The sequence below is a fragment of the Mustela erminea genome, chromosome 16 (assembly GCF_009829155.1).
Source record: "Mustela erminea isolate mMusErm1 chromosome 16, mMusErm1.Pri, whole genome shotgun sequence".
NCBI lineage: Eukaryota > Metazoa > Chordata > Mammalia > Carnivora > Mustelidae > Mustela > Mustela erminea.
The window spans coordinates 15,876,142-15,948,230 of record NC_045629.1 but is presented as its reverse complement, the minus strand read 5'-3'; the positions used below and the strand labels follow the sequence as shown (position 1 = coordinate 15,948,230).

The following is a 72,089-nucleotide window of genomic DNA, read 5'->3' as shown; positions in this document are numbered from 1 at the left end:
CCTCTCTGCAGTAACACCTCAGAAATACCTGGTATCCTCTCTCTAATGAGCTAAGCCATTTATAGAAGACAGAAAAGAGAAAAGAAGAAGGAACACAGAGAAGAGGAGAGGAGAAGAGAGGAGAGGAAAGGAAGGAAAGGAAGGGAGATGGGAGGGGGTAAGACAGAAAAGATGTGATGAAAGAGTAAAATCCAATGCTCTGGACTATATCTGCTAAGGTGATTTCCAAGCAGAAAATGCAGGTTACTGGCTTATGAGGCAGATGTTATTATTATCAACAGTCTCTGGTAGCTAGATCCCGGATCTGCCCATTCCCCATGGCCTTTGGACATCATTAGAAAATCTAGGAATCTGAGGAGGAGTCAAGATGGAGGAGAAGTAGCAGGCTAAGACTACTTCAGCTAGCAGGAGATCGCTAGATAGTTTATCTAAAGATTGCAAACACCTGCAAATCCATCGGCAGATCAAAGAGAAGAAGAACAGCAATTCTAGAAACAGAAAAACAATCACTCTCTCAAAGGTTGGACTGGCAGAGAAGTGAATCCAAAGTGACCGGAAGATAGACCACGGGGGGAGGGGCCGGCTCCCGGCAAGCGGCAGAGCAACGGAGCACAAAATCAGGACTTTTAAAAGTCTGTTCCGCTGAGAGACATCGCTCCAGAGGCTAAACCGGGGTGAAGCCCACGCAAGGTCAACGTGGCCTCAGGTCCTGCAGGGTCACAGAAGGATCAGGGGTGTCTGAGTGTCGCAGAGCTTGCGGGTATTGGAACGGGAAAGCCGGCTACAGAGACAGAGCCGACAGTAAGATCAAAGCTCGGGGTTACCTTGAACCGGTCGCAGGCTCAGTGAGCTCTGAGCGTGGCTGGAGGTCAGGCAGACGGGACTTATTGGGTGCTGTTCTCTGAAGGCGCACTGAGGAGTGGGGCCCTGGGCTCTCGGCTCCTCTGGGCCAGAGACCAGGAAGCTGCCATTTGTATTCCTGTCCTCCGGAACTCTACAGAAAGTGCTCAGGGAACAAAAGCTCCTGAAAGCAAACCCGAGCAGATTACTCAGCCCGGCCCCTGGTAAGGGTGGAGCAATTCCACCTGGGGCAAAGACACTTGAGAATCACTACAACAGGCCCCTCCCCCAGAAGATCAACAAGAAATCCAGCCAAGACCAAGTTTACCTACCAAGGAGTGCGGTTTCAATACCAAGGAGAGCAGCAGAATTCCAGAGGAGGAGAAAGCAAAGCACGGAACTCATGGCTTTCTCCCTATGATTCTCTCTAGTCTTGCAGTTAATTTAATTTTTTTTCTTTTTCATTTTTTTTCTATTCTTCTGCTAAAATTTTTTTAACTTTTACCCTTTTCTTTTTTAATGTTTTTTAACTAGTTTATCTAATATATATATTTTTTCTTTTTTATACTTTTCTTTATTAGTTTTCTTTTTTAAATTCTTTTCTTTTCTTTTCTTTTCTATTCTTTTTTCTTTTTTCTTTCTTTCTTTCTGAACCTCTTTTCATCCCCTTTCTCCCTCCTCACGATTTGGGATCTCTTCTGATTTGGTTAAAGCATATTTTCCCGGGATTGTTGCCACCCTTTTAGTATTTTACTTGCTCCTTCATATACTCTTATCTGGACAAAATGACAAGGTGGAAAAATTCACCACAAAAAAAAGAACAAGAGGCAGTACTGAAGGCTAGGGACCTAATCAATACAGACATTGGTAATATGTCAGATCTAGAGCTCAGAATGACAATTCTCAAGGTCCTAGCCGGGCTCGAAAAAGGCATGGAGGATATTAGAGAAACCCTCTCAGGAGATATAAAAGCCCTTTCTGGAGAAATAAAAGAACTAAAATCTAACCAAGTTGAAATCAAAAAAGCTATTAATGAGGTGCAATCAAAAATGGAGGCTCTCACTGCTAGAATAAATGAGGCAGAAGAAAGAATTAGCGATATAGAAGACCAAATGACAGAGAATAAAGAAGCTGAGCAAAAAGTACAAACAGCTACAGGACCACGAGGGGAGAATTTGAGAGATAAGTGACACCATAAGATGAAACAACATTAGAATAATTGGGATTCCAGAAGAAGAAGAAAAAGAGAGGGGAGCAGAAGGTATACTGGAGAGATACCAGTATCTCTGGTATAGAGAACAAGGCAAAGGGAACAAGCATCAAAATTCAGGAGGTTCAGAGAATGCCCCTCAAAATCAATAAGAATAGGCCCACACCCCATCACCTAATAGTAAAATTTACAAGCCTTAGTGACAAAGAGAAAATCCTGAAAGCAGCCAGGGAAAAGAAGTCTGTAACAGACAATGGTAAAAATATTAGATTGGCAGCAGACTTATCCACAGAGACCTGGCAGGCCAGAAAGAGCTGGCATGATATATTCAGAACACCAAACGAGAAAAACATGCAGCCAAGAATACTATATCCAGCTAGGCTATCATTGAAAATAGAAGGAGAGATTAAAAGCTTCCAGGACAAACAAAAACTGAAAGAATTTGCAAACACCAAACCAGCTCTACAGGAAATATTGAAAGGGGTCCTCTAAGCAAAGAGAGAGCCTACAAGTGGTAGATCAGAAAGGAACAGAGACAATAAACAGTAACAGTCACCTTACAGGCAGTACAATGGCACTAAATTCATATCTCTAAATAGTTACCCTGAATGTTAATGGGCTAAATGCCCCAATCAAAAGACACAGGGTATCAGAATGGATAAAAAAACAAAACCCATCTATATGTTGCCTCCAAGAAACTCATTTTAAGCCCGAAGACACCTCCAGATTTAAAGTGAGGGGGTGGAAAAGAATTTACCATGCTAATGGACATCAGAAGAAAGCAGGAGTGGCAATCCTTATATCAGATCAATTAGATTTTAAGCCAAAGACTATAATAAGAGATGAGGAAGGACACTATATCATACTCAAAGGGTCTGTCCAACAAGAAGATCTAACAATTTTAAATATCTATGCCCCCAACGTGGGAGCAGCCAACTATATAAACCAATTAATAACAAAATCAAAGAAACACATCAACAATAATACAATAATAGTAGGGGACTTTAACACTCCCCTCACTGAAATGGACAGATCATCCAAGCAAAAGATCAACAAGGAAATAAAGGCCTTAAATGACACACTGGACCAGATGGACATCACAGAAATATTCAGAACATTTCATCCCAAAGCAACAGAATACACATTCTTCTCTAGTGCACATGGAACGTTCTCCAGAATAGATCACACCCTCGGTCCTAAATCAGGACTCAACCGATATCAAAAGATTGGGATCATTCCCTGCATATTTTCAGACCACAATGCTCTGAAGCTAGAACTCAACCACAAGAGGAAGTTTGGAAAGAACCCAAATACATGGAGACTAAACAGCACCCTTCTAAAGAATGAATGGGTCAACCAGGAAATTAAAGAAGAATTGAAAAAAATCATGGAAACAAATGATAATGAAAATACAACGGTTCAAAATCTGTGGGACACAACAAAGGCAGTCCTGAGAGGAAAATATATAGTGATACAAGCCTTTCTCAAGAAACAAGACAGGTCTCAGGTACACAACCTAACCCTACACCTAAAGGAGCTGGAGAAAAAACAAGAAAGAAATCCTAAACCCAGCAAAAGAAGAGAAATCATAAAGATCAGAGCAGAAATCAATGAAATAGAAACCAAAAAAACCAATAGAACAAATCAACGAAATTAGGAGCTTGTTCTTTGAAAGAATTAATAAAATTGATAAACCCCTGGCCAGCCTTATCAAAAAGAAAAGAGAAAGGACCCAAATAAATAAAATCATGAATGCAAGAGGAGAGATCACAACTAACACCAAAGAAATACAAACAATTATAAGAACATACTATGAGCAACTCTATGCCAACAAATTTGACAATCTGGAAGAAATGGATGCATTCCTAGAAACATATAAACTACCACAACTGAACCAGGAAGAAATAGAAAGCCTGAACAGACCCATAACCAGTAAGGAGATTGAAACAGTCATTAAAAATCTCCAAACAAACAAAAGCCCAGGGCCAGACGGCTTCCCGGGGGAATTCTACCAAACATTTAAAGAAGAACTAATTCCTATTCTCCTGAAACTGTTCCAAAAAATAGAAATGGAAGGAAAACTTCCAAACTCATTTTATGAGGCCAGCATCACCTTGATCCCCAAACCAGACAAGGATCCCATCAAAAAAGAGCTATAGACCAATATCCTTGATGAACACAGATGCGAAATTTCTCACCAAAATACTAGCCAATAGGATTCAACAGTACATTAAAAGGATTATTCACCACGACCAAGTGGGATTTATTCCAGGGCTGTAAGGTTGGTTCAACATTCGCAAATCAGTCAATGTGATACAACACATCAATAAAAGAAAGAACAAGAACCATATGATACTCTCAATACATGCTGAAAAAGCATTTGACAAAGTTCAGCATCCCTTCCTGATCAAAACTCTTCAAAGTGCAGGGATAGAGGGCACATACCTCAATATCATCAAAGCCATCTATGAAAAACCCACCGCAAATATCATTCTCAATGGAGAAAAACTGAAAGCTTTTCTGCTAAGGTCAGGAACACGGCAGGGATGTCCATTATCACCACTGCTATTCCACATAGTACCAGAAGTTCTAGCCTCAGCTATCAGACAACAAAAGGAAATTAAAGGCATCCAAATCAGCAAAGAAGAAGTCAAACTATCACTCTTCACAGATTATATGATACTCTATGTGGAAAACCCAAAATACTCCACTCCAAAACTGCTATAACTTGTACAGGAATTCAGTAAAGTGTCAGGATATAAAATCAATGCACAGAAATCAGTTGCATTTCTCTACACCAACAACAAGACAGAAGAAGGAGAAATTAAGGAGTCAATCCCATTTACAATTGCACCCCAAACCACAGGAATAAACCTAACCAAAGAGGCACAGAATCTATACTCAGAAAACTATAAAGTACTCATGAAAAAAATTGAGGAAGACACAAAGAAATGGAAAAATGTTCCATGCTCCTGGATTGGAAGAATAAATATTGTGAAAATGTCTATGCTACCTAAAGCAATCTACACATTTAATGCAATTCCTATCAAAGCACCACCCATCTTTTTCAAAGAAATGGAACAAATAATTCTAAAATTTATATGGAAGCAGAAAAGACCTCGAATAGCCAAAGGAATATTGAAAAAGAAAGCCAACGTTGGTGGCATCACAATTCTGGACTTCAAGCTCTATTACAAAGCTGTCATCATCAAGACAGCATGCTACTGGCACAAAAACAGACACATAGATCAATGGAACAGAATAGAGAGCCCAGAAATAGACCCTCAACTCTATGGTCAACTAATCTTCAACAAAGCAGGAAAGAACATCCAATGGAAAAAAGACAGCCTTTTCAATAAATGGTGTTGGGAAAATTGGATAGCCACATGCAGAAAAATGAAATTGAACCATTTCCTTACACCACACACAAAAATAGACTCGAAATGGATGAAGGACCTCAATGTGAGAAAGGAATCCATGAAAATCCTTGAGGAGAACACAGGCAGCAACCCCTTCGACCTCAGCCATAGCAACATCTTCCTAGGAACATCGCCAAAGGCAAGGGAAGCAAGGGCAAAAATGAACTATTGGGATTTTATCAAGATCAAAAGCTTTTGCACAGCAAAGGAAACAGTTAACAAAACCAAAAGACAACTGACAGAATGGGAGAAGATATCTGCAAATGACATATCAGATAAAGGACTAGTGTCCAAAATCTATAAAGAACTTAGCAAACTCGACACCCAAAGAACAAATAATCCAATCAAGAAATGGGCAGAGGACATGCACAGACATTTCTGCAAAGAAGACATCCAGATGGCCAACAGACACATGAAAAAGTGCTCCATATCACTCAGCATCAGGGAAATACAAATCAAAACCACAATGAGATATCATGTCACACCAGTCAGAATGGCTAAAATTAGCAAGTCAGGAAATGACAGATGCTGGCGAGGATGTGGAGAAAGGGGAACCCTCCTACACTGTTGGTGGGAATGCAAGCTGGTGCAACCACTCTGGAAAACAGCATGGAGCTTCCTCAAAATGTTGAAAATAGAACTGCCCTATGACCCAGCAATTGCACTATTGGGTATTTACCCTAAAGATACAAACGTAGTGATCCGAAGGGGCAAGTGCACCCAAATGTTTATAGCAGCAATGTCCACAATAGCTAATCTATGGAAAGAACCTAGCTATCCATCAACAGATGAATGGATAAAGAAGATGTGGTATATATACACAATGGAATACTATGCAGCCATCAAAAGAAATGAAATCCTGCCATTTTCAACAACGTGGATGGAACTAGAGCGTATCATGCTTAGCGAAATGAGTCAGTCGGAGAAAGACAACTATCATATGATCTCCCTGATATGAGGAAGTGGTGATGCAACATGGGGCTTAAGTGAGTAGGAGAAGAATCAATGAAACAAGATGGGATTGGGAGGGAGAGAAACCATAAGTGACTCTTAATCTCACAAAACAAACAGGGTTGCTGGGAGGAGAGGGGTTGGGAGAAGGGGGGTGGGGTTATGGACATTGGGGAGGGTATGTGCTTTGGTGAGTGCTGTGAAGTGTGTAAACCTGGCGATTCACAGATCTGTACCCCTGGGGATAAAAATATATGTTTATAAAAAATAAAAATTTAAAAAAAAAAGAAAATCTAGGAATTCGTATATAAAACATGGCCTGTATTTAATGCTGCTTGTCCTTAAAATTGTATTGACTTTGTCAAGATGCCCTAAATGTCTGTGTTCAACTTTCTTCTTTTTTTTCACTAAATTATAAAAATATAAAAATAAAACTCTGATGAAACTTACCAGGAGAAAAGAAAATGCAAATTGGTAATTTCAGGAATGAAGGAAGAGATAGCACTACAGGATCAGTCTTACATTAAAGAGATAATAAGGATATACTATGAATAACTATATGGTGATAGATGTGGCCATTTGGTTGAAAAGGACAAACTTTTTCAAAGATGTAAATTACAAAAGCTAACTCAAGAAATAATAGATCATCTGAATAACCTTTTATCTTTTAAGGAAATTGAATTTGTAGCTAAAAGAAATCCTTTTCCACAGTAAAATCTCCATACTCAGAATTTACTACTGAAGTCTACCAAATATTAAATGAAAAACTAATACTAATTCTACACCTGTCCTCCAAAATATAGAAAAGAAAGAGACACATCCCAACTCATCTTATGAGGTCAATATTTCTATGCTCAAAAAACCAAAGACATTAGGGGTGCCTGGGTGGCTCAGTGGGTTAAGCCTCTGCCTTTGGCTTAGGTCATGATCCCAGGTTCCTGGGATTGGGCCCCGCATCGGGCTCTCTGCTCGGCAGGGAGCCTGCTTCTCCTTCTCCCTCTGCCTGCCTCTCTGCTTGTGATCTCTTTCTGTCAAATAAATAAATAAAATCTTAAAAAAAAATCAAAGACATTAAAAAACAAAACAAAACTATAGGCCCATATCCTCCTATTATATATGTAAAAACCCATAACAAAAATTATGAAAATTACATCTAGCAATATAGATATATAAAGCATAAAATATTATGACCTATCTGGGTTTATCTAAGGAGTGCAAAGTTTGTTTTACATCCCAAACTCAATGTAACTCATTATATTAGTATACTAAAACAAGACAAATCATATAGTCATCTCAATATGTGCTTAGAAAGCATTTGAAAAAAAAATCAACAACCATTCACTGTAAAAACTCACAGCAAAGCAGGTATAGAAAAGAGATTCCTCAAACTGACAAAGGTATTTATAAAAAAAACAAAAACCAAAAACCAACAGCCTATTGCCAATCAACAAATTTAATGGTGAAAACCTGAAATATTCCCTAAGACTGAGAACAAGGCAAATGTTTATTTTTACCATCTCTATTAATCATTATCCTAGAAGTCCTAGACAGTGCAATAAAGAAAAATAAATAAATAAATGGCCTAGAGAGAGATAGGAAGCAATACACATGTGTTTATGTGCATGTGACATGGCCATCTAAGCAGGAAATCCTAAAGACTCTACAAAAAAGCATGTAGACTAATAAGTGGATGAAGAATAACAATAATAAGGAATGTATTAGAGTTCTCCAGAGGAACATAAATAATAAAATATACAGAGAGATTTGTAGAAGTTACATAGATAAAGGTTAAAGTACAAAAATCACCTCTTTCTATCTGCTAGCACAAACAACTAAAAATTGAAGTATAAATAAGAATATCATTTAAAGACTGCAAATACTCAGGGACAAATTTAACAAAGGATGTGCAAAACTTACACTGAAAACCACAAATTGGGGCTCTTGGGTGGCTCAGTGGGTTAAAGCCTCTGCCTTCTGCTTGGGTCATGATCCCAGGCTCCTGGGATAGAGCCCCATATCGAGCTCTCTGCTCAGCAGGGAGCCCGCTTCCTCCTCTCTCTCTCTCTCTGCCTCTCTGCCTACTTGTGATCTCTGTCTGTCAAATAAATAAATACAATCTTAAAAAAAAAAAAAAGCCCACAAATCATTGCTAAGAAAAATTAAAGAATGGCTGAATAAATGGGCAAAAGTTGCAAATTCATGGATTGGAGAATTCTTTGTCAAAATATTCAAATTTATATTGTGATTCCACAAAATCTAAATCAAAGTCCCAGCAGACTTTTGGAATAGAGGTTCATAAAGTGATTCTAAAATTTGTTAAATCATGAAGTTTAGACTACTGAAGAAGCATTTTTTTTTAAAGATTTTATTTATTCATTTGACACCGAGAGATCACAAGTAGGCAGAGAGGCAGGCAGAGAGAGAGAGAGGAGGAAGCAGGCTCCCCGCAGAGCGGAGAACCCAATGCGGGACTCGATCCCAGGACCCTGAGATCATGACCTGAGCCGAAGGCAGCGGCTTAACCCACTGAGCCACCCAGGCGCCCTGAAGAAGCATTTTTGAAGAACAAAGTTGGATGACTTATACTACCTGACTCTAAGATTTATAATAAAGCTATTCTAATAAAGATAAGGAGGTGTTGGCAAAAGGAGAAGCATATGGATCAATGAAGTAGAATAAAGTCTAGACTTGGACCCACACATAACAAAATGACTTTTTACAATGTGCCAAGGTAATCCAAAGAGGATTAAATAATCATTTAAGTAGTGTTAGAACAATTTCATATGTACTCAGGAAAAAGTTAACCTTGACTCTTATTTAACATAAAATTTAGAAGTTAACTACAATAGATTATAAATCAAAATGCAAAAAAAAAAGGAAAAAATCTCTGTAACTTTGGAATAAAATCACAAAAACTCAAATAATTAAAATTGATGAATTTTCCCAAATTAAAAAATGTTTGCTCTTCAAATAAATATTAAAAAAATAAAAGGCAAGCCATAGACTGGAAGAAAATATTTGAAAACATATATCTGATAAGAAACTTGCAACCAGAATACAAAAAATATCTGAGAATATATATAAGGAATATTTGCAGACACAGATCAGTTGTTGAAGATGAGCAAAACAGTGGAGCAGATACTTCACTAAAAATGGTATATGAATAGCAAATAAGGACATAACAAAGATATGTAACATTCTTAGTAATTAGAGAAGTGCAAATTCAAGCCCATAATGAGATACCACTGCATACTCGCTATAACAGCTAAAATTTAAGATTGACAATACCAAGTATTGGAAAGGATGAGGAATATATCAGAGTTCTCCAGAGAAAAATAAAGAAGTTACATGTAGATACATAGGAAGAGACATTATTTGTCTTTGGTCCTCTAAATTATGCAGGATAAATTCCACAATCTGCTATCTGCAAGCTGGAGGCCCAGCAAAGCCGTGGTGTAGTTCTGGTCCAACTCGGAAGGCCTAAGAACCAAGAGCACTGATACATGAGGGCAGAAGAAAGTGGGTGTCCCAACTCAAATAGAGAGTAAATTTGCTCTTTCCTTCCTTTCTCTATTCAGGTCCTCAATGGATAATAATTATCAGCCTTGACGAGGGTGATTTTCTTTACTCAGTCTACTGATTCAAATGTTAATCTCTTCCAGAAACACTCTCATAGACATATATGAATAATAGTTTACCAGCTATCTGGACATCCCTTAGCCCAGTCAAGTTAACACATAAAATTAAATATCACATGGAACAACTAAAAGTCTCATATGTTGCTGGTGGAAATGAAAAATGCTATAGTTTCTTTAGAAATATGTTTGGCAATTTTTTAGAGTTAAACCTACACTTAGCATTTAACTCAGAAACTCCACTGCTAGAAATTTAAAGAAGAAAAATGAAAACATATGTCCACAAAAGGACTTGACAGTTGTCCATTACCTAGTGAATGCACTTGCAATTCAGGTATATCCATACGATGGATTAGTCCCCAGCTATATAAATAATAAACAAAAAAGGAATTAGTGTTACATGTAACAATATAGATATTGGAAGCTTTATGACAAGTGGAAAATTCATACACAATAGAATACCAATTTTATGATACAACTCATATCATTCTGTAACAGTCACACTTGTCCCCCGAGCACCTTTCCAGTCTTCACTAGGAAATGCACCAGTTTTCCTCTTAACCTTCCAAATTCTGCTCCTTATTCATTGTACAAGCCCCCAACAGTGTATCAATCATTCATTTCTCAGGCAACTTTTTGAAGCTTCAGTTACAGGAATTACTTTGTTTCAGAGTGTTGTGTTCCTCTGTTCTCCCTAGTAAATGGGCATTCTTCAAGGACAAAGTCCCTACCGCCTTTGTATACTCAATATTTGACAATGACTGATACATGATAAGACCTCAGTACATGTTGAACAATACTTTCAGTTTTCTGTATCCCAGATATCCTTTTAGCTAGCATTTCTATGATGAAAAATAATTTAACTATAATGAACTTATTTCTATTTTAATTTATTGGTATTGTCTAATTATATAGAGTAATCAAAAGAACCAGAGAATATCTTGGCTTAAGATGTACACAGCCTTGTCTTCCTGTCTTTCCTTCTTTCCTTCCTTTTTTTTTTTTTTTAAACTTTGTCAGTGTTTCTAGCTAAGGAAATAAAATTAAATCACATTTAAACAGAGATGGAAGAGATATAGAAATTCACTTAGTGGACACTGAGAAGATTCCACTATGTGATGAGGCTGTTGATAATTACATTTTCACAGACACATTGCCACTGATATTTAAGCAAAATACATTGAGAGGCAATGCATATAGAAACATGGCATTTCATTCCCATTTTCAAGCAAATTCCAAATTCCAAAAACCTCTAGAATAAACCAATATGTACTCTCATTAATTTTTTATGTTTGCTTGCTCCTGAGAAAACAGTTAAGGGTTTTTGGTTTTATTTTTTTTTTAAGATACAAACATATGTCTACCTATACAGACATAATTAAGAGAAGTGTGCATAATTAAAATGACTTTTATAGCTTAATAAAAGATACCTTTATTTAAGGGCCTTAAGGTAGGCGTACAATAAAATATAGAGCTAATGACAACATTTAAAATAACCAAGAGCAACAACAACAAAAAAGGAAAGAAAGACAAGATCAAATGAATATGCAAGCAATAAACACACACACACACATACACATACACATACACACACACAAACTCACACACTTTCAGGGGCATCTATTTTAAAGGGGAATTTTAATACTAAATAGCAGACATTTAACAAAATAACATTTTCACGGTGGAAATAAGGAAAGAGATCCTAAAATATTGGCTCTCCAAAAGGTTTGCCTTGCTTAAACTAGTCTCCAGGCAATCCATTGCAGAGAGTCTAGAGCGTCGATCTCCCAGGAAGAATGGCAAGAGGAAGAGAGACGGAGAATCCACCAACTCCAGTTCTTCAGTTCAGCATTGCTATCCTTTTGCCTGGACTCTCTCTGTTCTCAAGGACCTGCTTCAGATCACTCCCTTCTTCTTGTCCTATACATATCTAAAATATCTTGAATCTTCCATCTCTGCTCTGCAATGAGCTAGTTTCATGCATTTTTGTATAACTCAGCTCAAAATCTTGGAATGCTGGTGTGAGACAACCTTGAAGGGAAGGAAAGTCAGACAGAAAGCCTGTGATACTTGACTCAACATCAATCCAATGTATTTTGCTTAAATCAGTGGCAATGTGTCTGTGAAAATGTAATTATCAACAGCCTCATCATATAGTAGAATCTTCTCAGTGTCCACTAAGTAAATTTCTATATCTCTTCCATCTCTATTTAAATGTGATTTCATTTCATTTCCTTAGCTAGAATTTACAATCCTCTAGGAAGTAGAAAGAACACATGCCCTACTTTATTCACCCAGCTTCCTCAGGGAAGAATCCTAAGAAACACCAAAAATCAACACATTGGTATTCTATAAGAAGACTGAGGAGAGCAAAATAAACACTAAATATAACTGATAGAAAAAATCCAAAGAAGGTAGAAATAGTTGCAGGGATAATCACAGATATCCCTGCATGTCTTAGAACATTCTGTTCCTCTACCTTAACTCCTTACAAAAAAAAAAAAAAAATTGTAGATGTGAAGAAATTTCAAAGTGGCCCAATTGGCCCTTGAGATGTTTGTGTTTTTGAAAGATTTGAACTCCCAAGGCTTATAGAAGGAATTTCTACTCCTGAGGTCTCTAAGTCTCCTGAGACCATTGTGTCAAGGGGAGGGGAGGTTTTTCTAAGTTTCAATGAATATAGTCCATACCCAAAAAGGAAAAGCTGGGACTAACTACTTAAGGTATACTTGATGAAAGGTACGGAAGATGTTTGAATTCCTTTTTTATGCTGTTCTCCTTATCAGGAAACAGAATTTCAAGGCAAATGTCATGTCTATAAATTAAGAAGATGATTTGGGGAGAAGTATTAACCATATTCTTCTAAAATTTAAATGAGATAATATAGTGCCTGGCACATAAAGGATGCTAAATAAATGGTTTTTCTTCTTCTATTAATGTCTACTCTCCATCATACTGACTTCTCCTGACATGCAGCCTTAAGGCCCCACCCCTCAAATTCCTGTTACCATTGCAAGCCCATGTCAGAATGACCCAACACTGGGTCTTTAGAGATAGTGGTTTCTACATTGCCCTTAATGTTGTGGGTGTGGGATGTAGATCAGCTGCAGTTACATTTTAATAGAAATGGAGATTCAGAACACAAATTTAATAGCAAGTCAAGGAATGTCTATAAGAGTAGCTCGCTAATTACATGTACCAAACACTATAATAACATAGCATCTATCCATCCGGGAAACGTTTCTTTACTTGCTGTTTGAAAGCAATGATTTCCATAGTTGACTTGTGTACAATTATTCCTTCAGTGACTTGAATGTCTGCTTAAAGTAGTTCAAGAGCTCAAAAGATTCTCTCTGATGTGACTATAAGGCAGGCGTAGTACTTAGAATATTCTAAAATTGCCTCCAGAATTAGGGTTAGCAAACATTTAGCAAGTGTCCTATACTGTAACAGGTACCTGGGTGCTAAGAAAGTAAAGACAAGAAAGACTCAACCCTGTGAGCTCAGTGAGACAGACAGATAGGCAGATGACTTCAGTACCATGAGAAACCAAGTGTTATGACAGAGAAAGTTTACCTGCTCCAGCCATCCTGGGAGCAAAAGGCTAGAGCAATGACTGTCTGTAAGAGGTATCATATGAGGAGAGACTTAGACAGTGAGGACCGCAAGCCAAGTAGAACAGTCTGGAATGGAATGCTGGGAATGAGAGTGGGGCAGAGAGTGGAAAGCAACAGGGTCAGGGAGTGAGTGTCAGGGCATGGAGAACCTCGTTTTGAACTCACACCAGAATAGGCAGAGAGCTGCTGAGAAGCTCATTCAGAGGAATGTCATAGTTTAAGTTGTCTTTTTGATAAATGACTGGTAATCAAGCTAAACAAATTTGGCACTACAGTTAGGAAGTTACTGCAGTGGCCCACACAAAGGATAATGAAGACGAAATCTAGGATAGCAGCTGTAGGCTTGGAGGAGAAAAGTTGGGTTAAAAACATACAGGAAGTAAAATCTACAATACTGCGTTCTACATTATACCCGGAAGGTAAGGTAGAGAATGAATCAGGTTCTTCGCTTGAGTGAATAACGACACCAACATACATTATGGGAGTAGAAGATAATTCTCTTAACCAATAGCAGCCACATAGTGCTGAGGGGCCCTTCAGCACATTGATGAGTAGCATGAGCTTTTGAGCTCTATTTCCATTTTTAAGAATTTAGATTAACTTGAGAAAGTGTCTGAATCTTTCTAGTTTTCTCACATATAGAAAAAGATGATAATGATAGTACCAATGTCATAAGAGTATTATGAGGATGATGTAAGTGATTATATTTAATTGCTTAGAATAGTTTCTGTGTTATGGCAAGAGATAACTATATACGTGTGTGTGTGTATATATATATATATATGTATGTATACGTGTACACAGAAACACACACACACACATATATACTCAAGGTGTATATACATAAAATGATGAGTAGTAGAGAACACAAATGACAGGAACACTGACACTCAAGAAATAGAGCGTAAGTGAAACATGAGGTAGATCAAGAAGGAGAAAAGAAAGAGATATAGTGTGGCATCAGAAAGCCCAAACAAGGTGCACCTGGGTGGCTCAGTCAGTTAAACGTCTGCCTTTGGCTCAAGTCATGATCCCAGGGTCCTGGGATTAAGACCCACACAGGGCTTCCTGCTCAGCGGAGAGCCTGCTTCTCTCTCTTCTTCTGCCTGCCTCTCCCCTTCTCGTGTACACTCTCTCTCTCTCTGTCAAATAAATAAATTTTTTAAAAATCTTTAGAAAAATAGAAAGTCCAAACAAGAAGTGAGCAAGTATTAGATACAGTTGAGAGATCAAGCAAAATAAAGACAATAAAGAATTTTTAAGGTAGCATGTAGGTGTACAGTGAAATATCATTTCTCATACTCTTCTTCAGATGAAGCTTTACTGTGTTTCGAAGTGTGAATGAGGACTACTTCTCTCTCAGATGTTGTCAGTTCCATTTCGCCGAATCAATAAAAGGCATAAGAGCAAACACAATTCAACCAGATCCCTACATCACTCCTCAGATCAGAATAAATCCAGATGTGTCAAAGATAGATATGTAAAATATGAGGCCAAAATATACAAGAAACAAATTCATAAACATTATGTAATCTAGGGGTTAAAAAAGTACTATATTTAGACATAACAAAATATTCAGAACTATAGAGAAAATAATTTACAACTTCTCTATAGCAAAAAAAAAAATTTAAAAACTAAAAAACAAAACAAAACAAAAACAAACTAAGTATTTGTCAAGATTTGTTGGAGTAATTCAGGGCCCCTAGGTGGCTCAGTCAGTTAAGCTGCTGCCTTCTGCTCAGGTCATGACCCCAGCGTCCTGAGATCAATGGAATCCCCACATCTGGCTCCTTGCTTAGTGGAGAGTCTGCTTCTCTCTTTCCCTTTGCTGCATCTCTTTCTCTCTGTCAAAAACTAACTAACTAAATAAATAAATCTTTTAAAAAAATTTTTAGAAAAGATTTATTGCAACAATCATAAGGCCAAGATCTGTGCTACGTGAAAAATTCAACAAATTTATCAGAAAAGTCCAACATCTTAGAAGAAAAATGGACAACGGACATGAGCGATCAACTCCAAGAAATGAGAAACAAATAAAAAGTCTCCAAAAGTATTCTCCGTACACAAATCAGTTAAATCCATGAAACAATTCCATTTATCCTCAGCCAGGTAGACAAAGTTTAACAGCACTAATGTCAAGGTTATTAGAGAAAATAGCCACTAACATTCACTAGTCTTATAGACTATTAAAACATTCTTTTTCTTTTTTTTTTAAGACTTTATTTGTTTATTTGACAGAAAGAGAGAGATCACAAGTAGGCAGAGAGGCAGGCAGATAAAGAGGGGATAGCAGGTTCTCTGCTGAGCAGGGAGCCTGATGCAAGGCTCGATCCCAGGACCCTGGGATCATGACCTGAACTGAAGGCAGAAGCTTAACCCACTGAGCCATCCAGGCGCCTCCCAGCCCCCTATTAAAACATTCTGGAGGTTAATTGGCAATAGCTATTAAATTTTAAGTGCTAATATCAATCAATCCATCCTACAAAATACCTGGCCAGTACTCTTCAGAACTGCCAGGGTGATGGGAAACAAGTGAGGAGTAAAAATATTCACAGCCCTGAAGAAAGAAGAAACATGCTGACTGAGTGCAATTACTCTGGATTAGATTCTGGAACAATCCAATGAAATGCATTAGTGAAAATATCCTACTGAAATATGGAGTCCAGTGAATAGTAATGTACCAATATTGGTTTCTCAGTTTTCATATCTAAACACAGTTTATGATGTTATCATGATAATATAAGATATTAATTTTAGAGGAAACTGGGTGAGGGATGTATTAACTTTTCAACTTGTCTGTAACTCTAAAATAACTTCAAAATAAAGGGTTTGTTTAAAAAATTCATTTATCCTGCTGGTTAATTCAATTTTTGAGAAATGTATCCTACAGAAATAGTTTAACAAGTGCAGGAAATAATGTTTATAAGTATATTCAGCACATATTAATTGTAATTGGAAAAAACCCAAATGCTGCACAAAAGGAGATTTAATAATTAAGTCAGGCTATAAGTACAAGATGGAATGCCATCCGTCCATCAGAAAGGATGGATACTGGACTTATAAGTACTGTCCAGGAAGTTGTCTATAGCATATCGTTTAAAAAAAAAAAAAAGTCAAGTTGCTATACAAGGGTATAGATAGAGAGATAAGAATAATATACATAGGAGAAATTGGGAAAAATATAAATGGTTTTTGAGAGATAGGAAAATGGAGGACTTTTGCTTTCTACAAAAATCAATATCTATTTTTAAAAACTTCCCCTCAAATATTATTATCTTAGTTATATAGTTATATCTTAGTTAGTAGATATGTTTCTTTTCAAATATCACATTGTAATGAAAAGAATCATGGACAATTAACAATCAGAAAATAGAGGAAAGTTTTAGTTTTGCCATTGACTAGCTCTATGACATTGTGCATATGGCTTAACTTATTTGACCTCTGTCTTTTCCCAGATAAACAGCAGAAAGTAGGATTTAATCACCTCCTAACATCTTTCCCTTTAGAACCTGAAATTCTAATAGTCGATGGTCTTGAAGATTGGGTAATCCTTCAAGACTAAGCTCTGTAGAAATGTGGGTATTTGGTCTCCCAGCATCTCTTTTAGGAGGTAATACATATTATCTTTAAGCTGATGGAGGAGGACCTATGGGATTGAAAAAAAAAGGGGGATATATTAACTAATTTACTCAAGGGAGTTAATGAAAGCAACGTGGAACTCTTGTGTTCAACTCACAATGAACACAGCTGGTTTGTTGGAAATACATTAGACTACTTGGTACATTCATCTTTTAGAAACTAGTTTTGACCAACGTACTGGACAACATCAGCCGGAGAGACTATATATGCTCTCAGAGGTTAATGGACATTTCAAAGGCCCCATGGTTTCAAACTTTCTTTAAACTCTTTTATTCACTTTAATGAGTTGCTGCTAGTCAACCCTGGGCACACTCATTACTAGGAGAATTCAAACACAGTCTTTCCATTCCTTACAATTATATATTTTTCTAAAATCTATTCAGTTATTGTAGGCAGTGTAGGTTTATCAATTACCTCTCCAAGCTGTCCATTATCTATTTTGAGAGTATAATTTGTTTCCCGCATAGAGTATGTGTTAACAGCATGATGCGTTCTACATTTGTAATTAATTTTGAACTGACAAAGAAGGTAGGAAAAATTCTCCCACAAATAAAAGTAATGAATGCAAGTATTTAAACAAAAGGTCCTAGTAATTTCCAGCAACTTAAAAAAAAAAAGAAAGAAAGAAAAGAAAAAAAAGCAATTTGCTATATCTTTTAAACTAAAATACCAAGATATCTTGTGTTCCTTCTTCATGATACTCTAGAGATTTTGAAATTCTAATACTAAAAAAGATAATAAATAACAGGTAGGCACACTGCATTGAAACTGGGCCTGAGAAATAGTTTACTTCCCAATAGCATTAATAGCATCAGTTTTACTATACATGACTAATTGGCTAGTCCACACAAAGTTTTATCAAAAAATCGGTGTTGTAGACATAAATTCCTACCCATGACGAAACTAAATATTTTGCTACTCATAGCACTTTTAAAATGATAGAGAGCTTGAAATTAAATTACACTAAATGCCTTTATATTTATTCGGCATTAAACCTTATTTTCCTTACTGTCATCCTGCCAGCGTGATATCATCGGAGTTGAAGAGGGATGCTAATGCTATTTATATTACACTGCACTGTCCTCTAATTGACCTTGTTTGTGCGATGGAATGGCTGCTTTTCTCAAGCTGCCAGCCCTTTATTGCAGCATTTTGACCATGCACTAGTGGCTCTTTGTGCTGCTGCTGAGTTCAAGAATCAATACTGCATTCCCCACAGCCAATAAAGGCAGCTGACAGCATGAATTAACTGAGTGTGGCCAGTTGCATGGAGGGCCATTGTCTTTAAGGAAAATCTGGATGTGATTACCAGCCTCCATCTCCGAGTGAAGGTTTTAATGCAAAGTGCGAGGTTGCTGTAATTTAATTTTGGCCTGCTGCTCTGACACACTCCCCTTTGCCACTGCTTCATGAAATCTAAGCTATTAATGGCCGCAAACCAAAACACATATGGAGACAAAGGCAAATACTCACAGTCATACGATAGCGGTTTCACCTGACTTGGCCCTTCTTTTCTGATAGTACTTGTACAACGGGTTTTATTTCTTTGAGCTGGGCCTTCTGCCATTGTAATAAGTCAAGTCAAAGTTAAAAATAAAACTTGTTAGGATCACTGTACCTAAATGAAGTTTTCATATGTGGCAGGGTTAAAATTCTTGCTTAAGGAATTCACTGCCTTTGATTCAGCTGTCAAAATTATGAAAAATTTGTCTATGCCCCTCACCTTCTACCCAGTGCCAAGGTGATTTTCATCTTCCTACCCCCCAACCTCCCCGCTTGCATGAACCTATTTTCTCTCACAAAGAAATCAAATAGATTCCATTCCATCTTCATCTTCCCCATAGAATTTACTATCAACTACTTCCTCCTTCATAAAACATCCTCATCTCTGGGGTTCTGTTCTCCTTGGTCCTGTCTTCTCAGTGCGCTGTTCCTCTCATTTTATCCTGGGCCACCTCTCATCTCACTTTAATAGGGACCCTCCATGAAAAGTCCTCACCTTCTTTATGCCCACAAATACTTGAGGTTTCCAAGGGATGATTCTATGCTATTCTATTATCTGCACCCCAAACATCTTAATAAATTTAGTTGTCTGTATTTTGAGGTCCACATTATCTCAACCTAAATGTGTCATCTCCTGTTCGGTTTTCCCAATAAATGACTATCTGTTACATATGCAAGAACATGTACCTTATCTTTGAATCTTATCTTTCCTTTCCTTCCCCCAATCAGTTAGCAAGTTCTACTCCAGTCCTTAATTTCTCAACCTGGCTACCCCACCCCCATCTGACATTTCTCTTACTCCTTCTCCAGTCAGGCTCTCCAAGGTTTTCCTTGCCACTTCTCCAGACCCTAAGCTGGTCCCCACCCCTCCAGCTGAAATCTCTATTCTGCAACTAATCTTATCTTCCCCCAAATCACATCTGTTCACATCACTTCTCCACTTAAGACATGTCAAAGACTTCCCACTAAGACTTTATCTCTTCAGCTTCAAGTTTCACAGTGTTTTGTCTTTTGCTTCTCCCCAATGGCGGCTACTAAGTCGGTGATTTAAATACAAGACATGGACCACGGCAGAGACTTAGTTTGAAACCAGAACAAAGGAAAACATCTATTAGACACTTGACTGCAATCATTATGCTCCATGGCTGTAGGTATTGCCTAAGCTTCTACAAGTGTGTTAGACAAAGAGAAAATCCACAGAATAACAAAGTGGGATTTATGTAAGCCTTTAAAAGAGGAAATGACATGTCATTTCTTGCTTTATCAAAAGACCTATATTTCTGAGAGAATTTTGGTATTGAAAACATCAGTTCTGTTTATAACAGGCAATGTTCTTGGTTGAAATTAATTCAAGCAGAGTTATTCAAGGGACAGTGTATTATATACAAACCATTTAACTTGAGCTTTAAAACGATTTTTCATGTCTGAGAATTATCAAGAAGATACCAGTTTGGATCAACACTTTCCATAAACTCGAATAAAACCTGTGGTTTCAAAGGCTTTTATTTTCAACGCAAACATTTGTGAGACTCTTAAAGGCACAGTATCTGATCTATTCCTACTCGAAACTTTTGTTGTTATCATTAATTTTTTCAAGAAAGTTTTATTCTACCTGCATTGTCCCCAAACCTCCTAACCAAAAAAACACATACACATTAAAATATATAATTCTCACCTTCCAGAAAGCCTGAAATGAAGAAACCAATGTCATGGTCCTCCCTGAACAGGCAGCCATAAAGCAAGAAATAGGCATCTTGAGGGAAACCTCGGTGGCTCAGTTGGTTAAATGTTCGACTTGATTTTGGTTGGGATCATGATCTCAGGCTTGTGGGATCGAGCCTCATAGAGAGCTCCACACTGAGCGCAGAGTCTACTTGAGATTCTCTCTCCCTCTGCCCCTCTAAACAAACAAACAAACAAACAAACAAGAAATAGGTGTGCTGAACTTCAGATCAGCATGTGATGATCTGCCCAGGATAGCTGAAGGAAAGATGTTCCTTGTTTCCCTACCCTTCTTCTTATCAGCTTTCATCTTTCATATTACACACTTCCCTGGCCAGGGAATGGCCAAAGTTTTGTGGGTTGGCAGCTCAACACCATTTGATCATATGTGAGAGAACAAGAGGCAGATAATAGGAAAGCATAAAACACGCTCTGCCCGAATCCTTGTCTCTCGAGGCTATAGTGTGGAAGGAGACACAGGTATCTCTGCAGAGATAAGGTCGCCACTCTCTGTAATATATGATGAGCTCTTGGGCAGGAGTGGGAGGGATGTTTTGTGATACAAAGATACATTCACTTTGCCTTTAGGAGAAGAGGAAACTTGGTCCAAGGAACCCAATGAGGAATGGACAAGTATACATCTCTCGCTCATCCTCCCTTATTATGTCAGGAGCTGCCTGGCACACAAGCATAGATACTAGCTTCCTTGAAAAGAAAGTGGACACGAAGAAGGACAGAATGTCTCGCCCCCTCTATACTCGGGAAGGTACACTGGTATCGCTGCTCCCACGACTTCAAAGTGACTAATTAAACCCATTAAATATCTGTGCTCTTGATTTATTTTACCTAAAATGATTTTTCTGAGTAGCAAGATGATTTTTACCAAGTTTCCTTAATCAAAGGCATCATTCTCCAGATTAGATCTGTCTAAAAATATATTTCATCGGATTTAGCATACTTTACACCCTCCTGAAATAACCCTACATTTTTAATGATGCTTGTGGTTGCCTGGCCTCTCGACCTGAGAGAAGAACGATGGCGGCCCAGTTCTTCAACAGCGTGCAAGGGATGGGGGAGTGGAGAGCTATCCATCAAATCCCTCGCTATGGGCATGTCCACACAAATGGCTGTGTGGATGTCAAAGCCTGAAATATATAGGCTTTTGCTCTCTCTTTGGTAATGTTCAAGAGCTCTGTTTACTTGTTATGCTCTTTTCTATTCCTCATCCTCAACCAAAAAGTGATGCTTCCACGAATAAGAAAATGTGGCTGCTTTTTGTTTTTCCTTCCCCGTCTCTGAGTGAATTATCTGGCCAAAGCAAAAGGCCAGGGGGCCTTCTGGATGCTCTTGATGATATATGGGAAGGCTATATGGCATCAGCTGGGAAAACCACAGCCAACATTGGAATAATCAAAAGTGACCTACATGCAATAATAACCCGTGTGACAGTCAAGAGGGGACACCGGGAGGCAGGTGGTCTATATGACAGAGGATCGATACTCCCGTAGCAGGGATAAAATAGATTCCAAATGGAAAATAAACTCGCGGAGCATACGTACAGGAAGACAAGAGAAGGGGAGGGAAAATAAGCCAAACCTGCAGGAAACAACACAACAAAGCGAAAGTGGGGGTGAGTGCGGGGGCCCACAGCTGATGTGATGATGAAAACTAAATGAAAAAGGGGGGAAGACAGTCAATATGAATTTGCTTCCACAGCGAAGAAGAAAGGACGCAATGCGAGCCCTCAGAAGCTCGAGCTATCCAAATTAGCCAGGATCTTCTCCATTCTAATTTAACATGCTTACAAAAAATGTCATCATTTGTAAGAAGTGTTGACAGCCTCAAAAACTTGGTTTTGTTTAGTGAGGCCTAGTTTTTACTAAGAAAACAAGGACAACTTGTATTTCATTTCTTTGAAAATACATTCCAATGAAAAGGGAGATGGATAGAGGTAAACCTAATTTGCATTATTTAGTTCAAAAGAAATGTTGCTTTGATGCCACTGTGTATATTTGCCGTGCTTCCTTGCTCTCTTGGGAGCTGGTGTGTATTAACATTCCATTCCTCTTTTTCATTACTGCTATCACATATATTAAAACATGCGCGCGCACACATACACATGCAGTATTAGCTGATAAAGCCGTAACGGCAACCTCCAATATGAGAACTTTCTCCAGAATTCAATCCCAAACATCAATAAAACTAAAGACTCTGACAAATGTTAATAAAATTTCATTACATTAAAAAAAATAAAAAACAAATAAAAAACCACACACTGGAATTTCACGACTGTGTTCCCATCGTGGGTTGTGTGAATCTGAGCTTTTAGGGAGTCACACTACTCTGTAGTTAGGCCCGAAGAATATTTCAAATCTCATTCAAATGGTGGAACATCGCATTATCTACGGCATCATCTTGATTTCTTCCTTTTATTTTTTATAACCAAAACTCGCAATGCATTATTGCTCCTATGCCGGGGAGGAGTGGAGCATCTCATTTCCTGGCTGCTTGCTGACGCATTGGGAGGATTTTGCTGCCAGCACTGCAAGCCTATGTGGAAATCAGAAGTCAAGGACTGTGATCTTCCTAAAGAAACAGCTTTAAAAAATCTCAAGCTCTTCCTGCAATGCGGCAGATGTGCCCGTTGTAGACAAGCTCCAGCCAGCTCTCAGAAACGCAGACAGCAAGCCTGGGACTCTGCAAGAGACCAAAATGATGTTTACACAGTGCTGTGAGGGTCTGTGAGACACCCTCCTTGGAGGACCCTTCAAGTATAGCTTCAAGTATAGCACCCCAGTGGGGCTTCCACTGGTCGTGCCCTCCCTCTGCCTCTGCTTACTCAGCCAGGGTTGGAAGCTCCATGAGGGGAGCTCAGTGTGGGCTCTCACGTCCATCACAGAGTCCGGCCCAGCGCAGGCAGGGGCTTGACATTTCCATGCTGGGTGTGGACATACACACCCAGAGAATAACCTCGAAGGAGCCTTCTAAAAGCTGAGTCACTTCCTGAATCTGGCAGGTAGCTCTCATTCCTAAAGGAAACCATATCATGGAGGACAGCTGACTCCCTTCTACCTGGAAGGGAAGAAAAGCCCAGTGTGCCCCTGAGGCAGATGGCATGCCTCTTCCTTCCCCTTTTCTATGAAGTGGTTTCTCAGCACAGCCCTCAGTGAGAGGCTGCCCTGTTGCTGGTCTTTGTTTCCGGGCTAGAATTCCTTTGCTCCTAAGGATGACTCTCAGTTCTGGTCTGAGTCACTTCCCTGCGTCTCAGCCAGTCGGTGAGGGAGATGCTGCTTCCCAAGTCAAAATCAGGGTTGTGCTTTTTTCTCTCAACCCTAGTATTTGCATTTGCGGTGAGTAAGAAGAAATAGAGACACCTGGATTAGGACAATTCCCCCTCAGCTCATTGCAGAACTAACCTCCATGCCCCCTCCCCCAACGCCAAGCTCATTGCAGAACTAACCTCCATGCCTGACTTAAGGGGGGAAAAAAAGGAGGAAAAAAAAAAAAAAAGGCCTGGAGAGACTGGAAGGATGGTGAGCCCCTCCAGCTACTGCCTTCTTCCTGAGAGCCCACCCTGCTGGCCAGCCGGCGCGCTGCAATGACAGTGCGTGATTCATGGCTGTCTGCTTCAAGCGAGCAGGGCCTTCGCTGGAGTCAGCACATCTGCTGGATCCTAAGAAGAGCCCACGTTTTATCAAGTCTTTCCCTTAGGAAGATCACAAACCACTTCACGCACAATCATCTCTTCATCCAGCCCTGTCTCTTGGGAAGTGAAGACTACAGGGAGCCGTAAGATAAAGAGGCTATAATAACTCTAACTAAAATTTGGCTGGGATGTTGAGGGTTACTCTGTCCTCCAACTGAACATGCCATATGTTCTTCCGTAAGCACAAGTGACTGAATCTTTGAATTTATTCTTTATCTGAAAGATAGTTAAAATGAGTTGTCAAACACTTCAGTTCAGGACCATATTTAAGACTCCTTTTTTTTTTTTTTAAACCCCCAATTGGTTCTTTGGGTAATCAGGACATTCTTAATTTTATTTATTATATATAAATATATAAAAATAAAATTTAATATATATTATGTATTAAATAGATACATATATATATTTTTTAAAAAGGTCTGTAGTCTATTTGCCTATTTAATAATTTTCATATTTGACTGTCAGAACCAATCCAGGGAGATATATAGTATAGAAATGGCTTCGATATTATTAAACCATGCATTTAACCTCCAGCACATTTAAATAGAGAAAAAGATCTTAGTCTGGAGTGAGTGGACAATGATAGCAGCCCTCACCACCACACACAGACACACGGGCATATATCTGGATGTGCACACACATATGAACACACATACACATACACATACTTTTATCTTTCTGAGAACTGCTACCATCTCTTTGTTTAGGCCACAGGATACATAAAAGTGAGAATTAAAGTCCTTTGTGGTTTAATAAGGAGTTAAATGAAAAGAATCAAAGTTTTCCTTTGGTTCGAACCCCAACCTCTATTTGTTCATCCTATATGAGTTTTAAATGACCCCACTTCCCTAAGACTTAATTATGTTATCTCATTCTCTGTGAACCCCCTGTGAGTACCTCACTGTGGGGACTCGAAGACTTTGTGGGAAGTGTCAAACGTGTTTTATAAGGAAAACTATTTTTTACTCTTTTGAGGCCAGCAAAGATAGGAGTCCTTCTCTGTATCGTTTTAATGTATGAACCTAGGGATAATCCACTTAACCAAATAAGGGAGCTTTTCTGACTTGATTTCTCTGCAAGTTTGATGTGCACTTGAACCCACCCACCTGCTGCTGTGTACGAATGGATAACTAGGGAAATTTTTTCTGCCTATTAATTTGTTGAACTCCAATATGATTCCTGAAAAAATAAATATTCTAAGGGAAAAATTTTAGATGATATCCGCTTATCTCTCCTTTTTAAATAGTGACCAATGAAAGACTTTGCATGAAGAGGAGACTCACAAAATAAAAATGTGGCTTTTTAACACGTTATCCACAGCCTGAATAAAAAATTTCAACCCAGGTGAAAGCTTTTCTTTGGAGAAGTGGGCTTCACTGATGCCCTGAATTCAAATTGTATGAAAACATTTGGGCTCCTTGTCTAGCCTCATGGGCTGCCTTTTGGATTCCACAAAAATAACTTTTTTTCTTACTCATAAAAATCATTTAGTTTTTTCATTTAGATATTTAAAAGGAAAAAAGAAACAGATAAAAATAAAAATTACTGAAGAGGGAACCTAACAAATCATTCCCTCAACAGTGGTGGTTGGGGAAAGCAGCCTTTCACAATCACTAACTTTTCATTTTCTGAGTGAAAAACAAAAACAAATTGGAGACATTTTCCCCTGAAAGCTGCAAAATGATTTGTCTTCTTAGAATTATCAAAGTGATTTCATGTTCTCAGAGGTATCAAACCATACTTGGTAGGAAAAACCATAACTACTAACCTATTAGAAATGATATCTTAAAAAGTGAAGTAGAAACAACTAAGGAGAGACTTTTTCTAAAGATATAAGTGTAAGAAAAGCAGGAAACTCAAAATGACCTGTCAATCTTAGAGCAAGATTTTTTGAAATAATAACTTAGTAACCCTGATCTCTAGAGTTTTGCTTTTTTAATGCTGAATGCATTATATCTATTTTCACTTCATCTTCCTTTTTCATAAGGTTTAAAAGATAAATTTTCTGATATAAAATTGCTGAATTAGACAAATGCCATTTGTTTGATTAATGTCTCTCATAAGCAAGAACTGCATGACCTCTGCGTGTTTCCGTCAGGTGTCATTTGGGCTACATTTAAATTTAAGCAGGATCAAGAAAGGGTTGATTTCACTGTGATGATGTGCCTTTCTTGTTTGCAGATAATTAGCGTGAAAAATTTTTCATATATATGAAATGCCATGATAAAAGAAGAGAGAAGGAATAGTGTCAACTAGAGCATGTTTTATTTCAAAACTAGAAAAAAATAAATTTAAAATAAATTCCCCAAGAATTGTAAGTAGCTTTCTCTCACCTATGTGGCATCTACTGACTTCTATTTAGTTATCGTATTTTTATTACTATGTGGCCCGTATTAAACGAATTTAGGTTTGGGGATGGATGAGCTGATCATTTTGATTAGCACAAATATTATTTCCCTAATGGAATACTTTTAATCACTTGTTCATTTAAATGGCTGTAGTTGATATTATAGGTATAATCTCTCTTTTACCCGTTAGGAATATACTTAGCTGCAAGTAACAAAGAATTGAAATGTGGTATCTTAACAAAATAGTGTTGAGTTTTTCTCACAAACAAAACAAAATAACAACAACAACAAAAATCCAAAAGGCAAGCTGTTTCGATGTGTGTCCAACAGTTCCATGATGGCAGGCCGGATATTTCTGTCCTTTTACAGTTAAGATGGTGGCACATCTGCATTCTAAACAAGAATAGAGGTGAAAAGTGGTGCCAACTCTGTCTGTTCTTTTTTGTAGGAAAAGGAAAACCTTCCCAGGAACAATCTGAACAGACTTCTTAGATTCCATTGGCAGAACTGACTCATGGATCCAACTGACATTGGCTGTCCCTTATGCCGTGGACACTGGGAAAGCAAGGAAGATGACGGCTGTGATTGGCTCTGACAAGTTTCAGTCTACAGCAGATCCAGCAAGGCAAAATACATCACCATTCTGAACAAATGCTGAGGGAAGGAAGAAAGGAAAATGGATGTTAACCAGGTGATAACATTGCCCTTTCCATATCCACAAAGACATATCCATCGTTCTCTTGCTTATTGCCAAAATATGCCACCTGCTATGTGAGCTTCAGTCTTCAAACTCAAAGTCCTTGACATATTGCAACAGTCAATCCCATCATCTTGTTGTGGAAAGAAGCATACTTCCTACTGATTTCCACAGGGTCCTTAATCTCTATCATTAGAACTGATGCTCTATGACAGTAGAACTTAATTGAAGTACAAATAAAACCTTTTATTTCTCTACCATCATTGGGAAAGGGGCTTTCATGGGCCCATCTATGTTTTCACATCCATTTTCTCCACATTTGCTCTCTCAGGCAGTAAGGAGCAAGCGGTTTGGTTCATCGTATGGTTCCCAGACCCTCATCAATGGTTTTTTACATAGCTTAATGAAAAGCTCACAGACATTGGCATAAGACAAACCTGAGTCTGCATGCAAGTTTTTCTCTTACTTGCCTCCTGAGCTTAAGTAAGTTATCTATTTTCTTTGGACCCAATTTTCCTCACCCATGCAAGAACATACCCATTCCTGGGTCATCAGCAGCCACAAGGATGGGATGGGTTATGTAGGCAAATGTAGAGGACACATCTTGATGTTCTTCTTTCTCTCTCTCTCCCTTAAAATGAAGTCTATTATGAGATCCAATCCAGTACTAAGGAAGAAGACAAAAAAACAACTTAAGGTTCAGTATGGGTTTTCAATCTTGTTCTTAAGTGCACACAGAAAATCTTTCAGTCAGTCCTGGGTAATAGAAAACAGACTACAATTACAGGGGCTGGAGTGTGGAGGCTGATAAAGACAGATATCTAGGTTTCCAGGAATGAGAGAGAACTGAGCTGCTCTAGGACAGTGAGTAGGTTCTAGAGCAACAGCTGTCTGTCAAGGCTTGCTTGCGATCTCTTTCCCAACATCTTCAACCCTCATTAAAGAAGTTGTTCTTCCCCTGTCGAACTCCTTTCTTTCTCTTAGCTTATTCCATATTCAATCTAATTCATCAGTTTTATAATTATTTCATGTATGTTATCTTCCCTCTCAACTATAAAAATAGGATAATAATAGTAATACCTTTTTCAATGAAATTATGTAGTGATTAAATAAGATACTGTAGGTGAAAGGGCCTAGTACAATGCCTGACTCATTTTCAGTCCTACAGACATAGTCATTGTGTGTATGTTTGCATGTGTGTCTGTGTGTGTATGTTTGTGTGTGTGTGTGTACTTTCTAACTACTTACTCACCAGAGCTTTACAAAGTAATTTTCATCATTCTTGGAATTCTTTTGGGGTTTCCATAAATTTCCAACTTTCTCCACCTTATTCATTGTAGTCTTTCAGAAATCTTCCCGAGGGATAGAAGGTACTAACAGATGCTCTGCCTATATGGAATAAACATTTCCAAACCATTACATATATATGAAAAATCCTTTCTCATCTATCTGTAAAATTTTGTCTACAGCAAAGAGTGCTTACGTTTCATCAATGGTGAATGGACTTGATGGTGACTTTTGTCTGAAAATACTCCTTAAAAATGGCAAAAGTTACTTTTCTAAAGGAAAGTTTTGATGATGAGGCTAACAGGGCCCAAACCGACTCTCCTATTAAAAAACTAACACCCTGCACGCACTAGTAATTCCTTCCCCAAGATTCATTTTATGATGGGTAGACACAGCCTTAATGGAAGTTAAAACTGTATTTGAGGGATTGTTTGTGAAAATTGGAGGCACATTAGGCATGAATCTCATTTATGTAGAACTAGAGAGAGCAGCCATGCTACTTACAAAGCATTAGAACCAAATCCTTGTCATAAATAAAATAAAAAGTCAGACGTAGTGTTTTATAGCTAAATTGATTATGCTGATTTTGGTACCTTTCCTTTCCTGGTCCCAAAACTATTTAAGTAATAAAGTTTTAATTGCCATACGTACCAATTAAGAGTCCTTGGCAAACTGTTTGCAAGTGAATAATAAATGATTCAAACCTATAAATAAAAGGAAAATATGCTAAAATAGTAATGATAGACTGTACATACAAATGAGCACACTGGGGGCTTCCCTGCAGGAGAAAAGAAAAGCCTCCCTCTTGTCAGCATTGCCATTTTTTTCATGTAGCAAGGGAAAAGGCAACGTTAGCAAACAAAAATTGCCTTTCACTTTGCCAACAAGATAAATAGAATGAAATTTCAATGAAAATGACTGGAAAATGTACATGATTGATGCTAAATTTGCAAAAATTCCAAAGATATGGGTACAGTTTGTCATCAAAAATGATGTAGAAATCTTTTTGTTTTGTCAGAAAAATTATGCAAAGAAAAAATTGCCAATTTTCCTCCTCCAGCTCTTGTCCTTGCCTCCTCTAGAATCTGTTTGCTTTTTGAAGAAAAGCGACAGGAATATTTTTACTTTAAAATCTTTTATTTTGCTAATCACTAAGAATGTGTGGCAGACATGTTTCCGTGGGAGCTTTCATGAAGATAATGGGCCTGCATCTGTCCCTCACAGCGTCGGAGGAGGACCAAAGGAGGAGCCGTACATGAAAGCCCTTTGCAAACTTCAAAATGCCCCCAAAATGTTCATTTTCCTTATTAGCTAAATGCCAACTTAGATACATTTAAATACTGTTTGTGGGAAAGAAAATGAGATTCTAAACTCTAAATCAAAGGGAAATTAGATAGCCTTAAAAGTGGGGATGGAAGATAAGAAAAAACAAAACATGCTTTTACTAAGATTTAGAGATCAGGCCTATACTCAATCCTTATCTTTTATAACAACAACAACTCACTTTTCCTGCCTCCCCCCTAACCCCCACAGATCAGGAGACCACAGTCTCGTATATCTGAGTCTTTTCTGAATGTCCAGCCTTTAACACATATTCAATGAATGAATGAATGGTCACTAATGAACTAGGTACAGAGTTGAGTTCTTTTTTTTTTTTTTCTTACTTGCAATAGTTCATTTAATCTTTATGTTAAACATATGAAAGGAGCTTACCCTCAATTTCTGATAAGAAAATTGAAACTCAGAAAGGTACTTGTCATGTGCTATGTGTACTGTTATAAGCATTTCACATAATTATATTGTTTAAACTTTGTTGCAATCCTATGGGATGAGCTCTATTATCCCCATATAAAGATAAGAAAACTGATACAGAAAGAAGTAAAATTACTTGACCAATAAAGGGGGTCCCACTAAGCTGGATTCTAACCCTAGAAGACTGACCCCAGAGATATACTTTTGCTTTTTGAAGATTTATTTATTTATTTTAGAGAGGGAGAAACAGAGTATGAGCAATGGGAGGGGCAGAGACAGAGGGAAGAGAGAATCTTAAGCAGACTCCTTGCTGAGTGCTGAGCCCCACATGGGGCTCCATCTCACGACACTGAGATTATGACCTGAACCAAAACCAAGAGTCTGCTGCTTAACCGCCTCTGCCACCCAGGAGCCACCCCCCACCCAGACCCCAGAGAAACACTTTCAATGTGAATATTATTCTGCCTTGCCTGCTGAGGGCATGTAGTAAGAATGTGGTACAGCTCAGATTTTGTATCCAACTCTGCCTGACTCCAAAACTCCGAAATGATCTCTCTCCATTCCATATCCTGAAGAATATTTTCAAAGTTGCCAAAACAGAAGGCTGGAGCCAAAAAGAGTTGCAGAATTGGGAAGATCTTGGTAGGAAAAAACTGAAATTGATTTTGGCAGTTTGCTGAAGGTGCTCAGGAGCCAAGGAGAAAGGAAGCACTGACATGAAGGCAACTCACTCGACCCAGGAGAGAGTCTGAATTCCATCACTTCCAAGTGGGTGACACTGACCATCTTCATTCGATTGACCTAAGACTCCATTCCTCAAATGAGAACACCAAGTAAAATAGTAAAGCAGATGCTACACAACTCAGTTTTTTGCCAATGTAATGACACGTATGAACTTAGAAAGTATCACTGTTAGAGTAGCAGAATGGTTCACTCTTTTTAATATATATATATATACATATATTTTGATTAATTTATTTGACTGAGAGAGAGAGAGATCACAAGCAGGCATAGAGGCAGGCCGAGAGAGAGGGAAGCAGGCTCCCCACTGAGCAGAGAGCCCAATGCGGGCTTGATCCCAGGACCCTGAGATCATGACCCAAGCCGAAGGCAGAGGCTAAACCCACTGAGCCACCCCCGCACCCTTAGTTTCACTCTTTTATAGGAACTATTGGCTGAATTTGTACAGAAATAAATCACGTCTGGTTTGGTGGGAAGGAACACATGATATATTCAGTTTTATTTCATTTGAAGGCTCCTCTGAAAATCAATTCTACTCTTCAGTTAGACCATAGGGTCAGATTACTTTTTTTTTTTTTTTTAATAAATACAGACTGCTTTAGAGTAAAGATCATTAAAAATTCAAACTTTGTTTCTAAATCAGATACAAGGAGTTATCTAAAGAAATCAGGGATTATAATAATCGAAGAGATTTCAGAAACATGTTTAATCCAACCCTGTGTCTTTTCTTTAAATGTATCTGAGCTGGTTCAACCATGAATCCTTTTTCGATCAACTAGAGTGGACTGAATACTCATCATATAACAGTAACCACTTACCGAACAATGTTACAGGTCATGTACAGTGCTAAACTTCATTTGGATTATCTCATTAAGTCTAATAACCCTTAGGAAGGGTGCTTTTATTATTACCATTTCACCAATAAAAAAACTGTAGCATAAAGTAGGTTAAGGGACTATCCAAGAACACAGAAGTCATAAGTAGTCAGGCCAAGCTTAGAACCAGGTGTGCTTCTAAGCCTCCAGAACACATGAGGCTAATCCCAAGCCATAAAGAAACTGTACCTGGTGCTATGTTAATTTGTAAAAATTCAATATTTTGGCATAATGTTAAGCTTACAGAAAACTCGAAAGACTATGAATAGTACAAAGAACACCATTATACCATATATATGCTTCATGTATTAAAATTTTACTCAATATTTTTTTCATTCGCCCAACAGATAAAGGAAGAAGAAAGAAAGAAAGAAAGAAAGAAAGAAAGAAAGAAAGAAAGAAAGATGATAGATCAATAGATGACATATTGATAGATCAGTAGATCCATTGATCCATAGAGTGACCAAGACAGATACAATAGGTAGAAAGAAGGGTAAGTAGGTAGATGGATAGATGGGCAGGTGGATGGATGGATATAAATTTATAGATACAGATATGTATCATTTTCTTTTTCTTGACTCTAGAGGATAAGCAGCATACATTAGGGCCCATTATCCCTGTATACTTCAGTGTCTAATTCTTAAGAAGAGGATATTTTCTCACATAACCTACAGGACAGTTATGAACCTCAGTAAAATTAACATTGATAGGATACTATTTTCTAATCTGCTGTCTGCACTCCAATTTTGTCAAGTGACCCAATAATGTCCTTCATAGCATTTTCTCCCTCCAGTGCCAGATTCACTCTAGAGTCAAGTAATGCATTTTATTATTATATCTCTTTAGCCTACTTTAATCTAAAACATTTCTACAACCTTTCTTTGTCTTTTATGACATTGACAGGTTTGAAGGAAACTGTACTTTTTTTTTTTTTTTACATTGAGATATTCTTCATTTGGAGTTTATGTGATGTTTACTTATGATTAAATTCAGCAAATGCATTCCAGGCTGGAATAATACATAAGTGATATTGGGTCCTCCTCAAGTTATCATATCTGGAGGCACATCATGTCCATCTGCCTGTCCCTGATGTTAATTTGGATCACCCAGTCAAGGTTTGTCTGATTATATCATTATATATTACTATTATGCAGTTACTTATATAGAAATTAAATTGTGATAAATATATATATATAAATAATACTCAGTATGTAGCTGTAATATAGTTAGTATTATGTTGGTACTGTTTTTCCCCTTACAACTACAAGCAATCGTGCAGACACTTAATACCATACAAATATCTTGCTTCATCAAAATTTCCCTCTGGATCAATGACTCTTGCATGATCCAATTTTTAGCAAGACACAGGACAGTAGTATGATAGACTTTTTTGTTTAATCTTTAATCATTCCTTCAGGTAGAATTTCTAAAAATATTTTTTTAAACTCTTTGGCATCTTCCACTACGACTATGAACTCTTTCTCATGCATGTGGGATTTTCATCAGGTCTTGAAGGAGTCCAGGATGATAATGGAGAAAAGAAAGGAATGAAGAGCTTTCTCAGTTCTGTTCCTAAAATTTTCAAGTGGGAAATCCTCAACCCTGAACATCAAGAAATTACTTTTTAGAACTCTTAAGCTAAATATATTGTGAAGAAATTTCAAATTTTGTTCAGTGGAAACTAGTTTTACAAAATCCTCTTTGAAAAAGGCACTGTGGTCAAGATTAGGCAATAAAGCTTACCAAGGTCCCCACCCCCACATAAATTCGCAGTACATAGTAGTAAGTTAAAAACTGTTAAGTCCTACATTAGAGACGACTGGTTAACGTTAACCCAGTTTTGCCACATTCACTTGAGCCCTCCAGTAACACCTGTTATCATCATTCAAAGCCTTATCTGAGAATGTTAATTTGCATATGTAAAGTGAATATTAAGTTGCCTTTAAGGTCTGTCCTCTGCTCCTCCATAGTCCTCTCTATAGCTCTTTGAAATCAAAATCACTTTGTAACCAGTTATTAGCTTATCAAACAGTTCCATTTGAGAAGCAGTTCCATTCTGTCCTAGAGGACAGAAATTTGTTGTTTACAGTATTTGCCATTTCTGTTACACTACCTGGTACTTAACAGGCATTCAGAAAGTGTTAAATTGAAGCATTGAATTGTGTGAGAGATATCGAATTTACTTGAAATTTTATCTTAGTTCGGAAGCTGCTCTTCCCTCACCTGGGTCCCCATTCAGTGAATTATTTTTAAATTAATTTTACCTGGGGACCATAACAATTACTCTCCTTCATCCTAGAATACATGCCCCGTTGAAAAACAAAGCAACACGTGTTCAGAGTTCTTGAGTAGCTTGGAGTGATGACATTTTAAGGGGTGAGGACCTCACCAGCTTCCCCACCCCCACTTCCTACCCCCATACCCCTACCCAGTGACTAAATTGAGTTCAATTGCAAAACAATGTGTCTGTCACTTCAGTCTTCTCACCCTCTTCCCCATGCTGGAAGTTTCCTGGTAAATGATACTGGCAAGCCCCCTTCTCTTCTGGAGCTAATATTCTAGTGGGTGAAGACAAATGAAAACAAAGTGAGCAAATAAACAAACAAGAGAACTCCTGGAGCCTTAAGCACTTTGAAGACAATAAAACAACATAATAAGATAGAGGGTAAGCAAGTGGGGTTAAAACTTCAAGGAGAAGCCAACCTCATGAGAACCTGGGAGCTGAGACTCTTAGGAAGAGGGGCTCAGCGAGTGCAAAGGCCTTGAGGCAGAAAGTGGGTGTGGAGGGCTGAGCCCAGAAGTGGCCCCGTGACAATGAAGCATAGGCATCACGTGACATTCCCAGGCTGAGGCTGGAGACTCTTCTCAGCAGCATTTTGTGAACGAGGAGGGCGATGAGGGAGAAAACGATAAAGGTCTGAGAGCTGTGAACAGCAATAAATAAAGGAGGCGAGGTTTTGACATTAAGTGATGGATGATAATGTACAGAATCTAAGTGAGCAACACGATGGGAAGACAGTCCTGCTGCCTTAGCTGCTTCTCCCTCAAACCTCGCTTCCTCTCCTTTGGCTTCTCCCTTTCTTTGTCTTCCGCTTTCAATGCCTTACCTTCTGTGTGTCTCCCCCAAGCCCCTGGCCGATCAGGTCCCTCTCTTCTATTTTTGCTCTCCCTCTTCTCCCTTTCCCTTTGCTTATCCCTCTTGTGGGTCCTAGCTTCCCCCTCAGCTCGTGTTTCTCATTCATACTAATTTATCTGACAAACCTTCACCAAATCGCTTCTATTGCCAGGCACTCTCCTTAGTACCTGAAGGAGATACTGAGATGAATTAGCTGTAGTGCTCCCTGCCCTCAAGGAACTTGTGGGCTTCTAGGGGAGGGAGATGAATGCATTATTCCAAAGCAGTGTGCGCTATATAAAGGAATAGACACAGAGATGGCCCTTCACAGCCATAGCCCTTCTCTGCCTTAAGCAATCATAATATAGCAGGAATCCCCTGACATTCCTCCTTTTAGCTCTCTGCCCTAAAATCTATTTCACACGCTGCCTTAAGATTAATCTCCCTGAAACACTGCTCTTGTGAATTCTGTATTGAGACAGAAATGGGTTCAAAATACATCCCCCCACATAGAAACTAAGTGCATTGTGGGATCCTGGATAAAATCCTGGAACAGAAAAAGAAAATGGACATGAGTGAAGAAACAGATGAAAGTCAAAAAGGTCCACAGATTAGTTAATAATAACTTACCCCTGTTAATTTCCTGGTTGATAGTTGTTGCATGGGAAAGTAAGATGCTAATGCCAGGAGAGGCAAGATGTGAGGTCTGTGAGAACTCTAGGATTTTTGCAACTCCCCTTTAAGCCTAACATTTATTAAAAATGTTACTTAAATATTAGTTAACATTAGCTAGCTAATACTAGTGTATGTTGGGTTTTTTTGTTTTGTTTTGTTTTTAAGAAAGAATACACATCATTGAAGATGTTTGGGGACAAGAAAAAAAATAGAGTATTCCCAGTGACTTTGTCTTAATGGCCACTAGACGATGACCAAAAAAGTCAGGGCATGCTGCCTCTGAAGAAGAAAGGGGAAACACAATCAGAGAGGGGCCTTGTCCTCTGCCTGATTGTGTACACACGTATGTTTGTTTCATGATAATTCTTTTTTTTTTAAGATTTTATTTATTTATTTGACAGACAGAGATCACAAGTAGACAGAAAGGCAGGCAGAGAGAGAGGAGGAAGCAGGCTCCCTGCTGAGCAGAGAGCCCAATGCGGGGCTCGATCCCAGAACCCTGAGATCATGACCTGAGCTGAAGGCAGAGGCTTAACCCTCTGAGCCACCCAGGTGACCTGTTTCATGATAATTCTTAAATTGTGCATATGTATTCTATTACCCTTCTGAATGAGTATCGGACAGGATAGTGTTAAGTAAATACACAAATTATTTATCACTGAAAAATAAATATATGCTCTGACACTAGCAAGCTGTGTGACTCTGGGCATATTACTTTGTCATTCAATTGGTTGTCATAAGGATTCAATGAAATAATGTATAAAACACTTAACATGAGCTTGGCCAATAATAAATAATAAATGCTAGCTTGCATTGCATATAGAGATATATATTTTATTATATTGCACAATAGTAACAAAACTAACCATAAAGTGGGAAGAAATAATCATCTCAAACCAGAAATAAACCATTTTATTATCATCATTATTAGTGTTATTGCTATTATGGTGTTAAAGTAATAATAGCTGAGATTTATTGAACTAATACTATGCTTCAGAAGCTGAGCTAGTTCGAAGGGGTCCCAGGAATCTGGGAGTTTAATTTTGTAAGTGACTCTCCACATTATTAAGTGATCAGTGGATCACACTTGGAGAAAACAGAGCTCTGGCAGCACTATCCCATAGAAATAGTATGCAAGTGTTTTTACATGTAGGTTTTATTATTCAAGTATGGTAAGGCCAACAAATCTGACAATTACCGCTACTGAAAAGGTAGTTTGTTACAGTCACAGATCCCAAGAAGATAGGGCATGCCATTCCATGGGCAGGGGCCATATAGGGAAAGACCAAGGGTAGTCAGGAGGCCCAGAGAAGGGGGCAGAACATGGGCAAGAGCCTTTATGGTGATTAGGGTAGGCAGAGTAGCAGGGTAGGCAGGTAGCAGGGTAGGCAATCTTAAACTTGGCTAATTTGAACCATTTCCATGGGCTTTGGGACATAGGGTGTCTCCCTAGTTGTCTGGTACCTGGCCCTGGGGTGAATCGGGCAGCTGAATAGTGGTTTGGAGAATGCAAGCCTGATAAAAAAGGTGGCTGGGCGTATGGACTCTGAATTGGTGTTTTACTGGTAGAAGGTGCTCTCATATGCAAGTCCTTTGCTATCTCTAGAAATTGCCTAGTCCTAGAAGAGGCGGTCTCCTTAGAGTCAGCAAGACGCAGATACCAAGTATCAAATACAGAAACTAGAAAATGTGATTATTAAAAAGAGCCATTGATGTAATTTTAAATTTCCTAGTAGCCATTTTTTTTTAAAGATTTTATTTATTTATTTCTCAGAGATGGAGAGAGCACAAGCAGAGTGAGCAGCAGGCAGAGGGAGGAGCAGGGAGCCTGATGTGGGACTTGACCCCAGTACCCTGAGATCATGACCTGAGCCAAAGGCAGATACTTACCTAACTGAGCCACCTATTTCAATTTTATTTTTTTTAAAGATTTTATTTATTTATTTGACAGACCAAGATCACAAGTAGGCAGAGAGGCAGGGAAGGGGAAGCAGGCTCCCTGCTGAGCAGAGAGCCCGATGCAGGGCTCCATCCCAGGACCCTGGGATCATGACCTGAGCCGAAGGCAGAGGCTTTAACCCACTGAGCCACCCAGGCACCCCATGAACTACCCGTTTTTAAAGAGGAAAAAAAAAAAAAAAGCCAAAAACATATCTTGAAAGTATCTTAAATACTATCATTTCAACATAGAACTGATACACAATTTGTTAATATTTTATGTTTTTCATATTAAATCTTGAAATCCATCATGTCAGCTATACTTGAGGCATGAGATTTTGACTGGGTGCATTTCAGGTGCTCCCCAGTCGCACGTGGTTAGTGGCTACTCTATTGGACAGTGCAGCCATGGAAAGTCATAGATGAATTCATCGAGGTTGATGGAGACTTAAGAGAATTTCTGAGCATCTGCTTGGGGGTGGTAGCCATGCGATTCATTAAAATGGTCTCTCCTCTGACCCCCAACCCCAAGTCAGCATATTATCAACACTGCTCTTGTCTTTTGCTAGCCCACTCCCCTGCCCTCCCCCTCATTACCATGTCCCCCATCACCGCTGTCACCTCCTCTTTCCCTGTCTCTCCATATTAGTCTTCTGTCCTGGGTTAGACAAAGGAGAAATACTACTCTTGCTTTTTTCAGGTTGTTAGCATAGAAATCACTGCTCCTGGGGAAGGGGCTGGGAGAGATCTTGGTGGAGAGAGGATTGCTAGAAGAATGTCCTAAGCGGGGTTAAGGTGCTGAAAAATAAAAATAAAGGAAAGGTAACCATGGGCCCTGTATTAGCTGCTGTAAAGACAAACAATGCTTACCCCACAGTAAACCTTCTTACTTGATGATTGGGATAGAAAGAAAATGGGGTGGGAAGGTGGCTTTTTTATTTAAATCTATATGTCAGTTAAATGATCACAGTAGGAAAAAACTGAAAGATAACAATTTATATTATTTTAAAGGGTAAAAAATTTTAAAAGCAAACAAACAAGTAGCTTGCTAGTCTAAAAAAAACCCATAAGTTTATCATCATGTCTGGTTTTTATTTTGTTGAGGTATTTTTGTTCATGATCATTTGAAAGTTTAATCAGCTCTCTTGGGAAAATCTAATATAATTCAGGCAATTTTAATGCCCAAATCAGCAAGGTCCACATAGCATTTCCCAACCTAGACACCATATGACAAACTAAGTTCTCCTAGACAATATTCCCTTGATTCCAAGCTCACTCATTCTTGATCTCTATTTTTAAGGTGTAAATCTGGCACCCAGGAAAGTGAGAAATATGTAGCTTTGTCCTGAGCCAGGAATCCTGTGAATATGTCTCAGGCAAGATAATCCACAGAGCTTAGCACACGCCCTGCGACCTGAGACATGCTCCTGTCTTCGCTATTTCCTATAAATAGTGGTTGCCTACCGAACTTCACAGAAAATGGCAGCTTCAGTAACATTTTACGGGACTGACAATTTAGGTCTACCTTAATTTCTTCTTGAAGTTTCATCAAAGATTACTTAAAATAAGATTGCGCATGGTAATGGACCCTCTAACTTTGGCTAGCGTGTGACAACAGGAAAAAAAAATTCTTGTCAACACTGTTATTTTCAACCAAGTTACTCCTCATGGACACCTCTGACAAAATTCCCTGGAAGGATAGAATGAACTTGTACTTTAAATGATCCTGAAAAACACACCTTGCTGCTTCTTGTAAAGTATTAGCTGAAGTGCTCGTTGGTGATAAGACAATGGGAAACAAAAAAACTGGGGCTCAGTTCTCAGTCTCTGTTGCTCAATAATATAGAAGGACGGGATGTTTCCAAAGATTTCTCTGAAATGCTGCACATCCATGATTTCAAATAAAATTGCTAATTTGTCTTCAAAACACCAGTTTGCACTGATGGAATAGCTCTGTCTGATAAAGGCCACAAGCCAGTACAAGGTAATCATTAGGGAGACATTATTATTATTTTGCTAATTAGTCAAAAATCATTGGCTTTCCCGTGGCTTCTTCCTGCTGAGCAATCATTTGATCTTGCTTATGTTGACAAACACACACGTCACCAATTCTGCCTCATTTATCCTTTGACAGGGACGGTGTTTGCTTCTTCGTGTGTAAAGAGAGGAAAACTAAGTGTAAGCAAATAGGCAACAGGAACCACGCAGTGTAACTCAGACTCATTTTCTGGCATACAAACAAAGAAACAAACAAACAAACAGTGCAACACCTTATTTTCTAACAAACAGGCTTTTGCATACTCCGGCAAGTGACAACATGGATTTTGTATCCCTTAAGAACAAACCAAATCAGGGAGTGAGGAAAATTGGTGTACCGAACACAAGAGAGGAAGCAATTGATAACCTAGCTAAAGACTGAAAAATCTTATTAAATAGTCAGAGATGTGGAATGATCTTTTCACTATTTGAATTAATAATATTGAACATACGTTTAGCTAGAAAAAGATAAAAAGGACTTTCTTGCCTCTATTTGGTTAAAATATAAGAAAAATGTTACATTCTGAGTAAGACAGACTTTCAAATTCAGTGTGACGATCATTTGAAATTCCAATCAGGCTGCTTAGATTCTGTTGCTAAAAAAAAAAAAAAAAAGGCAGAATCTAAAATAAAGTATCTAATAAAATACTTGAGGAAAAATGTATTTGCTTCTACAGAAGAGTGCATCAGATAGAGCTTAGCAAAAATTGCGTGGTTTGGGCAACCCTGGCCAGTTAATAGGATCAAATGCTTGGTTGACTGATTGATTATTTATGCAGAAATCATCATTATGATAAGAAAAAAGAAGTCAACTCAAAGTTTCCAAGTAAGAGGGGCATCTGTATGTGGCTAAGAGGGGAGGTCAAGACAAGAGTGGGGGAGTGGGGGTAACTGTGTATATTCGGGTTAAAATAAACTGGGGAGGTCAGCTGAATTTTTCAAGTGAAGAGCTACAGTGGGAGCCTAGTGTTCCCAAACAGCTTCTCAGTTCGATGTCATCTATAATCTCAGGGGGATTAAAAATGACTTTCTTTCCATGCAAAATGAAGTAACATTGCCATCCACCCAGATACTGTGACTTAGCTTTACGCAGACCCAAAACTTCTTAAAAATGCCAGGGCAGTGGCTCCTATGTGAACACTGAAAAAAATCCTAGACTGAGTAGCTGCTGAGATGCGAGAAACAGAAGCCAAGGAAAAGTCCTTCTGTGTCTTATGTTTGTTTTTAAAGTATAAGTTCACTGATATGGATGCAATACCTTCATGAAATTCTCTGGTATTTTTAATTAGCACTGAAAACTCTACTTAGGAAAATTCTTTTTAATTTTTCCTGAATTTTGCTCGTGATTTTGATTTGTGAATATCATCTGTATTAAGGAAACAGTACCAAATTGCATTTTTAAAGCACTTTTCTCCTATTTAAAAATAGTATTTTACAACTCACTGTACTTGTTAAGTAAGAAACATTCAAAATTCAATAGCTTAGCCTCTTTTTTGACTAGCATCCCAACATATATTCGATTTTTCATCAAATAAGAAAAACATTATAAAAAAAATAATAAATAGCCCACAGATAAGTGGGTTGGCAACTTTCAAGAGGTTAAATATGCTGCTGTCTTTTTATACAGGAATTGTAAAAGGTGAGACCATTGTCTAATTCATATGATGTTGACATTCGTGAAATCAAGGTGGCCTGGATGTCATATTTTAAGTCAGAGAGCAGTTATTACCTAAAAAGAAGAAAAAAAATATGGTGCTATAGGAACTTTATCTCAAGGGCTTTTCTGAGCCATTTTCATAAACAAAAGCAAAGTAAGATAAGATTAAGCAAAAGACAAAAAAAAATCCTCCTTTTGTTCACACAATTATATCTCCAGAAGATACTAAGGATAAGTTGTTTAGGTTTCATTTAAGTGTTATCTCAAATGTTCTTGATTTTTGTTAAGTAATCAAGGTTGGCTTACTATACAGTTTGTGTATATGTATTCATTTCCACCCCAAAATTTTGCCAGAAAAATGAGGTACCAGAGCCCTTATCTCTTTAACTGACTCTGTAAGAAACATCTTTTTTTTTTTACCCATGCTTTTAGAGATAAAATTAACTCCTCAAACGCTTTCGTCAGAATGTTTGACAACTTTTCAAAGAGAAAAACCAGTATTTTATTCATTATTTGCAAATAAAATATTACAATAAAATGCCTGTCCTCATTTTAAATGGATGCACTATATTAACAAACAGAATATTCAAGGCTTAACTCAAATGATTAAAAACTGTAGCTGTCTCATTAATATAGGATTTTAAGGTAATGGCATACGGCTCATTGGTTCTTTGTGTGAATAATGCGATCAAATGAAGGGGGGAGGGGAGGAAGGCTAAAAGAGTATGGAATCGTAAAAGCTTATTTCCACTGCCCATGAGGAAAATATATAGAGTAGAATCCCCTCTACCATTTCCCCCCCAGAATGATTTTTAAATGTTGAAATATACCTTTTTGGGCTAGTGTTTTCAATACTGATGGCTAGAACATACCTGGAGAAAACAAAACAAAACAAAAACAATGTGCTTATTGATTTGTATTATTAACAGCTGACTGCCTAAATTTCTCTTCTGCTTGAATTATAAAGGTTCTATTTTTATTTTGATTATAACTCTTGTATGAGTTTCCAGGTATGATGAGACAGGGAGTACACACACACACACACACACACACACACACACACCCTCTGACCTACTACCTTTAGTCTGTTACCTATTATCAGCATATCACATGTTTGCCCATTTGAACAGCATTTTTGTTCCAGATCCATGAAATAATTTCATAGTAAGTCCTGTAAGTCATTATTTTATTAGGATACAGTCCACTTTCCAGATCCAAAATTTAAACCACAACGAAAAATGAATATTCCAAGCAAGAACTAAAAGAGATTTAAAAAAATCTAACTCCTATCTCAAATTACATTTTTCTCAAGTGTTTAGACCATTTCTTATCTCTCTCAAGGGGGCTGAAAATCTACTAAACCATGTTACCTAAACACTGAATCTACTCTGTGAAAAAAAAATAGAAATCTCACAACACATTCATTTATAGTAATAATTTCATGCTTTGTCAGCATGTCATCTATTATCAAAGTTGTGGACAAATATCCAGATTAATTTGTTCAACAATAGGGCCCCACTGCATTACAATAGAAGTTTTTTTCTTTTCTTTCTATGTATTCCAAACCCTACAAGATAGGGCAAAAATAGACAAAAGAAATACACGATATATATATACACAGTGTGCGATCTATTTATTTCAAGAGACAGAGTTTTCATCACATAAAGGTAGCCAGTGTTTTCCCAGAAAACTTGACTCAAAGAAAACCCAAATCAATGTTCAGTAGACAATGGAACAATTAAAAGGAGTCATTTCTGGATGAGTCTCTTGCATTGCAGCTTAAGATGCATTTTTAGGGTTAAGTGGGTAGCAGGGGAGCCTCCTCTAATCTCTGCATTCTGGAAGGCAGTTTGCTCCAGGGCCTCCACTGGGCTCTTCCCTACGCTTGTTCTCTGCCACTGCTTCGCCCTGCCTCCCTGTGTCCAACGTCAAAATCACACACATGCAATAGGAAGAAAGCCCTCTGCTTCTGCAGTCATCGTGAGTGCTGGCAACGCACCAGCACGATGGCGAGAAAGTGCCCGAGCCACAGGGCTGCCTCCAATCACTGGCAATTATCGGAGGCTCCCTGAATTCCTCCCTCTGTCCCAGGCCCTGGGAGGGAGCTGCGGTGGGAAACAGAGGCATCCTCAGGAAACCGTTTCATCTTCAGATTTCTATACCGTGCATTTTGAGCCTCTTTCTTCCCGAGGATTAGAAAAATACCACCTCACGTCTATTCCCAGTGAATGTCACAAATCTGTTCTCAGACTAAAGAATATCCTTTTCAAGAGAAGATGCCGAAAATCCCAAAGCTGACAGCTAATATTTTTGTTCCATTTTAATTAAATGCCTAAGACCCTAAAGGCATCCACAGTATTCATTCAAAGAGTTATTTATCTAGATAAACTGCGTATTAGTGTAGGTGAGAGATTATCATTTTATCACATTTTATAAATGACACGTGGCTACATGCCTGCATAGCTCAGTCTCTGCTTCCAGCAGGTACTGTATTTCCTCAAGAAACCACAAACAATGCTTGATATTTTTTTCTGCTACAGTTTTTAGATGTTTTATTTACAATATAGGTTAGGTAGATAATTCTGTCACAGAGATGCATAGCCAGATAATCAGGCTCCGGCTAACCTACATAAACAGTCCTCAAATGGCAAAAAGATGGACTTAGGCTTAAAGTTCTCGATAAGAAACTAAATATATTTTCACAGCCTCCGCACATTCCTCAAGGCAGACCCTGCCGTGGCCCCCTCTCTAAGCAATGCAGCAGGTGTTTCCCTATCTGCATAAAACGCTGCGGTGCAGCAGAGAGTTGAATCCTTTCCAGAACGAGGGCACATTTATGATTGGTCGAATTGATCACTGCAGTCACTTGATATTACATAAAAGCTTGGTGTTGAAGCCTATGGATTGGATAATAATCAGAGTTGTTCTGACATGGTCTATTTAATAATTCAAAAAGGAAAATTTGAAAATGATTCTCCACAAAGCTGCAGTGCCGGGTTGACACTTTATTTATCTCCAGTGCTCTTTGTGTAGCTTGTGAGCCGTGCAGATTGTCTGTTCGATGTAGTTCTTTCTCTAAAGCATCAATATTCCAAATCACCGTCAGCAAACAATCGTGCACGTCACCTGTCACTGTGGAAGGGCTGAGGTGTTCAGTTTCTCTGCACACTGAGGTAGCAGAAACCAGCCCCTAAGGGGGAAAAAAAAAAAAAAAAAAACCACCATTTGTGAATGTACCCAAAATGCAACCTAGGACAGGCTTAAAGACTCAGTGAACTTGATTAGACAGCCCGGAGAGAAAATACTCATTAGTAACCATTCACGAGTGGTCAGAGTGTTTTTATTTTATATATTCTTTCTATCGATTCGCTTGAGAAACGGAAAGGAGGAATGCAGCTAGATTAGTGACGCTAACCTCCTCTCAGGTGAACATGGACTGCAGTGTTTCAGGAGGGTGGGAAAAAAGAGCCAGATGTTCACGGTTCCAGAGGCTAAGCTGAAACCTTTAAAAAGGCTCTGAGCACGATGGGGAATGGGCAGACAGATTTTCACACTCCGGAGGTGTGGCTTCCTCCACAATCTTTTAAGATTCCCATTGGCCAGTGCCCTTGCTGGTCACGCTTTTGGCCCCCAGGGCATATCTCTCTGCTCTCTCATCATCTGTGGACATCATCTCCCACACCTGTGACATGGGAAGAGCCCTGTGACGTCTCACCTGCTTTCCTTCTGATGACTCTACCCAAAGAGATGCTTCAGATAGCCCTGTGGAATTTTTAACAAATCTGCTTTGTAAATACTAAATGGTAACAATTTAAGTTATGAAAAGCAAAGCGCATCACTACTGAAGTTCAGGAAATATATTCCTGTCTTACACTATACTTACATTTTTGGTCTCCAAAGCTAATCACAGCATATAGCCCCTTTACATATATACAAGGTCATGGTACACAACAGCAACCCTGGCAAAGGTTTTGACACCATAAACAAGTACGGGTCACATGTTGCAATAATTGCATGCTATTTTAAATGCTAGACTTGCCTCTTAATGTTTTTTCTCATTAAAAAATTATCAGAAAGATTTTAATCTTGAAGAAAAGCTGCAGTCTTTAGTACATCTCCTAATTTTTTGTATTTCATCCTAGTAGGAATCAATGCATGAAATGCTGACATATATCCAGCCTCAGAATGAACTAATTTCAAAGCCACAGCTCCCACTTCTTAGCAGCAAATCAAAATGCACTCCTAAGACACCTGGCTGTCAAAGGTAATGTTTTCCAATGTATAAAATAATTTTACAAACATTTTCTCTTTTCGGTAAAGGAATCAAAAAAAGACAGATGACAATCAACACGTAAGAGACCTCTAAACTGAAAATAAAACAAATTAGCTGATATAAGAAAACAGCAAAGTGTGGTCACGCACACTCACAAAGTCCACATGTCCTTTATTTCAATCCCCAAACTTCTTATAACTCATCACCATGGCTGTCTGCTGCAGTTAATATCTAAGATAAGATAAGATGAAGTGGGATGCCATTTAACTTTCCCCTAAGTTATCATCGTTGAAAATGAGTAAGTCTATCTGTAGCTTCAAGTCATCCTTCCAGGGAGAGGAGGGGAAATCTGTGCTTTTTTTTTTAATATTTTATTTATTTATTTAACAGAGAGAGATCACAAGTAGGCAGAGAGGCAGGCAGAGAGAGAGGAGGAAGCAGGCTCCCCGCCGAGCAGAGAGCCTGATGACGGGCTCGATTCCAGGACCCTGAGATCATGACCAGAACCAAAGGCAGAGGCTTAACCCACTGAGCCACCCAGTCGCCCCAAATCTGTGCTATTTAATAAAAACCTCCACTTTTTCTTGCAAGTATCTCTTACCACGATGAAGCAGTTACATTGTGCTTACATGCAAAGCTGCATTCACGGACTCTGATTTTCTGAAGAACACTCTGGGTGAATTTAACGGACAAGAAGGTTAGGGACACATGGCAGTAAGATAAATTAAGAAGGCCTCAGGCCTAAAATCATAGGTTCAACCTTTCATTTCTGATCAAAACTTTTAACTCCTGCTAAAGAGAATGTAATCAAGTGGCAGTGTGGAAGGTCACAGACGAGGAGACCAGGACATTCGTGTGCATGTGACTGTTATCCTGGGATCTGAGTCCCAATATCTAGAAGATGACTGAAGGAACTGATAGCATTCTTCCTTGGTCTACCCTCATCCATATTTTTCCTTGGTCACTGATATCACCTCTGATCATCTCCCCTATAAATAAAACAAAGAAAAAAAAACCAAATCTGCATTACTTTATTTCATATTTGCAACCTAATATCATCCTGAAAAGTATTTTATTACATCACTAACCCCATTTTATTGATGATGAACCTGAAGCCTAGAAAGTTTAAGAAACTTATGTGGTGTCAGGCCCCTGATAAAGTGGTGAAGCTGGGTTTTTAACTTTGAGCTTAGAGTCCAAGTTCAGTGACCTGTGCCCTAACTAAACTACAAGTAACCAATGACAATAAATGAGCAATGCACATGTCATAAACTTGGATAACCAGCATCCTCTACTTATATAAATGGCAGTCCTCCACTGGATTATTTGTTATCTAATAATTGATTTAAATAATGATTAATAAGTATAATCATATTGATTGTGATTCATAGAATTGAGCCCCTGTCATAAAATATTAATCACAGAAATATGACGGAAGAGACAGAGGATTAGTCTTGGGCTTTCTAAACCACCCTCCCCCAAGACAAGAGTCAACAACATGATTATTTAATGACACCATAGTATTTCTCTGTAGCAGCTTATTTCTGGGGCAGACTGTTGTCACTTTCCTCCATAATGCTGTTACTATTTTTAGCCTGGCTTCTAGAGGTGAAAATTTAGAGATTCCCGTGCCAATAAAGACCCATCCCATCACTTGCTGCTTCCTAGCCTATAAGAGGCATATGGGACAGCCCATCTGAAACTGGTTCCCATTCTCTAGCAGCCACAGGGACAGTCTCTAGAATTAAATTGTGACGTATGCAATATAGACATTCTTAGAAATTTTTTTTAAAAAAGGTTGATTTCATTTTTAAAAAATTGAACACTTTTGTACATATTGGGATCAATGACAATTTAAAGAAAAACCTCTGTTGAATGCTTTTACAACTTCAAAGACTATATTACAAAATTAATGGAAAGAGCACAGAGTTTACAGAGATGTGGATTCGAGTTCCGCCTTTGCCACTTACTACTTTTGCTACTTACTATACTTACTTAGTGAGTCACTGTCTGAATGTCAGTGGTCTCATCCCTCCTTTTCCACAGGATTGCTTTATAGGTTTATTGAAACACTTTAAACTATGAATTTGCTATGCAATCTAAATTATCAATATTTCCTAATTTAATATTTCTGTAAATTCAGATATTTTGGCAATTATTTTCTCACACAGAGATCTAACTCTTTTTTTTTTTAAGATTTTATTTATTTATTCGACAGACAGAGATCACAAGTAGGCAGAGAGGCAGGCAGAGAGAGAGGAGGAAGCAGGCTCCCCGTTGAGCAGAGAGCCCAATGCAGGGCTCGATTCCAAGACCTTGAGATCATGACCTGAGCCAAAGGCAGAGGCTTAACCCACTGAGCCACCCAGGTGCCCCAATGCAACTCTTTCGAAATGAAATCAAGTGTCCCCAAGATCTGAAAAAACCAAGAGGTCTTATTTGGTCATCCCTCTCTGCTCCCATCTAAACTAAAACCCCCGTTGTACTCATTCATACTGTCCGAAATTTATCTTCACAGCACTTACTGAGGATGTTTTTTAAAAAGAAAGAAAATTATTGACTATTGGCTTGAACCTCCACATTCCTAGCATGTGGGAATGCAGAATGTCCCCATACTTGCTGCAAATCCCAGAACATTTAATAAGCCCCAGCCTTTCTTTCCTCCTGGGCCACTTTGATTTAATCTCTCACTGATCTGGGCACAAAGGGAAGCTCTTTTATCTTTTTCGCACAGATAACCCACTTTATCGAGTTTTTTTCGAGTTTAAAGGATCTGAGAACATCTCACAACTTTCCTTCCCTTTTCTGGTTCTACCCCCATTAAGTGTCTTCTTCCTCCTCCTGTATAGGACAACTGGTCAGTCCCTCCCTTGGTGTCCAGGGAATGTTCCATTCATGCCTAGCGCCTTCAGTATCCTCACTCCTCCCTGCCAAGCTCCTTTCAGTATTTTTCCAAATAATTGGATCCCATTATTGAATAATTTCTAATGTCAGCTATTAACATAAACTGTTCCCTTCTTTTTATATTCAGCAATATTTGTATTATTTGTTGACTGTCTCCATTCGAACTGTCAGCTCCGTGAGGCACCTTATCTGTTTTTCTCATCACTGAATTTCTAACACCTATATGTAAGTTTTCAGTAAATATTTGTTGATCAAAATTAATACAGAAGAATAAATAGGAACTAAAGGAGAGATAGGAAAGCAGAATACACTGCAAGTAATTATAGATTTACATCAATTTCTAATGAAGTTTTCTTTAGGTGTCTATGCTTCAGAAGTAATTTCCTCCCCATTTGCCACCCTACTTGAAGGAGGAAGACAAAAAGGAGGAGAAAGGGGAGGGGGAAAGGGGAGGAGAATTAAAATAATGTAATGGTCAGTATTTAAATTGCATTGGATTTTTTTTTTTTGCATTGGATTTTTTGAAGAAATATCTATGATTTTCCTCAGAATATTATTAAGTGGCATTTCTATTTCATATATTTAAGTAGATAGTCAATGAATAGGCTTCATTATGGGTGTATGTTAGTAATAAAACCCTGGGGAAAAAACAATAAGTTTTTAAAGCGCTGGAATTGCTGAAATAATATTCAGATACTTTCAGCATTTTTGTGTTAAACCTTAACAAACAGGAATGTTATTTATTGATCTGAATGTAGAAATCAATAAAATCCCTTTGATTCCTGTTATGATTTAAAGAATTTCTCTATTTCTGGTTGGAATTAAATCAAAATCTGGATTAGGTGATGTATGCCCCTTTTCGGTATATGATTAAAAAAAAAAAATTACCAAATGGCACAATAGACTTTAATATTATGGGGAAACGCATCTGCCATTTGGGCTACTTTCACTCTGATGAAATGGTCTGGGGTCAGCTCACAGCCGCAGCCCCTAGATGCAAATCACTGCGTGATCCTAGCACATGGAATTACATCAGCGCTTTTGATGAGAGGACAGAATCAATACAGAGGTCAAAAGTGCACAATTGGAAGGAGAGTCGCAATCAGGCACCGGGATTCCCCAAGATTACAATTCCCCTGATGAGAGAGCGCAGTTGCAAGAGAATCCTTAATGTAAGGAGGCTACCTCCCGACCATGCAGAGGACTCACTCGTGGGGGTTTATCTCTGCCCGCATTCATCTCCGCACTCACTTGATTGGATTATGTTGCAAAGTTTGCCAACAAAATGCTGACATATAAGACCAAACTTTCAGAAAATCAATACCAAATAATTGCCCAGGCCATGTTGAAGATAAACTTATCCTGCACGTTATGTACCTTCAGTTCTAGAGTGTGGTAAGCCACGGAGCCGAGGGAGCTAAGCTGTTCTTATTGTGCATAATATACCTTTATACATCAGCAGGAAGCACAAATCATTTCCTTCCCCGCTGCTCAATACCCAGTGATTCCATCTCTTCTATATTCATTTTTTGTACCAGACTGACGCCCTTAAATGCTATGCTGCTGTCAGTTCTTGGATAACCCTTACCTGGCAGCCAAAGGGAATGCTTAGGAATGAATCTCTTGTCCCCACCGTAAATGGCTTTCGGTAGTGGACTAGTTTGATAAGTTTAAGAAATAGACCACAATATCAACCATATTGTATTTTCCATAAATTCTGTCCTACAGAATACACTTCTCAATTTATTTCTATACTGAATGGATAAGGGATGAGGTGAAACAGATATGGAAGGCCTTTGTTACTGCAATGTTTCAGGGAAATGATTTCGGTCTCAAACAATATTAAAACTCAAGATATCAAACCAATTATAAATATAGCGTATATATTTGTTTATGCTTCAGTGGCCAGAGCCGCTCTGTTACATAGATTAGAGCAAGAACTATACGATCCCTCTCATTCCTAAACTGAATTTTCCTTTCCCCCAGTAAAAAGGAACAAAAAAAAAAAAAAAAAAGAAAGAAAGAAAGAAAGAAAAGAGAGATTTATCTTTTGGGTTATAGCTATGAGTATCCCATATTATTGGTTCTAAAATGTGATTTCAAGCTTAGACAACAAAGCAGTGACCTGGGAAAAAGCAGCTCAGTTGCCAAAATGTATGAACTGATAATTCCTACTCCAGACACTGTCTTTTTTTACTATTGTGTTAAGAAAAATAGATAGCTGAAAATATTTCAATAAAAATAACAGACATGCCTATTCAAAACTCCTTGGATGCTAAATTCCTGCCAACCTTGTTCATCTCAAAGATATCATATTCCCATTTATAGAAAAATCTACCACATAATATAATTTGGAGATACAGGCATAGAACAGGAAGAAAAGCCTGGAATAAAAAGAAACTATGTCAAGGTATTTTAGCATGAAATTGGCTTGAACAGGAGGGGGGAAAAAGAGGAGGGAGTTTATAATCACTGACACTGGGATTCATAGTCACCTCCTTAGAAATATATTAATTTTACATGATTGTTCCTTTGCACTTTATGACAGAAAGAAAGACCCTGTTAACATTAGTCCAGCTTCATCTTTAATCACATTAATTCAGTAACATGTTATAATTGGAAGATGAAAGAGAGTGCTTTATTTACATAAATATAAACGATAAATGAGCAATTTCTGAATTGAAACAAATCAATACACACTGCATTGTCCTGTTGACCTCACCAGCATTGAGGTCAACAAATGTGTGAATCCTCAGAATAATATCCCATCAAAACCAGAGGCAAATCTCCAAGTCTCCAGGGATGTTTCCATCACTCCTTTATCCTCTAGTCTGAGGCTAGCTGATGAATACGTGACCATGTTTAGATGGATGGAATGCAATATTTGAAGTGGGGGGCGGGGAGACCAGGCTTGGTGATCCACTGGCTGATATTGAGCATATATTTTTGACTGCAGCTGAGAAGGGATTGTTATCATGCTCTTACTCACCGAATGAGTGAACCACAGATGGGAACTCTCACACTGACGTTTCAGCTGAGCGTCTTGACTTGAGGACCAACAAAGCAACTTACTGACAATGGGAAACCTGGCACAAAGAGGCCGTTATCTACAGCAACTCACTAGAACTGACTCTTTTGCCGCCATATTGTGCCTTTCCGCCAGGATATCACAACCCTGAGAAGAATAAGTGTTTCTTGTCCCTATTAACAACTCATAGTACAATCAATTGCTTAACATTATCTAGAACTGCTTTAAGAAATTGGACCAGGGGCGCCTGGGTGGCTCAGTGGGTTAAGCCACTGCCTTCGGCTCAGGTCATGATCTCAGGGTCCTGGGATCGAGTCCCGCATCGGGCTCTCTGCTCAGCAGGGAGCCTGCTTCCTCCTCTCTCTGCCTGCCTCTCTGCCTACTTGTGATCTCTCTCTGTCAAATAAATAAATAAAATCTTTAAAAAAAAAAATAAATAAATAAATAAATAAATAAATAAAAAGAAATTGGACCAGCCTAAGGTTATAAAGAGAAAAAAAAATTATAACATTCAAGCAGCTTGTTGGAAAAGAAAGGCAAGATTACTCTTCGACAACTAAATCAAAATTACTCTTATAGAGCAACTCATAAATGGCTATTGAAACCATGCTATCCACAATCGCCAGATATCAGAATAAAACAAAATCAACAAATATTTATTGACTATCTATAAATTCAGACTACTCATTAGAACAGAGTTTCAGGATCATTTACTCTTTGAAGGCAATTTATCATCTGATGGCAGATTAACAAAATGAGAAGATGGAGAAGGATAACAAGATTCATGAGAACCCCCCCCCACCACCCCCAAATGATAATGCATAAGAAAAAACTGGCTATTTTATCTCTGAGGCAACTTGAAAAAAAGTTTACTTTTGAAAGCTAAAAAATTATCCAAGGAGAGGGGGAAAAAAGTAGTCTCTATTTCTGACTACATGGAACTTAAGAATTAAAGGTTAATTTTTTAAAAAACTGGGATGTGGGAGAGTGTTCAAGAACAAGTGTTTTCGATGAAAAAAAAATTTTATATACATTTTTGAAAACAGATATTTAAAATGTGAAGGAATTATTATTATTGTTTAAGGATTTTATTTATTTTTTTATTTGATACACAGAGAGAGAGAGATCACGAGTAGGAAGGAGGCAGGCAGAGAGAGAGGGGGAAGCAGGCTCCCAGCTGAGCAGAGAGCCCAATGTGGGGCACGATCCCAGAACCCTGAGAACATGACCTGAGCCAAAGCCAGAGGGAAGCTAACCCACTGAGCCACCCAGGCTCCCCGAAGGAATTATTGTTCATTTTTAGTGCAATAATGGTATTATGTTTTTTAAATTTTTTTAGAGTACTCATTGAAATTATAGAAAAAAATAATGTCTGGAATTTGCTTTAAAATGATCCAGACAGAGAGAAAAGTGAGAGGTTCTGTTTATGAAACAAGATTAATCATGAGTTCATAACTGTTAAAGGTAGTTGATTGACCCATGGAAGAGATTTATTACAGTCTTCTCTCTACTTTGAATAGGTTTGAAATTTTTATTTAATATGTATAATGTATATATGTATAAATATGTATAAATTATAAATGCATATGCATGTGTATACATTTATCAATTTATAAGTATGTATATGTAGTTATATAAACATTTATGTTTAGATAATGCATTTAAATTAGTAAGATCTTGAAGTTAAGTCTTCTTCACTTAACACTGAATACTGGTCCTTTAGTTTTTTTGATCGAGGGCTTCATGTCTGTCATTCTTGCTGAAATGTTCATGAGTAATTCACTCTACATTCACTAAAGGTCAGGCCCTCTGCTAGGTTTTAAAGGTACAACAATCATGGACAAGTTTTCTGCCTTCGTGGAGCTTACATTCTAGGGAAGCAGTCAGGCATTTACCACGTGCACACACGAATAAGCAAGAAAACAAGGGACTGTGATCAGTGCTCTGAAGGAAATAAACAGAACCAAGAGAGGGAGGCACTGGGCAAAGACACTTGAAGGAGGGTGGTTAGAGAGTTTCTTTTTATGAATGTGACATTGGAGCCAAGTCTTGAAAGATGAGAAGAATCCAGCCATGGAGACGTTGGAAAACATTCAGGGCAGAGGATTTGATTGGAATGTAGGACTGACCACACCTGGTCTTAGATTGTATGTTGGGGTATGAAGGAAATAGAGACTCTGTCTTTTTTGCATGTATATATCTTTATATGATTTTTATCCCCCACACACACATATCCTTATATATATATATAAATATTATATATATGTTATATTTATATACCTTATATATATTTATAAAGCCCCCAATAGAAATATATATCTTTTCCATCTTAAATACAAAATGCATATAATTTTAAATTTATATATTTATATATATAAAACCTCACAATAGAAATATATCTTTTCTATCTTAAATACCATATATATATGTTATATATATATAAATATATATTATATATATATATATTCTATTTATTTATTTGACAGAGAGAGAGAAAGAGTGCAGCAGAGGCAGAGGGAGGAGAAGACCCCCCATTGGGCAGGTAGCTCGATGTGGCACTTGATCTTAGGACCACAGAATCATGACCTGAGCCAAAGGCAGACGCTTAACTGACTGAGCTACCCAGGCACCCAAAATATATATAATTTTAAATTTAAAACACATTTTTATTATGACAAAAACAACACAATTTCATGGAAAAAAAATTAGAAAATAAACAAAAAAGGAGAAAATTAAAATAAAAGACCTATAATTTCCACATCCAGAGTGAGCCGCAATTACCATATTATTCTTTCAATCCTTTCCTTCCATATTTTTGGATGAAATAATGCAAAAAATAAAATGCACACAAATTTTAATCTGATTTATTTCACTTAACAACATAGTGTGAATAGCTTCCCATCTCAACTGTTCATTACACATTACATTGTGTGAATGATTTGTTTAACCCATTCTCCAACATTTGGCATGTTTTCTATTTTTTTTCATTGTTATCAGTAACACTGAGATGAGCACTTGCTGAAAACTCTGTAAATCTTTAATGATTTCCTTGTATTGCAATTCTAAAAGTATAATGGCCTACCCAAAAATCATGCACACTGTTTAAAACAAAATACTTACTTTCGCTGGAAGAAATGTGCATTTTAAAAAAAGACGATTGTCTTCACAGTCCTCCAAACTCCTTCCTGTTCTGTTCCAATTCTAGATCTTCAAACTTCCAGTGTCTGTTGGCTTTAATCTTCACATGGAAATGATTCCTACAGGATAGCATTTAGGTACAAACTCATATAGACAGACCTTGATAGTTCTTTTAATAAGGTGTTATTGAATCCATCCTTCACACAAAGAGATATAGTGGGGTAGGGGGAAGAGGTCTTTGCTTTCTTCTCCTTTACTTAGGGACTATATTTAACATATATGATAAATCCTAAATTAACTTAGATTCCAACAGTTAGAATTGGAAGGAAATTTAGTTTTTCCTTATTCTTAGCCTTCTATTCTGTGGAATTTGTCAATGTCCCAGTTAAAAAATGGTGTTCAGAAATGAAAATGACTTTATTTCCCATGACCTGAATATTGTATTTCGATTAATGCTGCCTACAATTGGAATCTTTGTCTTCATTCTGCCCTCAAAAAATGAAAAACGATTTTCTTCTTCCTCTTTTTTTTTTTTTTTGGTGGTTAGTCTTCAGTTTTTGCCCTAACAATTTCATCTTCTTGTGATTTCTACCTCTGGGTCTATAGTGCGCACACACTAAGCCTACTGCCTTTTAACTACTTTGAAACATTCTGGATATTTTTCTACAGTTAATCTTTTGTTCCTGTCTCCTTTTTCTCTCTTTCTTTATTTTTCCTTTTCTGCAGCTACTGTCTTGTTTTACTTGTGTCAGACAGACTGAGGGCCATGCTCTTCTGGAAAGGCAGCATTGACATAATACTGGGCTGGAGGAGAGGGAGCAATCCATTCCTAAGGTTTGTTCAGCACTCTTCTCTAGGACTTGTCCAGAGAAACTTGACCTTGTTCACCATGCGTGAAGTAGCCCTAGTATCTACTTAAAAGTAGGGTACCCAGAGTTTCAACAAAACTTGGAAATGGATGGTTCACTGTCTTCCTACCCAATTTCATATTGCCTGCCCATGCCTTTCTAGAAGAGTGTAGCCTTGAATAGCCTTGAAAAGAGAGAGAGAGAGAAAGAGAGAGAGAGAGAAGCAAAGGATTAACTGTAGAAAGATCACAAAACGTTTCAAAAATAGTTAAATGGTGGGAAATTTAGGACCTCTAAAATAAAACGTAACATTTTGTTGGGACCAAATTATCCTAATGTTTGTCATTTGAAACAAAGTTAATTGAACTCCTTGGGCATGAATGAAGGATTTAATTATGTATTTACATGTTCCCACTCTCAACAGACTGAGTTCCTCAAATCAGGGGCTGTATTTTGTTGATTGTTCTTTCCCTAGCACTCTGAAAAGTGCCTGGCACAAAGAGGTTACTAGAAATATTTGTTGAACAGATGATTAATAAGTAAATGGATGAGTACATTTTGTGGCACAAATTTTTTATGGTATTTATAGGGTATGAAGAATGATTTTCAAATTTGCGATTTCAGATTCAATTAATATATGTAAAAACTGTCTAACTCCACTGTCTCAGTGAGCACATGACTCAGTGGTACAAAGACAACTCCTCCCCATGAAATTACCTTTATTTTAAACAGCTTAAATGCACAAACCTTTGCTTATTGTTTTTACAACTCTCTAAAGTTCCCTATAAAATCATTAACCATTGTTATACAAAATTAACATGTTCACAGTTCTCGCCCTATTACTTCAACAATTCACTTTGAAATCCAGCAGTATCTCCTCAGTATCCTTTGCTCTAAACCATTTGACCTATTAAGTATGAAATAATTCTGGGGCGCCTGGGTGACTCAGTGGGTTGAAGCCTCTGCCTTCGGCTCGGGTCTTGATCTCAGGGTCCTGGGATCAAGCCCCACATTGGGCTCTCTGCTCAGCAGGGAACCTGCTTCCCTTTCTCTCTCTCTGCCTGCCTCTCGACCTACTTGTGATCTCTCTCTCTTTGTCAAATAAATAAGTAAAATCTTTTAAAAAAAAGTATGAAATCTGATTTCTTTTTTCAAGTTGAAGTTTTTTGTAATGAATTAAGTAGGAGCATTCTCTCTTACTTTTTTTTTCCCTCAAAACTTTATATCATACTCAAAATAGAGATGTAAACGGTCCACTTTGTTTTTGCAACTATTTGTATATACTTTTAAGCACATCCTAATAATTCCATTTTTTTCTGAGGTAAAAATTTCCATTTTGTTCATCGGGATGCCCTCTGCTTTTTGAAAAAGTTTTGTTTTGGTAGGCCCTTCTGCCCACCTTCTCATTTTTCTTTCCTGTGCACAAACTTAGTCTCTTATAAATTTACAGCAAACTATTAATCCCTCTACCCTCTACCCTTCTCAGCTTATGAGAAGAGAACAACGTATCTGTCTAGAAGAACAAATCTGTCTAGACGGTGATACTGCCTTCTCTGTTTCCCAACCGTGAAAGCTTACCTAGGTTTGCTCTTCCAAAATCAGTGCATTTCTCCATACTCACCCTCTTCCAAAATCATAAAGTCATCTCATTTTTAGTTCACACTGTCAACGTTTCACAACCCAGAGGTGAAGGATTCAAAAGGACATGTGGTATCACACTTTTGTAGTTACAGGTATGATGATTAATTATCAATGTGGATCATTATTTTATTATTATGTTTATACATATGACTACAATTTGAAGTTTGGCCTTCTCTCTTTTCCATATTTAGCACAGGATGATACGTTGATAGTTCACTTGCACCACCCTCACCAAGAGTGTTCACAATTCTAAATACTGTTGTATGAGCTTAGTGAAATCCTGCTCAACCTCTGTTGTCCAGCTCACCATGAAGGTTCCTTTGACTTCTAAGGAAACACTGGTTACTGATTCCTTGTGCTATTCAAGTGCTCATCTTTGTATCACTGCTTCTTTCTTATGAGGTCAATATCTTGGGTGAACACCCTGGTCCTCCTGCTCCCAGTCCATGTGGTTCTGCTGAACTCATGTTCCTGTAGTGGTTTGTGACCCTGGTCCAGCTGGTCGGTGTGTTGTCTCCCCATAGCTTCAGACACTGTTTCAGAAAGGGGCACAAGATCTAAACCAGGCCAGTGTGAATTATTTCGGGAAATTTTATTAGAACTGGTGGGAGGGATGTGCATTTTCCAATGCGATTGCTAAATTGAGGATGAGAATACCCTGGAGCTGCCCAGAACTATGTTATAAAGAGTGCCAGCTGGATAAAGAAGCCAAGACATGGGGAAGATGAGAGACAGAGACAGAGAGAAATAGTGACACGGGAGCAGAGACCGAGATTTGACTTGCTCAGCAGCCCTGTTACACTTACCTATCGTGTTATTAACCTTATTGGTTAGCAGGTCCATATCACACGCAGCACTGGGAGCTCTTCAAGAGTATCACTGATGCTCACCGGGGCTCTGAATCTGGTTTTCCTTCCACACCCTTCTTAACTAGGGTTTTTTATATGAATCACAAAACCCACACACAAAATGAGTTGACTCTTTTTTCAGTTCACTGAAAGTTGGCGTGATGGTTAATTTTATACGTCAACTCGACTGGATTATGGGGTGCTCAGACATTTGGCTAAACGTCATTTCTGAGTGTTATCTGTGAGGAAGCTTTTGAATGAAATTAGCATTTGAATTGGTGGATGCAGTGAAGCAGTTTTCTCTTCCCAGTGTGGGTGGGTGTCATCCAACCCGTTGAGGGATGGAAGGGAACAACAGGGCAAAGAAAATTCATCCCTTCCTGTCTGATTGCTTGCGTTGGGACATCAGTCTTCTCCTGAGAACACTTCTAGTTCTCAGGTCCTGGGACTCAGTTTAAGTTACATCACCAGCTTTCTTGGGTGTCCGCTGGCAGATGATCGATCAGGGACTTCTTTGACTCCATAATGATGTGAGCCAATTCCTTATAATAGATATCTTCCTGTAGATATATCCTATTGGTTCTGTTTCTCTGAAGAACCTGACTAATACAGGTTTTATATAACTAATACCATTCTAGATGCAGAGGAAAAAAATTAATTCATTACATACAATGAATGCCTTGAGGGCATTCAGGCTTAATTACCTCACAGACCCTTCCCCCTTAAAAAGGTCTTAATTTTTTGCTATGGTTTCTAATGACTTCTATGTTTTCAGACATAAGAAAATGTTTGTTTTTCCTTATATTACCCAGATCTTGTTTCTATAATGCAGAACCCCTGTAAATATGTCCAGTTGGCTTTCAGATCCTATATGTGCAGTGGGAAGTCATCAGACCTTTCCCCGGAAGGGCTCCTTTCCCTGGATTTTCTCTTCAGTCAATGTTGTCAGAAAATGGGCAGTCATTCTTGACTACTTCTTCATACCACAAACCTCAACAATACTTTTCCTATAGATTTTGACTCTGCAATTTTTTTTTTTTAAATATATACTTCCAATTCAATTTCTACTCTCATTGCCTGAATTGGGTTCCGTATTTCATATCCAGATCATTTCAAAAGTCTCCTTAAGTTTTCCTTGCTTCCAGACTTTATTCCTTTAAACCCATCCTTCATAACCCAAAAAGACCATCTTTCTAAAATATTACTCTGCATGTACGCTTCTTATCTCGCCTTACTCTCTCAGAGCCAGAGTTAGGATTCGAACCAAGTTTACCTGTTCTGAAGCTTATCTTCCTTATCAGTCATACTATACTTCTGAAGTTCATCAGAACAAGGGGTTCTTTGCTTGTTTGTTTGGTGTTTCAGCTGTTGTGCCTTTGTTTTAAAGAATAAATAACACACAAAAAAATTTTTTTAAGATGAAATAAAAAATGTGTCACATGTAAGTCACAAATCGGAACACACAAATTTATTCCAGTTAAAGCAGGGGAGTAAATATCAAGGAGCCATGCCACTCAGTCTCTTTATGACATCCCTACATTGCCAGAATGTTTTTTGCAAATCACTGACTCATTCTATAGATGAGGAAACTAAGTCCTTCTCTCTTCCCGCTCTATCAATCTGCCTCTTTCAAAGATAACATATAAACTGTTATTTTGAAGAACTCATATCATATGTTCATAAGCAGGGGGCACTAATTTTTCTGTTGAAACTGCTGAAAGCTCTTTAATAAAGTGCATCATTCTTTAGTAATGCCAAATAGTCAGTCATCCTTTTGATTCATCTGTTTGAGAAGTTTGGTTGGCACTTATCAAATTTTCCCATGTCCTAGATTTCATTAGCACTTGATCTACCTAGAGCTTGCTGATATATTACATCCCTCTGTGAAAGCCTGCTTATTTGCAATGAGCTTATTTGGCCTCTGTCTATATTATTTCTTATGGATAAGTACCTCTGAAAAAGCTGAGTTTGTTATTGGCCTTTACCTCTAAGTCTCCTCTGAATAATTGTGATATTTTTGTTGTTGTTGAGGAGGAACTGACATATAACATCACATTAGTTTCAGGTGTACAACATAATGATACAATACTTGTATATATTACAAAATAATCACCCTGCTAAATCTATAATTATGATTATTCTCAGAGCTTTCCAGACCCTTAAGTAAAATTAACTAATTCTGCCTGATAGGTTGTATTCCATTGTATATGTCCTTTTGACCAAAAGTCTGACTCAAATATGGTTGTTGATAAGACTTGAGTGGATTATGTTTGTGTAGAAAGATAGATGTATTTCCTTCCTTGCTCCTTCTGTCCCCAAATCCATTTAATATGCAGAGCTCTTTTTCTTTTTCTAAGATTTTATTTATTTGTTAGAGAGAGAGCACACAAGCAGGACAGCATCACACAGAGGGAGAAGAAGACTTCCCCACCAAGCAGGGAGCTGGATGTTGTACTTGATCCCAGACCCTGGGACTATGACCTGAGCCAAAGGCAGATGCTTAACTGGTTGAGCCACCAAAGTGTCCCATATGCAGAGTTCTTCTATGTTTAAGATGATTCTTGCACTGTAAAGATATAGAACACAAATGCCAAATAATCATGGTTTATTTGGAGGACTGAAGAATGGAAAACTAGCTCCCAGAAACACAGGACTCAGGGGTAAGGCCAGAAGGTTAGGAGCAGACTGCCTGGGAGGCAGGGAAGGTGCCCAGGAAACTTCAGTCCAAGAGCAGAGAGGAAGACTACAAAGTGTGGTGCCAGATTAGGCTAATGATGGGGAGAAGGACCTTGGCAATGAGGATGTGATTGCCAGCTATCTCCGCCATGTTCGTAGTATTCCCTGGGTCAACTGCGCAGGTTTTGCTCAGTATGAATGGCTAAGCATTTGTGTCCTCATCTCCCTTACTTCTCCTGGGCCATCCTGAAGAAGCTCTGGGCCGAGTCAGGTAGGACGATTGCCGCAGACTTGGCTACAATTATGGTCACAATATTCTGAGGTGAAATGATTACATTTCTAGATATTACACTAAAGCAGCCTCTCTTTAAAATGATGCTTCATTCCCATCCTGGGTACTAAAGATATTTTGCAAGCCTCTTTTCCTGATCCAAAAAGAACAATTTGGGAAATATTTTTGTTCCCATCAAAAAAGTTATATGACATTATTATTTTTTCCTTCCAAAAATCACCCGTGGTGAACAATACCCATCTTCTTTTCATACCGTGAGGTAGACGACAATTATTATAACAGATTTTCCTCCATTACCCATATTAGTGGTAATACCCCTAAAGTTAAACAATAAAGAGGTGCTGAGATAAACAATTCAGAAAACAAAACAAAACAAAACAAAATAAATTAAAAGTGCGAAAAAAAACCCCACAAAAAAACCAATTCACAATTTTTTTAGTTCTGTGCCTTCAGCGTTAGTAACTACCCAGCCATAATCCCAGAGAAATAACCTGTCATCTCCAGGGGGTGGGAAAGGAGTCAATAGAGAATGGGGGAGAGGGGATTCACAATAACCCTTGATAATATGCTGTCCCATATTTCCTATTCAAAGCTCTCACCCAGAATTAAACTAAAAACCCACTGAAGGAAAGATAAGTCTAACAGTGTTTGCATAGCACAGGAAATCAATACATACTTTTCATACCAAAATTTAAATTAATTCACCTCTTTTTAAAGGCCTACCAAAATCAAATAAGAGAGAAACCCAAGCTATAATTTAATCCAAGTGGAAGTATTCGACTTTTTTTAAACCAACAAAAAGAGCATTTCAAAAGGAGGCTTGTTACTAATTATATTTTGCTGACATATGCCAATTATATTCAGCAATATTGTTCTCCCAGCCTGTTGGGTCACGTAACAGCCTGAGAGAACAATGATGCTGAATTAACAATTGCAGTGAAAGCTTTCAAGAATCTCTTACTCAATTAGATGCTGACAAATTTACCTGTAAGTCATAAAAATTTTATGAAATTTAAGTAGTTTCATAAAGTGCATGTACTTCACACAGTTAACACAATAGCTCTGAGATACGGAGTCCATTTTTATATATTTATAATGTTCCTTTCTTGCATTTAAGTGACTGAGTAATTATGTATTTTTTAGCCATTCTATCACATAATGTATATATTAAGTTGTCTCTGCAAGTCATTTGAAACTAATATAGAAAATGTATTTAGATGATTCAATGGTATTCCAGTGATGTCCAACTGTTTTATGGTTACGAACAAGTCACTTAACCTTTAACAGTCCAGTGCTAATAGATACCGAAGCAAAGATTAGTCACAAATACCAAAATTAGGCCAAAAGATAGATGCTTTTAAACATTCACAACTCACGGAAATAAAATAGTCTTATTGCGATATTAGAAATAAACACTACCATATGCATTACAGTCTCATTAAGAGCACAGTTTGCCTAAATGTATGACAGAATTGTTTTTCATTAAATTATTATTTCAGGAAAAAAGGAGAAAGTTTCCAAAGCCATTGTACAGACAGAAAAATAGAGGCACAGAGCTAGGATAGCATGATGGAAATATCACACTGAAAGTCTCACACAGACTGAAATGGGCCCCAAGAATTTCTTTAGACTCTGTATTGATCACACCCTTTCAGTGAGAAGGTTAAAGATTACTCAAACTCTGAGAAACACATAGTGACAAAAATCTTGAAGAATATACTACTGGGATTTTATTAGCTTTTACAACCTATTCTTTTGATTGATTTGAATAATCCAAGTATATATGTGTGCACATACACACACAAACACACACACACAAACATATAAATGACAAACTCCTTGAAAAGAAGAACTGTATTTATCTTCCTTTAAGTTACAAATAGCAAAAAATATATCATCTCTAATTGAGCAAGCTTTACTAACTCTATGTGAAAATGATGCTGGCAAACTTACAGGTACTCAGCCTATAGGCTGACTTTACTTAATATGAAAACTATGTTGAGCAAAAAAGAGTCTGACCTTCCTTAAATTTTATCTTGTAATTATTTTTGTTTAATTTATTTTGTCTTATTATCAAAATTGGCCCCCTTTCCAATAATTTTCACATAGTATAAGAGATTATGTTTCTGGAACTCCTGAGTGGCTCAGTGGGTTAAGCCTCTGCCTTCAGCTCAGGTCATGATCTCAGGGTCCTGGGATGGAGCCCCACATTGGGCTCTCTGCTCAGTGGGGAGCCTGTTTCCCCCTCTCTCTGCCTGCCTCTCTGCCTACTTGTGATCTCTTTCCCTCTGTCAAATAAATTTTAAAAATCTTTTAAAAAAAAGATATTATGTTCCCAACAAGAATTATTAGAATAATATTATATATAAAGTCTTCAGAGTAGCATGGGCTTCCTTTTTAAAGTGTTCTTGGGCTGTACCAGAAGGAACTGAATAATTTAAGAGGAAGTTTGGGTAAATCCAAGATAGCGATATTGTTTCCCTTTAAAATAAGCATATCTGTATACCCACCCCCCAGCCAGTCTTATAAGCCCTTGTAAATTTTACTTTCAGTTTTAAAAAATATATATGTATATATATATACATATATGTGTGTGTGTGTATATATATGTGTGTGTGTGTGTGTGTGTGTGTGTGTGTGTGTGTATGTGAGTCAAGATGAACAGATTTTCTTTCTATAACTTTTTTCTCAAAACACAGATTCTGGTTCCTGGTTCAGAAGTCAATTAGAACATTTATGTGGGTTGTGGGTACCCTACACTTAGTCTCATTTACATGATCTCTTTGCACTCTGTGAGGTGGGAATGGCTTATGAAGCCTTTACTTGATTTTGCGTATTGACCTTGACCACTGAGGTTTTAGAAAAATGCTTCTTGTTTGTGCAAGGCAGCCATTGTTCCAGCAGTTCTTCCTTTCAGCCTGAGAAGGCTTAAGGTCATGAGATATGGCCCCTTCTTTGACCCAATATCTTTGTTTGGTTTTTTCTCTTGAAATGATCTTGTGCTGACGTCCATATTTGCACTATCATTCATTCTTTTTTTTTTTTTTTTTTTTTTGCTTTTTCTTCTTTCATTCCCTCCCTCTTCCCCTAACTCGCACATACACGCGCATGCATACGCACACAGAGGAAAATCTATATGTGTCAGACATTCAGCAAGGGAAAGACAAAGGCACTGAGTTAATTACCCATCATTTACTGCTGCTGAGAAGAGCAGATGGCAGCAGACGATATGTAAATGGCAAGGGGCAGTGAATTATTCGATTTTTTTAGATTAATCGTCGATGACAAAGGAAGTGATTACAGGCTGTGACATTTATACAAATGTATAAAGTACATCACACTAAAAAATAGAGCTTAATATTATTATGAGGATGTCAGGCATATGAACACTATTGTCACAATACAAAGCAACAAATTTTACAATAACCCAAGAATATGTTCTCCTTTTACCTTAAAACTTTAGGGAGTCCTAGACTTTGAAAAAAAAAAAAAAAGGAACTCAAGTCTGAGAATTATGAAATATTCAAACCCCCGCCCCCGGCCTACCCAAACTAAACAAGTACAAAATACAAGGAATGCACTACACAGTAGAATAATATTTATTGGAACATGAAACAAAACCGTATTGTTTGCTCACAACAGATCTGGTGCCATATCAGTGAGTAGACTGTAAAACAGAAAAGGTGCTAATAAAATACAAGCTAGAAATAGAAATTAAAATTAAAGGTGATGTTTGGCTGTGGCCCATTTATGTGGTGTGGAGGAAGAACAAATTAAAAAGAAAAAAAAAAAAGACTGTGTCCTGTTATATCAAAATACTACCCTATCAGACGCACAGAGAGAAAAATCTCCCAATAATTTTCAAGGTCAAAAATGCAGAAATTTCTGGCCAAGTTTCTCTTCTAAGTAATATATACATATGTATAAACATGAGCCCAAGAAGGCGCGCGTGCTCCCGCGTGCGCGCACACACACACGCTACTGCCTCTTTGCAAGAAGGAGGCATACATAGTAGCCCGTACTTTCTGTTGCTTCAATAATTAATTGGTACACGAACAAATCAGATGCTCTCCTCTGCAGATCAGAGAAACTGCCCCATCATCGAAATGTTTTCAATCACCCTGTTATTAAATCTATATGGCGCTAATATCATTGAAAACGGAGGAAACCATCGAGCCACCCATTTGTTCCCTGAAAGCATTCGGGCCAATGTGGTTCTGAGGCTGCCCCTTTGGATGAGTGCTTAGTTCCAGATTTCGACATGAGAAAGGGGGAGAGTTTGGGGCACATTTATTTATACTCTTCAGAATTACTTTCAAAACAGGCAAGGCAAAACATCACCAAAATTACCGCTGAGTACTTCACCATTATGCATTCTTTGTTGACAATAGGGCCACTGGTGCCTGTGAGTGTGTGTGTGTGTGTGTGTGTGCGCGTGAGAGAGAGAGAGAGAGAAAGAGGAAGAGAGAGAGGGGGCGAGAGAGAGAGGGAGAGAGAGCGGGCGATGGGGGAGAGAGAGGGGGAGAGAGGGAAAATGAGGGGAAGGGAGAGAGAATCATCCGAGGATGATGGGGTGGGAGCCGGGTTGGGGGAGGGCGATTATTAGTCAGCAGCAGCCGCACTAGATAGACCATTTAAGTCTGCCAATCCATTCTGAATGAACGTGGGTTCAGGAATAAAGTGCAGGCAGAACCAATCTGCCCTGAAGAAAAGAAAAGCATAAAATATTGCACAAAGAAAGGAGAATTTCCAGGGTGGCTTTCATAGCAACCCAAACCGGCAGGTGCGCAAAGCAAACCATTAGTTGTGCGTTCAGGTTTTAGAAAATATTATTGTTTTTTGTTATTTTTTTTTTCATGTAACCATACAAAGCCATACTCGCAGATGCAGATAATGCAGATTTATGCCTTGCTGTAAACACAATAGGGTACACGGCTTTACTACTTCCTTATTTAGTTTTACCTGTATGTACATGTTACTGACATTATATAAAGTATGCTTAAATATAGGTGGTTGTTACCTTTAGTTGAAACTGAACTTAAAATGTGGCCACCTTACCCTTCCTCAGCATTTCAAAAGTATTTTGAGATGATCATCTTTTAAATAAAGAGACTGAAATTGTAGTGAAAGTTATGCACCATCTGGAAAAGTGATGTAAATACCTAGACCCCATGACAAAAAAGGACAATTATTTTAGCAAAAATTCTAGATGTGCTCACTCCATGCTCACTCTGTCCTCTCCACTTTCAGGGCAGAGTGCCTACTATGTTAAGTTGATTCTTGACAAGTAAAAATAAACCAAAACAAATAATTCTCCTTACATGTGAACAGGAAAATATTCTGGAAGAATTTATATGTTAGAAAGAAATCTGAAAATACAGGTAAAATCTTACAATATTAAAATAGCACCCCTATGAAGCCAAACTTGTTTGCTGCTACTGAATCTTTATTAGGAAATCTCTTGAAAGTCGTCACTTATGCTCCTGACAGTCTCATTTTAAACAAAACAAAGCAAAAATTAGAAAACATATTTATCCATAGTGAAAACAGTATCAAAAATAATCATTACTTTTAAAATGCTTGAAATAACAATAAGTAATTGGGGTTGAGTCTTCTTTGGATTTTATTAGAAGTCTCTCTTCCCCAATTCATAGGGGGAAAAAAGTGGAAATATAATTGCTAACCAAACTCTTCTATATGAACAATTAGGTTGCAATTGTATTTATTCTGTTTTAATGAAATGTTTTATAAATAAAAAACATAAGAAATGTTTTTATAGACAATCAAACCAAATTTTATTTGCTTGATAACAGACTGTTATTCAAAATAAATAAGGTTTTTTTTTAATTAATGTTATCTGATCAAAGTATCATACATAACAAAATCTTAGCAGGTCAAAGCCATTATAGTAAAAATAACTATATGCCTTTTGAAGAAATGTAGCTGATACACAAAGAATGTATTAATAGAGTATTATCTAAGAACATATATATAAAATAATTCATTATACATAGTTAATATACTAATGGTTTACCCAGAATATTAAATTATAATCTGCATGTATATTCAACTCTTAGAAAAAAATATTTTGGTAGTAAATATAGGCATTTCTTAAGATTCTAGTGTTTCTAAATGACATTTAGAGAATATTTTAAAACAGCAATTTGGGAATTTGAGGTAAATATATTTTTTTAAGTGTATCCAAACTTCAAAATTATTTACTTAAATTGAATATTAGTTCACCATCAAAGCACCCCTACACCGAATGAAATAAACATTATCAAAGACACGTAATAGGATGAGTTAAAATTTTTAAAAACTGTCTGCTCATAGAACATAATAAACCTATGAGTTCTGAAGAACACTGAAGGAGATCAGACAAAAATAAAAATTCTGTAAAATCAGAAGACAAAGATCTGCAGTCCAAAAGTAATTTGTTTTAGTTTATTCTTTGCTTTACTTTAACGCATATCTTGTAAGCTTCTCCAGCCTGGAAATAGAATAAAAAGCTAGGCCTAACATGTAAAAGTAGACTGCATAGTATGCCTAAGTAAAGAAATATATTTCCCGAGAGCTTTGTTTTATGCCTTTGTTCTTCACCTTTCCAAACAGTATCACTTGTTTTTATAAAACATTTTAGTAACATTTTGCATTTTGTGCGCATACAAACACATATTTTGTGTATTAAATATTTACAATGCATTTTACGTACATAATACATCTCCTTACACCAACACTAAATTATTTGACAACAGCAAAGATAAAATGTCTCCAAAGAGAGAATGAATGCAATAACTCCTTTTTTCTTTTAAAATGTAACCGAATGAGGTAATATTAATAGTATTTCAAGCATGGAATATCTCTAATTTGCCTACTTTCTTATTTAGAGATGGTAAAACGTATTTTGCCTTTTGAAAAGAACATCGATTCGAAGAATTATGAAATTCTGCCTTGTAAGAGTAGACCTTACATTTAATCTTTGGATGATTCTTCCAGTTCAACTCAACTGACTCCATTTTTATCAGTTCTATTTTTAAGGATAATACAGAATTTACTATAGCAACCTAAACCTAAGTAGTTTTCTCTTACTTTCTTTCTTGCTCTAAATCAAACCCATAGAGCCCTCTATTGGAAGGATTTCAGATTGCATGGTGTTGCTTTGCTTGGGAGCCCAGGAAATGTTTCGAATGCTAACCTTTTTTAATTTTATGCTAACAATTTTTTATTTTAGGAGACATAGGACACGAGTTTACGTGGGGTTTCCCATCACAACAAAAGCGATTTTCTGCCAAAATAGTAAAATACATAAACACAAGATACCTTTACTCCGGAAACTCCAATCTGGGCTGCATTAGTTCGGGGAACGATGTTAAACTAGTGGATTCTACAGCACTGCAGTCATCACCCAGTAAAACACTTGGATGCTGTTTTCATCAAAAGGAATACAGGCATCCTTTGGTTTAGCCTGTAGGAACGATCTAGAGACAAAAGATACACCCATTTGACAAGTAATCATTTAAATAGGTTCTAGGAGCTTTTAAAGTATTGAAATATTTATGCATTCATTTTTAACAATATTTTCCTATATTTAAAAAGGATGCAATCTAGAGAGAAGATTCCTGAACTTTTAGGGATTATTATTATTTTGTTTAAATAGGAAGCTTTTTGTTCAGCACATTTTGATTATCAAATTGAGGAAGGGTGTTGGTATACCAGGCACCACCTGTCCTGGACAGCCCTGGGCTCCTCTGTGTGGCAAACCTCCCTCTGGGTCTCTTGTAGGTTTCTTCAACTTATCCGGACTCCCGTCTGGTTTCAATAGTGGCCAGTCTCTTATCACTTCCCACCATCCTTCTGACTGCTACCCTGAACTTCATCCTCATCTCCTGAGAACTATCCTTGCTAATCCAACAGAGCCCTGCTTCCTCTATCGGGAGCATGACACATTTAACTTCATCTCTTATAAAAATCAGTGTTGCTTTACATGCTAATGGAATGACTTTCATGGATAACGTGGCTGACTTCTTGCTTGGGTCAAGAAGCATCCCAGTTGGTATCGAGTAACTAATTTTTTAATGCATTGTCTTCGTGATATTTCCCTCAATGCATGTGGCAGACGGCCAGAGTTGAAGAACCTAAGAACCTAAAAGGTTACCCAACAATTTATAGAATTCTCAATATTATGAAAATGCATATGTTAATCATATTTTTGGCAAATTTGGGTGAGTCATCCATCTTAAGGGGAAAAAAAAAATTATGTGCACAGCAGCCTGTCTTCTCCCAAAGACCCTTAGCTTATATAATATGGATTAAAAAAAAAAAAAAAAAAAAGGCAAACTACTTCATCTCCAAAAAAGGCTTTTTGCTAGCTCCAGGCAAAGGGCACTAGGTCTATTTTTTGAAAGACTCAATTATCCCAAATTATTTAAGAAGGTACCAGAAAGTAGGCTTTAGAAACCTTCTCTACATGAAAGGAAATGCTGATCTTCTTACCCCTAAGCCAAACGGAAGCTTTTCTCTAATACTTATCCGAGCATACCTAGTCTGCAATAAAGCTAACTTAAAAGTTTATATAATACATATCTGTTTTATATATATATATATATTTTAGGGTGTGAAAAAAGAAACACAAGCCAGGGGCACAAAACCTAGGTGGTCATGAAAGTAAGCAATGGCCCGTAAGTTGAAATTTGGGAAGAATTCGGGAATGAGCTAGGAAAAAATCAAGACCACTATTCTGCTTATCCTTCTTGCTTTAGCTTTCATGGGAATCTACATGGAGTAACTCTCGTGAGCATTTGCTACAGGCACTGAAGTACATTATCTCATTCTGTAGAGGGAAAGAGAATAAGAGGATTCAACAACAGTAAATACGGGTAAAACCAATCCACGGTTTTGAGACAATTAAATTGGGGTGAAGAAGGTCAAAAGTGTTGAACAGTATTTCAAAAATACCTCCAAAACTAATCTACAGAATTAGAAATGGGATTTGGAGGGGAAGGCCAGTTTTCCAAACTCGAATTCATTTGCATGGTTCTCGAGAATTGTCTTTAGTGACTGCAAGATAAGGATTCGAGCTAGGCAGAGAACGGTACTCACAATTTCTAACCAAATGAAGGAGCAAAATCTTCAACCAAAATGAAACTCAAAGATTTGTTTACATCCGTCAGATGCTTCTGGCCACCTGGTCTCAAATTCCTGAGCTCCAAGCATAGCAAGTGGGAAAGGTGTGTTTCCCTGGTGAGCAGATTCACCCCTGCTGTCTCCCGGGTGATGAGAAGCGCATGTCCATGGCCAGCATTCCGCACAGGCCAGCCCCTGCGGCAATGAGACCGGCATCAGCATCTTCCCACACGTGGCTATCACCGTGATCTAGAGCTCATATTCTGAACTGATGGACCTAGATTATTCCTGTAGGATGAGTCTCTACAAGATCTGCATGCATTTTTGACTGATTAGGTTTCCTTGGTTGACTTTTAGCTTAAGAATCAAATAGAGACGCACTTCTGTCACTTGCATCTTTGCACCCGAACGTCCTCTTTTCAAGAAACAACACTGCCTTTGGAAGATCAAGTAAGCAGTTAAAGAATAACGTCTCGTCTCTTCCGGGACACACATTAAGTGTTTCTATGTGAGAAAGCATCACATGCTAAAAACAATTTGCCTGAGGCCACCCCAAACTTCTGATACTGAGGAGCAAAGACTGCTTATTGATGGCTAAAATAAAAGTCACCAGGACTTCTTAAAAAAAAAAAAAATGTGATTACCAAGCCTGCGTACCTAGTGTCCTTGCTAAAATGTTTTGAGAATAAAATCTCCAGTGGCCCTAGGGTAAGAACATCTGATGTTAATATTTACCTGTCTTTGCACCAGGGGATAAAGGTGAGCACTTGGATGATTATATAATTAATAGGATTCTGCAAATACATATTTTAATTTCTTACTTAATCAATGGAAAAAGAAAGACTTTCGTCCACATATGTATTTTCAGAATCTTCTAAAATCAATTTCAGGATTAGAAGAGTTCCCTGAGTCCCTTCTCTTTCAGTGAAAATATTTAGTAAAATTGCTTGAGCACATAACCAAACCATCAACAAGATGTATAATACTATTATTTTCAGCAGGCTAAATTTTAGCAAATTAGATCAAATTTTATAAATTTGATAAAAAGCAAAAAACTAATTTTGAAAACTGTCTTAAAATCATGACTTTAGGAGCGCCTGCGTGGCTCAGTGGGTTAAGCCTCTGCCTTCGGCTCAGGTCATGGTCTCAGGGTCCTGGGACCCAGCCCCGCATCCGGCTCTCTGCAGCAGCAGGGAGCCTGCTTCCCTTCCTCTCTCTCTCTCTGCCTGCCTCTCTGCCTACTTGTGATCTCTGTCTGTCAAATAAATAAATAAAATCTTTAAAAAAAAATCATAACTTTAGAATTTTCTTTATCCAAAAACAAAAATAAAGCAAAACAAACAAACAAAAAACACCTAAAAATTTGTTTTCTTCTACTGAGAGAGTGAAAAGGCATTCAATATGGAAACCTAATTTTACATGGCAACCAGATAAATCTCTAAAAATGAATAAAAAATATGTGCTAGTATTTTCTAAGTTGGTCTACAGAAATATCCAAGAGAGCATTACAATTTAAACTACCTCCTTGTCTTCATGGACTCTAAAACAAAACAAAGCAGTAATGTTCCAGGAAACATTCTCATCACTAACAGTCACAGAGAATTCTAGAAAGAGCTGGGGATGATCCCCTTCACCAATGATATATGAGGGGCTCTTGATGCCAGCTCTCTGTGGGTTGTATTTAATAGTCCTTGGAGCCTGGATTGATGTTAATTAGAAATATCTCCATGTTAAGCACTAAACTTTGATCCAGCATCCTCCCATTCCATCGTTTTCTAAATTTCAGGGAAAAAAAAAATACACCTTTGACTGTTAAGCTATTAGGAGAACTAAATGCATGTACAAGAAAGCAAGGGTTTAAGGTGGGGAAGAATACACAAAGTTCAATCTTCCTGCCTCTCTCCCCAAGCCATTCTGGCATTTTATCAGCTTTATCTCTGTTAAAATGCTTTAT

General features: G+C 37.8%; 1 long non-coding RNA gene across 3 annotated transcripts; it reads right to left on the bottom strand.

The window, feature by feature from the left end:
- Positions 1–26,503: 26,503 nt before the first annotated feature.
- On the bottom strand, positions 26,504–68,476 carry LOC116575526. Of its 3 annotated transcripts, XR_004279810.1 has the most exons (5): positions 68,333–68,476; positions 29,226–29,278; positions 28,540–28,676; positions 27,825–27,954; positions 26,504–27,244 (listed from the first exon to the last, which is right to left on the bottom strand). It is a non-coding gene; the product is annotated as an uncharacterized LOC116575526 (long non-coding RNA). The 3 variants fall into 3 exon arrangements; XR_004279811.1 differs by lacking the exon at positions 29,226–29,278; XR_004279809.1 differs by lacking the exons at positions 29,226–29,278; positions 68,333–68,476 and adding an exon at positions 58,003–58,103.
- Between the last annotated feature and the right edge of the window lie 3,613 nt (positions 68,477–72,089).